General features: G+C 35.5%; 4 protein-coding genes, 1 long non-coding RNA gene and 1 pseudogene across 7 annotated transcripts; 3 read left to right on the top strand and 3 right to left on the bottom strand.

Annotated features, from left to right (window-relative positions):
• Window positions 1-15101: 15101 nt before the first annotated feature.
• Window positions 15102-16935, bottom strand: LOC117207532. The gene is made up of 3 exons (XR_004487539.1): window positions 16827-16935; window positions 15479-16635; window positions 15102-15172 (listed from the first exon to the last, which is right to left on the bottom strand). It is a non-coding gene; the product is annotated as an uncharacterized LOC117207532 (long non-coding RNA).
• A 3347-nt stretch (window positions 16936-20282) lies between these two features.
• LOC117207531 lies at window positions 20283-21485 on the bottom strand (annotated as a pseudogene).
• Window positions 21486-27122: 5637 nt separating this feature from the next.
• LOC117207527 (ATP-dependent DNA helicase PIF1) lies at window positions 27123-29204 on the top strand. Its single transcript, XM_033447834.1, has one exon. The coding sequence runs from the start codon at window positions 27311-27313 to the stop codon at window positions 29147-29149; it is 1839 nt and encodes a 612-aa protein (XP_033303725.1). The 5' UTR covers window positions 27123-27310; the 3' UTR covers window positions 29150-29204.
• Window positions 29205-29741: 537 nt separating this feature from the next.
• LOC117207526 (U1 small nuclear ribonucleoprotein C) lies at window positions 29742-30760 on the top strand. The gene has a single exon (XM_033447833.1). The coding sequence runs from the start codon at window positions 29912-29914 to the stop codon at window positions 30422-30424; it is 513 nt and encodes a 170-aa protein (XP_033303724.1). The 5' UTR covers window positions 29742-29911; the 3' UTR covers window positions 30425-30760.
• Window positions 30761-31187: 427 nt separating this feature from the next.
• On the bottom strand, window positions 31188-36041 carry LOC117207525. Of its 2 annotated transcripts, XM_033447830.1 has the most exons (6): window positions 35937-36041; window positions 35757-35865; window positions 33705-35675; window positions 33407-33615; window positions 33212-33340; window positions 31188-33117 (listed from the first exon to the last, which is right to left on the bottom strand). In XM_033447830.1, the coding sequence occupies exons 2-6, from the start codon at window positions 35776-35778 to the stop codon at window positions 31225-31227; spliced, it is 4224 nt and encodes a 1407-aa protein (XP_033303721.1). In that variant the 5' UTR covers window positions 35779-35865; window positions 35937-36041; the 3' UTR covers window positions 31188-31224. The 2 variants fall into 2 exon arrangements, with proteins under 2 accessions (XP_033303721.1, XP_033303722.1); XM_033447831.1 differs by having other exon boundaries at window positions 33407-33588; window positions 35757-36000.
• A 228-nt stretch (window positions 36042-36269) lies between these two features.
• Window positions 36270-38146, top strand: LOC117207529 (CCR4-NOT transcription complex subunit 6-like). 2 transcript variants are annotated; one of them, XM_033447836.1, is made up of 3 exons: window positions 36270-36415; window positions 37493-37808; window positions 37925-38119. In XM_033447836.1, the coding sequence occupies exons 2-3, from the start codon at window positions 37501-37503 to the stop codon at window positions 38106-38108; spliced, it is 492 nt and encodes a 163-aa protein (XP_033303727.1). In that variant the 5' UTR covers window positions 36270-36415; window positions 37493-37500; the 3' UTR covers window positions 38109-38119. The 2 variants fall into 2 exon arrangements, with proteins under 2 accessions (XP_033303727.1, XP_033303728.1); XM_033447837.1 differs by having other exon boundaries at window positions 36288-36457; window positions 37925-38146.
• Window positions 38147-72089: the final 33943 nt, after the last annotated feature.

Raw genomic sequence — 72089 nt, 5'->3', positions numbered from 1 at the left:
ATTGACTAGTTTCCATTCTCATTCTAAGACGAGTATCGCAGAGAGGTTCGAAAAATGATTTTTCGTTGGAAAGTCAAATTTTATTCAATTTTCATTTCTTCAATCTCTACGGAGACTTTCGTTCTTTCAAAATTTTTTTCTTATTTAACGAGTGCCTTGACGGAGGATTTCTACAGTACCAACCATAATAGCGAGAACTCGTTTGAAACAGTTTATCGCTAAAAAGGAAACACATCGTTGGGCTTTTGCACGCTTAGACTTGATATGACAGATTTTCGCTTCTTTTTTTGTAATATTAAGTTACAGGTGCTTGGATAGATTTCTTTCTCAATGGAAGAGATCTTAACAAAAAAACGATAACAGTTTGCACTTTGAAAGAAATTTTATATTTTAACGTTTCAATATTTTAATAGTATTAAGTAGTAATAATATTCCAATAGTATAATATTTTAATAAGAAGGGAGAAATGGTACGTTCGTGTACGATTTTATACTTTTAATCGGCAAAAATGAAGTTGGAAGGGTAGAAAAGCCATTAAAAAACATTTGCGCATCCTCCAGACCAATCAGGGACCGTCAAGACGGGCATAAGACCTGCTCTTCCAAACTATCCTGGAGAGCACGGTCGCCCTAGCGGTGGTGGCCGAGCCATAAAGACGGATGGCTGTCACCTGGACATCAGCGCCGGCGTCGTCCGCCAACGGGGATCCACTGGACCGCGGCAACGGATACGCAGCGGTCGAATGGACAGGAATGCTGGCAGTGGCCGTGTATGTGTTGCCCAACAGCGAATGGACAGCGTTCGAGGAGTTCTTGGACGGGGTAGGCGACTGCTATTACGATTATGACATATAGTATTACGTTATAATACATTACATTATAACGTATTATGTTAAATTGAATTACATTATATCATATTACGTTTTTCCGTTCCTTCACGTACTGAGCAGAAGGCGAATGTTACCATGATCGCGGACGGATATTAAAACAGTCAGAGTGGTGATAAGGTAAGAAGAGAAAGGGAGGCAAGTGGATCAACACAGCAGTTGCCCTTAACTACTCGTCAGTAGGAGTCGCAACTAGAGAGTTCTGAAGAAGTCGCTGGTCAAGAAAGTAAACGAACTGCGGATGCGCCGCGTATTAAGCTAGCAGCTTTCACGTAATAGAGTACTTTCAGTAATATAGTATTACGTTATATATGTCGGAGATGAAAGAACACCGGAGCCTTTGGAATTTTGGATAATCCCGCAACATTGTAACCTAGAGTCTACTATAGCTGTAATTGAACAATTGTAGTTATTCAACCCGATTGTGATTGTTCGAGAGTCGTGATGGTGAGCTTGGGCTCGAGGCGACAGTCAGTCGCCGAACGTAGCCGCGGTCACGGGATGAACGCTTTGCCTAACAAAGGTATGGAGTAATTCTATAGCTCTCCTTAAAAGAAATATTCGTGGCGACACGCGACAGTAAACATTCCAACGGTTTCTGTCCCGTGGCTCGCCACACGCAGACCCTATTCTTCGAGTAAGATGATTGCCAGATGTCGATGCGTCTCCGCAGTACATGTTCGGCTAGCCCGAGGGCCCGTTATAAATCTTAAGGTTTAGTTAACTAAAGTCCTTCAAACAGACAAACAGTCTTTGTCCCAACTACGGGACGATAGGGGAGACATATTTTTCAACGAGCGGCGTCTCCCACTAGCAACTTTCCCTCGAGGGCGGCTAGCATCTTTTTCTAACCACCGATATGGAGATTGACCAATTAGCAGCAACGTCAATTTCCCTTACTTTCTGAACGAAGGCTTTTCTCGACGAATCCGATGATCTCGTATCCTTAGACACACCCCATTATAGTTTTCCTCTGTGGCATCATCGGGACGGGAAAGGCATTCTCGCTCGCGATCTCATTGATGAAAGGAGTAACTCTTTACGACCAGTGAATATTACGCGTCCGACTTAGATTTTGTGAGTACGTTCATCTATCATCCCGTCGACCGCGGATTCGTTATTGAACCTAGGATCATTGTCATTAGTTTCTCGAGTACCTAACTACCACGGTTACTTGTCCGGTTCTATAATAATCGTATTTGCACTAGTCAATGTCTTCTCTATTGCATAACGACAACGTGTAACCCAAAGGAAGATTTGTTTCACGCCCCTAACCCTAATTCTAATGTAAACCCGACATATAGTATAACGCTATATCGCATTACGCTATATAGTATAGTGTTATAAAGTATTACGTTATATAGTATAATTCAAATCCAATGCAACCACAGTTTTCAATATTGAAAGTTAAATATGCAATTGAACGAATCTCCGCTGCTATTGCACAAATTTCAACAATTCGATGCGCGTTGTACTCGACATTTGATGCTTTATACAGCGCACATCAGAAGGTTTGCACTGTGTCAACACTGGCCCCTGTCAAATCCGATGCAATTTTACTTTTTTTTAACGCTCGAGACTAAAAATTCAATTCAACAAATCTCCTCTATTTTTCTGGATACATGGACAGTTCGAAGCGCGTTGTGTTCGCCATTTGATGCTTTATACAGCGCACATCAGAAGGTTTGCACAGTGTCAACACTGGCCCCTGTCAAATCCGATGCAAGTTTAATTTTTTTTAATGCTCAAGGCTAAAAATTCAATTCAACGAATCTCCACTGTTTTTCGGGATACATGGGCAGTTCGAAGCGCGTTGTACGACACATAACGTAGTAGTATATGACGTTATACGTTATAGCATAATGCTATATAACGTTATAAGTTATAACGTAATACTACACAACGTCATACGTTATAACGTAATACTATCCAACGTCATACGTTATAACGTATTATTATATGTCGGAGATGAAAGAACACCCGAGCCTTTGGAATTTTGGATAATCCCGCAACATTGTAATCTAGAGTCTACTATAGCTGTAATTAAACAATCGTAGTTATTCAATCCGATTGTAATTGTTCGAGATTAGTGACAGTGAGCTTTGGCTCGAGGCGACAGTCTGTCGTGGCCGCGGTCAAGGGATGAACGCTTTGTCTAACAAAGGCATGGAGTAATTCTATAGCTCTCCTTAAAAAGAAAATAGTTGTAACACTTGATAGTAAACATTCCAACGGTCTCTGGTCCGTAGCTCGCCACACGCACCCTATTCTGGGAGTAAGATGATTGCCAGATGTCGATGCGTCTCCGCAGTACATGCTCAGCTAGCCTGAGGGCCCGTTATAAATCTTAAGATTTAGTTGACTAAAGTCCTTCAAACAAACAGTCTTTGTCCCAGCTACGGGAAGATAGGAGAAACCTATTTCTCAACGAGCGGTGTCTCCCACTAGCAACTTTCCCTTGAGGGCGGCTCTTTTTCTAACCACCGATGTGGAGAGTGACCAATTAGCAGCAACGCCAATTTCCCTCACCTTCTGAACGAAGGCTATCCTCGACGAATCCGATGATCTCGTGTCCTCAGGCACACCCCATCATAGCTTTCCTCTGCAGCATCATCGCGACGGAAAGTCATTCTCTCGTGAGGTCGTATTAGCGAGTTACTTAGTATCTTTACACTCGGTGGATATTCCACGTTTTAATAAAGAGACCGACTTAGATATTGTGAGCATGTTCATCTATCATCCCGTTGATCGCGGATTCGTTATTGAACCTAGGATCATTGCCATTAGTTTCTCGAGTATCTAATTACCACGGTTACTTGTCCAATTCTATAATAATCGTATTTGCACTAGTCAATGTCTTCTGTATTGCATAACGACAATGTGAAAACCAAACGAAGTTTCGTTTCACGCGCCGAACTCTAATTCTAATGTAAGCCTGACATATATATCGTTATACGTTATAACGTAATGCTATATAACCTTATACATTATAACGTAATACTATATAACGTCATACGTTATAACGTACTATTATATAACGATATACGTTATTACGAAATTGTATATAACGTTATACGTCATAACGTAATACTATTCAACGTTATACGCTATAACGTAATACTAAACAACGTCATACGTTATTACGTAGTAGTATATAATGTTATACGTTACAGCGTAATGCTATATAACGTTATACGTTACAGCGTAATGCTATATAACGTACTACGTTATAACGTAATACTACACGACGTCATACGTCATAACGTAATACTACACAACGACATGCTTTCCTACGTAGTAGTATGTGTCGTCATACGTTATTACGTAGTAGTATGTAACATTATACGTTATAACGTAATGCTATATAATGTTAGACGTTATAACGTAGTATTATATGACGTTATACATTACAGCGTAATGCTATTTAACGTTATACGTTATAACGCAATACTACAGAACGTCATATGTTATAGCGTATTGCTACATAACGTTGAACGTTATAACGTAATGCTACACAACGGTATACGTTATAACGTAATACTATACAACTTCTTACGATATTACGTGGTAGTATATGACGTTATACGTTATAACGTACTACTGTACAACTTCATACGTTATTACGTAGTAGTATATGACGTTATACGTTACAACGTAATTTGTTCTTATCATAGCGAAATGAATATACATCAAATCCGTATAAAATAATTTTTCACATATCCTACAACACAGTTATTGCAACGCATAGTCATCTTAATCCACAGTGAAAGGATTAGTCCTTGGACGACGAAGGTTCTGGCAATTGTGATAGGTACAGATATGCTTGACGTTTCACGTTCACTTTCTAAGCTACATTTAGATGTCAGTATTTTATCACACTGTACTAAATGAAGTGGGATCTTGGATAAGCACCTTAATAACGAATAACCCAGAAGTAAAGCTGGAATCAAGATATGTGGTATCTTCTAAATTTTGTAACTTTTACTATTTATTTAATTATTTATTTATATAATTAATTATTTACGTTACATAATTTACTTTTAACATTCTTCTTTTACCTGCATTTGTGTTCGTATTTGCCATAAACATCCGCATTCTAGCCATCAAATTCGTAGACTAGTCACGTATTCACACTTGCGATGACTAGAAAGAGGTTCATAATGATGCACTAAATGTATTTATTGAATTACCTTCATTGTTAAAGCATGTTGTCAAGAAAGAAATCTATGATTCGTTAATTGATTGACTAAATAATTCCTTGACTAAATAATTCTATAAATTTTGGAGACATGGATTGTAACCCAACTAAAAATACACATTACGATATAAATCAAGATTAACAACGTGTTAGTAAGAACGTGTACATTTTAATAATTGAAAATTTTCAATATTACATTTCCAGCAATACATAATTCATCAGAGTTATTTCATTTTTATTATTTCGAACAAATTGCAAAATTTATGAGGCATAACTTTACTACTCAATAAAGCCATTCGTTCACAAGATTTGACCCCAATCAACGAACCACTGCATCGCAAATACTCTCAGTAAATCTTAACCGCATGCGCATCAACATCTGCATAAACAAACGCAACTTTTCTCTCATCAGTATTTTGAATTTCACGCCCTATGTGGACGTTTTCCATCGCCTCGTCATTTTTCCGCATAACTGGACGAAGGAAAACAAAAGTCGAAAAGTCACAACTAGACAACGAACTTTCTAATTCGACAGCACCGGTTCGTCAAACATATGCGAGGATTAACGTCGAGTATAATTGAGAATGCAAGGACGTCGGGAGATCATAAAGTTTAAGGCGGGGAGGGGGGCGTCGGCTAAGGTTAATTCGTACAAAAATAAGGCATGTTTTTGTGAATTATTTGTGACGATACAGTTAAAATCTCTTTAGCCCCCCCTTAAGCGAGCGTAAAAATGGCCGATGTGGTAAATTTAATGCTATCCGAGTACTACTTGCCGAATAGGAATCGAAACGCGATTACGATGATAACGATGATTACGAATAAACGTCTGAATGATAATTTCGAAACAATTGAGGGATCAACGATACTTTAGAAATTCAAGTCATTTCGAATATGGTTCAATAAAGGATCAAGATTCAATATAGAACCTTAGAGACGGATAATTTATTAATTTCGAGCTTCGATAGATCATCAGTGAAATATTATTTAACAAGCACTCCACCCATTTACTTCGATACCAAAAGCCATCATCCTCAGATACTGTAGTTTTATTTGTAACTAATGGCAATGCAAATGAATTTCTAGAAGCGTCCACGTAATCGGTAGATTGAAAATTCTATTTGACATCTCACGAATTCTTAGCTTTCTGTTAACAAACCGAACGAAAGTTAGGAAAATCGATAGGTTGAAGATTTTTATGAATATAATTAAAGAAATAATATCTAAATAAATATTTGCTTCACCATCTCAATTTTGTAACGAATACTTCACTTTGAATATTTTGGGCATTTTTTTTATATACTGATCAATATTGAATATCCGAATACATGAAAATGATAATAAGTATATTCTCATCCTTATTGTAATCATTCCATGACCTATATACTATATTTTCAGAATTATGAATTTGAAGAACTGTATTATCGGGATATCGTCAATTTGCAGAATTATTTAAGAGCTCGTCATACAATTCCTATGATCACCTCAATGACCTATTATATCACTCTAATCCCTCCCTGAAATTCTACCGGTTCGGTCGATCGAATTAATGTTAACTTAGCTAAAACACTTCGTTAGATTTATCGTATTTTCGCTTAATTTGCAACGAGCCATGGATTGAACGCTACACTCGTAAGACGAATTCGGTTAGACGCGTGGTAATTGAGAACAGTGGAAAGAGTGAAAGTTAATTAACTTACGAACAAATGTGGAATGTAAATCGTGGCAATTACTAACTATCCTTTAAAAGGTAATAATAAATAAATTTTGACTACATAATTATATAAAACTAATCGCGATTGCAATCAATCAGCTCATATTATCATTTACTATACAATTCATAATTTATCATGGCTACTAATTACGTATTGATGCAATTAGAAATTGTATATTAAATATTAATATGATTATCCGGGTCTCACTGCGTGGAGGTTGCTGCGAATGGAGACCCATCTAAAACTAAAAATTGAATTAGATCTTAAGATAATCGTGAAAATAAAAATTACATTAAATCATAAACTAATCGCATAATGGTATATGAGACTCTTTTTCTTATTTTTATCAGTAATTTTACACTTCTATTACCATCTTTAATTTCAAAACGACCTATGTATCACACACATACAGAGACACAGTGCTTCCTAACATTATTAGGTTTTCTATTAAGTATCTACCTAATTCTGAGTTGGGATTTTAATTTGAGAATGACCAACCTAGCCACAGATCTCATTCATAAAATTAATTCACAAATGCCTTACCTAACAGTAAAAATTAAATTTTAGCTTCCTACCTGACTACAAATCCAATTTAACCAATCTCTCAAACATTCAAAGATTTTCATGGATCCTATCTACATAAATATCTCAACATAGTAAATCAAATTGGAGAGGAAATATTGCGTCTAAGTAGGGAGTGAATATATCTTCCACAACTGAATACGTTGATCCTGAATATGTTGAATATGTTAATTGTACTATGCGAGAATATCTTCTTTCCATTGGTCCTGTAGAGGTTCCAGAAATAAACTTAAATTGAAATTAGTTTCACCAAAACTTTAGATTTTTTGTCGTCTCTACTTACATAAAAATTACACGATTTCTGTGCATGTTCTACTTACTAGAAGTCTAAAAATTTCTTTTTATAGACTTTTATCTACAACCAACTTGAACAATTTCTTTGTAAACTCTGAGCATCAGACATCTGAATGTTTATTTATAGAATACTACCTAGATACAAATTTGAAGATTTATTATTCTATCTGCCTCGCAAGCTGAAGGTTTGTCGATGGATCCTACCTGTCTAAAAATCTAAAAATTTGTTTGTGGACTCTACCTATCTAACAATCTACACATGATAAAGTGGAAAAAATGGGACATAATATGGGATACGTGTCTTCTTCTGGTGACCTGGCGATGGATTTTCAAACAAACTCAAACTCTCCAAAATTTAGTAAAAGATCTATAAGAGAAATAATTCCAGGAGGTGAGACGATAGTGTCGAACTTTACCGACTAAAACCCCACGGTGGACCGCCTAACGCTCAACAGGGATGTGCCCCGGCACTCCTGCGTATTCTCCCATCTGAGGGAGTCGTTCCTTGATTAGTTCGGGCATTGGGAGGGACCACCCCTCTCAACGCTATTCCCTGGGCCGTCGTGCAAATCTCAGGAGATTCAGATCCTCCTCGGCGTGTCAGCCCCTATGACCACCTAGAGTGACATAGGGCCGCTCTTCGACGCGGAACCCTGCAAGGATGGAATGTTTTCACCCTCTTCCGCTCTGTTCGCTCCTTTACGAGCTCCTTTACGCTTTCACAACTGACGAAGGGTCTAATCTCTCTCCAATCGCTAGTTGTAGAATACGACGTGGGGCCTCCCACGCCGGACAAAATTCCAACATATGCTGGGCAGTGTCCTCGTCCTCTCCGCAGTGGTGACATGTGCTTGTCACCTAAAATAACACAAAAGAATTTAACAAAAAAACAAATTTAAGATGAAAAATAAAAAAAGAACTTTATTTTTTTTCTAACACTTGGTTTACAATTTGCTTCCGAGCTCTAAGCGTGACTTTTCAAGACTGACTCTTACAAGTCGACTTCCGATCGACTGTCCTCGAGTTTGTTAGGCGTCCGCAACTATTGCCACGCACGCCTTCTTCTCGAACATTCGGCGGAAGCACCGTTGGGATATTGATGGTTCATTAGGCACTTCGTTTCGGCGATATATATTGTTGCCGAGTGCCGCCACATCTTTATCGCCGGTTTTGAACTGTGCCGGTCGTGACATGCTCGTCATCTCTCTTCCGATTTTCTGCAAGTATTTCCCGAATACTACATGTCCTGCGAGCACCTGCGTCATCCGGAAGGACAGTGGAAGCCCTCCGCGATCCCTCCAAGCCTCCCAATTTGGCAGGACCGATCTAACGGTCCGGTGGCTACGGCCTGGTCTTCGGCGAGTAGGTCGGAGCGCTACCGCTCCCATACCTTTCGTCTAACTTCTCCCCGAACGTCTCGGGCCATCTGCCCGCGGGGGGAGAACCCCGCCTGAGCTCAGGCTCCCCAAGCAAGAAACCTGCAACAAGCTTATTTACTGGCTTAGTACCTTGAAAGAATTTAACGCTGAAAACAAAACATATTATATATAAAGAGGAAATCAAATTATCAAAGCACTATTTTAGCTTCACAGCAATTTAAATTTGAATTTTGAATTTGAACTTTGAAACCCAAATTTGGATTTAAATTTGTATCAAATATAGAAAATTTGTTACGAATACCAAGATGAAGGATGTGACTAAAGTCATATGCTTAACTTCTTTCTTTTTAAGGACCAACAATCTTAATGAGAAATAAAAATATAAATTTTATTTTCAATAAAATGATAAATCCAAGTGCATCTACTAAGATTTTATAGAAAATGAACTATATCGTAAATAAATTTTGATATATGTATAGCAAATTCGAACATTTATAAAATTACTTGAATGTTAAAAAAATTGTATACAATAAAATCAAAAGAACTATTAAAGAGGAATCAATTCAAGTAACGAACAAAGTTTAAAAGGTTTAAAAAGTTTTAAAAACATTAATTTTTTTACTATATTTCAAATAAGTTAATATTATACAGAATGTTATCAATTAGATTATTTCACATGTTTGGATTCCCTAGAAAAGTTTCAAATTACATATATGTACATGTTACGAACGTTCGCGGAGAGACGCGATCGCGAGGAAAACGCGTCAGCGAGAGGCGTAAATTCTCGCTACGATTCTAATAATCGATGCCGCGAATTAGTCGTTCCTCTGTTTCGATCAAGATAACAGAGGTGGTTCAAATAAGTTTAACACTGAATTAACAGGGTTAATATGAACTTATATATTTAACAATATTTAATATTATAATGAGCACGTCACAAATGATTTAACGATGAATACAATTAGTTTGTTACAATAATTCGATCCGACTCTATGATATTTATCGATGTGTTTGTTAGACTAAGCAATTTTAATTTTATTCGTCAGAACCTCTCGACGCATTCTGTTTGAATCCCCAAATGATACTGATTGCCCTTCGATCTTTTTCTTTGTCTTCTCTCGGAGAAGACCCCACTACGCTCGGGTCACGCCACCGTTCGCGCCTGTAATCACGTATGCCACTTTCTTCGTGTAGATGAAATACCGCCGAAGGCGAATCGACGTTTCTAGAATTCGCTGCTTGATGACAACTATGAGCTTGTCGCTACATTGTAATATTTTGTCGGTCCTATAAGACGATCCGTCTGCGACACTATAGTACCACGAGCGACAGTTAGGAACACGGCCTATGGTAAGCCTCGTGACGTAACAGTACATATATTTGAAATATTTCATTAAAAGATTTTTATTTTTCTTGAAATACAATACACCAAAAACTATTTAATAAAATCATTCATTAATTTGTTTCACGCTACTAATAATAACAAATAAATATATCATTTAGCAGTACTTTCTGTAACAGACGCTCTGGTACTTTAAGGGAGCTGAAAAAGAAATCAGTCCGATTGCCAGAAAGGCCATTTACTCGACATAAACCCGGATAATAAACCGTGAGTGAGATATCTTTGTATTTCGCAACACTAATTTTATTTACTAAATTCAATTATAAAATAGAGAACTCACAAAGAAAATCGCGATGTGGAGTTTGGCATATTTGCAACGCTATTTTATCATAAAAAAAAAGATAAAATGCCCGGAAGCAAACACAATAGTTTGATGAATTAGAATTATTTACGCAACACTAATAAATATTAATCTATTCATTCGTGTTTAAATATACGCAACACTAATGTCAAAGAGATCCAGTGAAATGGTTGGCGATGGATGTGTCACAGATGAAATCCGACTAAACAGAGCGATAAGATAGCGAAAATCCAAGCGCCTTAGCATGAGTGACCATCGGGATAACATCCGATCACTCTATCCGTTCTCAGAAGTATATGATAAATATGATCGAAGCCTTTTCCCACTCCCACGAATAAAAGAATTTAAATACTCCCCCTAAAATCATCCAAGTCAGTCTTGAACAGTCACGCCTAAAGCTCGGAAGTGTATTGTAAACCAGAAAAAAATAAAGTTTTTTTTTTTTTCTTAAATTTCTTTTTATTTTACGTGACAAACGATCACATCTGTGATCAAAGTGCAGGAATATACTTCCACAACTTTAGTGGAAGAATTTGGGGCATTTCTTGAGCGCAACACTACTTCTAAACACGATCATTAATTAACGCAACGCTATCAAAGTAATAAGAACAATCGCGATGGGAAAATAACGAAACACTAGTTCGCAAAACTATAGGGTTAACTGAGGTATAAAAACTAATTTTCTATCTGGGAGTTCGTAACACTAAAGTAAATGCAATATGCGAAAGGATTTGTAACTCGCAACTCTAATTCATAACGCGAAATCTGAACTAGCAACTCTAACTCAAAACGCGTAATTTGAAATTCGCAACTCTAATTCCAACCGTAATTAATTATTCGCAATATTAATGGAAAGCCGCAATTTGCCCCGCATTATGGTGAAGCAATATGCGTCGGCTGAAAAAGAAACTACAAACTGTAAAGCGAGCATAGTGACAAAGTAGTAACAAGAATGACTTTCCATGCTCTGGATGATCCAGAAGATGGAGAACCATTAGTAGTTGCTCTCTTGAATGGCAGTTTGCCGGGCCTCTTCGGCTCATAGCCTCTTATTTCTTCGGGCGCGATGCCCGCTGAAACTTAAATTTAAGCTCGAGACTTTCTAACTAACTTATAAAGGTAAAATAAAAAGATATCACGAATGCTATTCCCAGAGCACATGGACGACCAACGATCATAGCGACCGCTGTCCGTTCGCATGTGCGTGCTCGAGCAATAAACGTTCGTTTCGGAACCCACTCCGTACTTGCGACCACGACCGCGATATTCGAAAACCGATAGACGAAGCTCAAGACAAATGGTATGCTCCATTCGTGATGCCTGCTTCACCGTCAATTTTTCAAATCAAATATCCTGAAGCAGGTTGGACAGGCGAAAATGCGCCTACCCGACGAGAGACTGTGCCAACCTACCCGACCCTACCTACTTATAGTTAACACTCATACCAGAAAATATTCTCACACATAACCTGGACGCAAAGGCCTACACTAGAGAGACGATGGCTAGCGACCATTGCGTACAAATATTCCACATATTTCAACTTTAATTATCCAAATATATTTAAATTTCAATTGTAATGAAATACTCATAATCGTATATAATCACGTATATGTATATCATGTAAAGAAATAATTTGACTAGAATAGATCGTCGTATTTTAATCAATGTAATTATCATTGTAGTTTAATACTGAGATTAGTAATATTACTATTTATAAACTATTTATTTATTAACCCCATTTATTAACACTGTTATTTTCAATGGTAGTTGGATTTATATTTCCGAATCCATAACTATTTCAAGATTATAATAAATAGCAAAAGCGACGCAATTCCACAGCCTAACCACATACACACATAGTGGAAAATACGTCGTGCACGATACGCTAACGCAACGTCAGTCGCTGAAAAAATTGTTAAGCTTATAGACTACTCATCATGCCCATTGCCTTCCTTCCACCCAAAAAGCACCTGGGCACGTGAGATTCTGACAATGAACATGGATGGGGTTAAAAATGAAAATCATGTGCTAAAAATATGATTAATCTATCTATTATATTTTGTATTTAACGGGCTAATATTCTTTGATTTTGCAATCTAATTTCATTTCAAATTTTAACAATTCTATACTTTATTTTACTTTATTACTTTAATGAACAATTAAACTATTAAAATGAAGATAATTAATGAAGAATATACATATTTATTAAACATAAACTAAGATTCAATGCAAGTGATATTTATATCAATGAACAACAATGAACTCTAAATGAACTCTATTACTCGAAATATTCTCAGGCGATATCTTTATCAAAACACATCTTTGAAAACACAAAGAAACGTTCAAAATTTGTTTTGATTCTGAAATCAGTCTGTCGCGAAGTGTTTTCTTGCACGTGAAATTTGATAATATTTATCAGAACGGACAGACAAAATTAGACTTCCACATATACTTTCATATTCCATATTCCGAATTTTACTGAAATTATGCTATTAAGTATACCGTGTATACTGAAATGATAAAACTGCTCCATACCATCGCAATCATAATTGAATTTCCATATTAACGAAGTCTGAAGGTATCAGACTTCTTCACTACAAAATACTTAAACGAAGTCATTTCGTCGATTATTTCAATACTCATATATATGCTCACATGGATACTTGGTCTTTATAAATATATATAGTAATATTGAATATAATTTGATTTTATAAATAATTATAATTAATATATTGTGTAATTTTCAATCATATGCATATATATACTATTTATATCTAATAATATAATATGTAATTATATTATCATCAACATTATATTACTTAGACAAAATACTTTATATTGTAATATGTAAATATCATAATATTTATATGTCGGAGTCAGGTTGGCATTTTGGGGCGTTCGATGAACCTTTACTTACTTTACCGTCGCTAATATTTATCGGTACAAATGTGGACACTACAAGAGGCTATGAGTAATGGCAATAGGATGGTCGAGGTGATGGTAGCAACGAATTCAGGTTCGATAACGAATCCACGGTCTACGGGATGACGAGTACCAACGTAATACACGATTCGGATAACTCAATCAGTAATTCGTCCAACGACTAACTAACAAACTCATCCCAATGAAACTGCTCTTATATATTCCTGTCCCCACTTCTCGGGTCAATCCTTGTTCTTAAGGAGAGTCATATAATCATTCCATACCTCTGTCAGGTACACGTCCCTCCCGTGACCGTGGCTACGTCTAATAACCCGCTATGTCACCTTGAACCCGAACCCATTGACATAAAGCCAGGTTGGAACATTAAAAATTATTTCTTATTTTTTATTGCTTAAACGCAGCTATCATAAAAGTCTTGACTATAGTATTGGGGTTTTCCCAGCATTCAAGACGGGAAATCCCGCTGTCCGACATATATATATTATATATATTATCATTAACATTTAAAAACACGGTGTGCAAGAAAACCTATCCTAAACTAATAAATAAAATATAAACAAAAATGTTACTACTCACGGGTATAATAAAGAGCCGCAGTCACTATGCTCGTCAAAAATTCTTCGTATACAACCAATCACCCGTGTCGATTCGGACCTTTCATCCTTCGACATGATTGAGTGACCGGGGGAACAAAAACGCATGCGACTCACGATTAGATGTAAAGAATGTTGTCCTCGATATTGTTCTGATCCAAGGGATTCGTCATCAAGTCATCATCAAATTGGAATCGTCGAAATCGATGGAAGAAAACTGTAACAAAGCATAGAATATTTTAATTTACTCGTAATGACGGTGTTAATTACTTTAAAAGATTGAAATAATAAAAGACTAATTTCTATTGTATAAAAATTTTTAATAATAATATTCAATTTAAGAATGAAAAATTTACAAGTTGTCAAATTTTCAATCAAATTTAATTTTTTAAATCATTTAATTATTATTTAATTTAATTATTAAATGAAATATAAGGAATCGACTTAAATAAAATAAAAAATACATAGTTACTTACATTTTTGACTTTTGAAACACCACTAGGTCCTTTCCAGAGAACAGGAAGAAGGGAAAGAAGTGACATACTTTTAACAAAATATGAATCATTATAATTTGTTTTGAGAAATGTGACGGTTGATCAAAAAATTTAACATAATAAAATATGAAACTCTATCAGGACTTAAAACGAAATTAAAAAGAAAAAGAAATTAAAATTATAATAAACTCTAATTAGAATTGAAATTGAAATTCTAATATGAAAATTTAAAACCAGACATTAGTTTTTAATTAATAACAATTACAGCGAAATACAAGAAATACAGTTAATAAAATACAAAGTGTGAAGATTCTTACATGCTTAAATTTAAAACACCGCTACATCTTTCCCAAACAAGAAGAAAAAAATGGAAGTTATGAAAAACCTGTAACAAAACATATTAAATATTATAATCTGTTCTTGGAAATGTACTTGTGATTGTTAGAAAACTTAAAACAATGAAAAATAAAACTCTATTCAAACTTGAAATTTTAATAATAAAAAGAATTGAAATTTTAATAAAATTTAATTACTACATAAAAAGTGGAACTTTAACATAATAATGACTTAGAAATTGAGACTCTATCGATTTCTGAACGATATCAAACATTTTTATTACGTATTTCAAGAGCAAAATTTTAAGATTTTAGTTCGATAAATAAATTAAAATACAATGTACGACAATACTTACATTCTTGAGTTCCAGGAAAGGCTTTATCCTCTTGCGAGACCTGCTACTCTACTACCAAAACGAATATTTAACAAAAAAAAAAAGAATACTAGACTAACGCGTCCGTTATGTCAACTGACAATCGGCGAACACACTGACTCTAATTTCGCGTCTGATTATTGTAATCACATTTAATGAGAATTATTATGCTCTAAATCGATATTAAATGTGATTTAACGCAGCAAACACTGATTCTACCGACCGCATTACGCGGACACAAAAATATTCTGAAAGAAAAACTTTATTAGAGGTAAGGGATAAGAAAAGGGAATTTTTTCCTTTTTTCTGTCGAGTATTTGTTTACGAAAATTCTGCTTTCTTAGAACTACGAATTATTACTTATTTACCATAGGTAGAATCATATATCATATCAAGAGCACGAAAATATACATATAAATATTATACCAAGAATGCGAAAGAAAATATATCGTTAGTATATGAATATTTCATAATACGATTGATTTGTAAAAGTTATCCGCCAAATTGAATGTCCACCATTATAACTTCAAATATTTTATGCATTACGTGACTTCGTTCTAATGCAACATGGCGCACTTTTTCTGACCGGTAAACAAAGCTGCGCAATACGAAAAAAACGCGATGCGCAGAAACTGTTCAGACTTGTCTGTGGTAACGTACTTTCTCGAATGTAATAAAAATTGTTGAGAAAGACGAAATTAATAGACAATATTGTATTACAGACAATTTACGAATAATGAAAAATAAAGTTATTTGAATTTCTTACTCAAATGAAACAGAATCGAGAGAATCTATGTTAAATTTATGTTAAACAATCTATTTAATTTCTTCGGAAATATAATTTAATACATTCGGAAGAAAAAATAATTTCTTTTATCTTGAATTTTTCATCTTGGTGTTCTTAATAAACCGTGAATTCAGAATTTGTTATATTAGATATTAATTACGTTAATATCGCGAAATATTTATAAGAAATGGAGTTAATCTAATAGTGCATAAATATTACCACATTTCGACGAAAAGTTATTAAATATATAGTTAATCACCATGGCGTCCTTTTGACTTTTACCCCGTCGTTTCGAATTTCACAGCATCCCTCTAATACATCAAAGCTTCCCTCAGAATCAAATAATAGTAATCTGCACAAAAGAAGAGCGAAATATTAAAACAAATGTATAAAAAGAATAAATTATTTGAAAATGAAACAATGATCATGGTCAAATTGTGTTTCGAAAACTCATTGTACAAGCTACCGGCAACCAAAAAGACAGTCGGAGAAACAAAGGTAATTAAATAATAGATTACAACGAAGTATTGAAAAAAAACATACAGTTAAATGAAAGTAACAACAGTGTGAGTTTGAACGGTAGAAAAATGTCTACCAAAGTGCCAAAGCCACCTGTCGCGAAATAACACGGATGGATAAACATCTAATTCTTCTGATTGTCCACGCTAAACTGACAGCCTGCACCGCGATTTACCCAACGAGTTTGGGTTAGGAAGGAGTAGGGGGCTAGAGTTGTCAACTATCCGTGTATACACGGGTAGGATTCGTCAAATTCCTGGAACACTTACACTCAAGGATATGTTTTCAGTAATAGACATATCATGTTCCAAAACAAAAAACAATACAGTAAAATGAACGTAAAAGGTATAGAGAGTAAACACAAATGATTTAATATCATTTTGACGAATAAAAATGAATCTGAAACGAAGATATTTGCGCTTATACGTTGTCACTTGATTAAACAAAATTGATTAATAGATAGAAAGTTGGAAAGATATAATTTTTTCAAACATAACGTGTAATAGAATAAGATATTACTGGCAATGCCCTTAGGCGATCCTATTATCAAAGCACGCCTCTGAATACGTAAAAGTAAATCTGATTATAAAATATTAAATTATAAAAACGTTACATAGCAAACCCTGACTCTAAGACTGCATTGCATACGGTCACAAAAAATTTCCGAAAGTAAAACTGTATTAACAGAGAAGCATGGGGAAAGTGAGTGTTTTTCCAGAAAATACTGCTGTTTATAATTAAATTATTCGTCAGTAAACAGGTATTATATTACGATAATAGAATATATTTGAAATATTATTTGTGCTTTGTAACACATTTCCTGATATTGACAAGTATTTATAAAGATTTTAAATGTAATACAATCTATCTGAAAGAATTCTACTGCGGATGCTCGTTTCTTACTTATAGACGACATTTTTTTTGTACATATTCGAAAACGCTTGTGACAAACCAAAATTCTATATGTAAACATATCCGAGGATAGAGCGATAACAGTGTGAAAGAGCCGTGATTGTTTATGAATCGAAACGTGTTTGCACGTGTCTGATATTGTAGAGCTCTCGTGAAAACAAAAAGTTGTTGACAAAGATTTGGTGACGCTGCGATGTTCTCGTCGAGAATTTACAATTCATATAATATACGAGATATTTCAATTTTTATTTTAATTTCAAGTGAGAATGTTTTAATTATTTTATCGAATTGTTCAAAACTCTATTTTGTAGTACAGCTCGAGGAAAAATATTATTTAAAATAAAAAAATGTTGAAGATATTTGAACTCTCTCTAAAAGTAATGATTTTTTATTTAATTACGTCTAAATCCACCTTGGTATTTTTAAGAAAAACCATAGAATTACGTATAATTTCATCATATTAAGTTAAATATTGCATGTCTATGTGTATATTTATACGATTGATATATATATATATATATATATATATATATATATAGTATATATGATTGTCATATCATAAATGTGTATATCATGAATCAAACGTTACTAAACATTACTGTATGAAAAAGCATGGACTAGAATGCTAATTATTCCATTATTCATTTCTGCAATTAATCAGTGAAATGTACAAAACAAAATCAAAGATTATAATAAACTTATATCGAACTTATGTTTCAAAAGTTTATGATACAAGCTACCGGAAATGAAAACGATCAAATGGTCTATCAATAAATGAAAACAGAAAAAGACTCGCTCTTCGACAGTAGAATGGTGCTATCCCGCTAAAAGTGGGCTTTTTTTATATATTTACGTGGAGGAAATCCGCACGAACGCCAGGCCGCTTTTGGGGAAAGCGGCGTGGTAGTGTCGGACTCCAACCGACTAAAACCTCCACGATGACCGTCCCGGCTGCGGTCAAGAGTGTAGCAACTCACCGGTGTGAGCGTAGCAACGACCCCCCCCCCCCTCCCCGCGCGCCAAATACCGCCGCTGATGGAGCGGTGTGTGGCCATTGTCACACCGCGTCTCGTCGCCAGAGCCCCCGTGCCAGGCAGCCCGGTTCCCCTACCGGTCTGCTTAGCGGCCCCGAGGCTAAAAGTGAGCCTAGCCGATTCGTGATTGGCTGAGGCGGCGAGGCTTCGTTTCTATGCAATGCGCGCGAGAAATTGAAATACCAAATGTCGTAAAAATTTTCTTACATTTTACGAACTGATGAACTGAACATTTTCAAACCAGATTACTATAAGAATTTGAACACTAAAGTGCACACATATATATGCGTACATTAACAAACATGATTTCTTGAAGAAAATCTAGTATTTTAACAAATATTTTCAGAATGAACATATTGTTCATTATGATTTTAAAATGAGAATTTTAAGTATTATGTAAAGACAGATAATTACAGAATTACAAACTGCTGTTAGAAGCGAAATATAAAAAATTGTATGCTTATTCGTACTATGTAGCAGAGCATATACGTAATCTTTCTACTTACTATTCTATTAATAGTGATATAAAATAAAAATTAAATATAGTCCATCAAATGTATTATATCCACCATGAAATAAGATTATGATCACATAGATAATTTACAAAATTTTCTGACAAAGAGAGGTTATTGTATGATGCATTAAATCCATATACTAAAGAGTAATCTTTGGAAGGCGAAGGTAATCTAACCTAAGAACTATGCACTAAATTTGAAACGTATGCGATGTATTGAACGTTTTAAAAGTTTCTTCCAAGCTTCAGATATTTAATCTAAATTAGAGATATATTAGCAAAACATAAAATGAAATATATGTGTTTGCGTTATAATTTTTAAACATATTCGTATTTGTAAACATCATTAATTTCTAAATAACTAAGAATATACTGCTTATTATTAAATAGTTACGAATTGTTTTTATTAGCGAGAAGGTATTAAGTGATGATTGACAAGTTGTATCAATATGCCACAAGTTGACGAAGTATACCAGTAATAATTTAACAAAGCAAATTCTTCACTGCGATCTTCAAGAGAAATTCCTTGGAATTACAATTGTTGCAACGAACGCAGCCGCATTAATAACATGCGACATAAGTACACTCTTTTATATACTAAGCTATTTGATTAATTCTAAGTATGTAAGAAATTTAAAAAGCTTTTAAAATCGTATATTTATCATTGTAATATTGAATTTCTTACCATTTTGAAATGTATAATTTTGAAAATAATTACTATATCTTCGTTCTTAAATAATGGAACAACTAGCGAAAAAAATGAAGGCGAAGAAACGTTGCAGAATATTCATGACGTGCACGTGATTCATCTACATGTTTCAGTTTTGTTGAATATTTCACAATCGAACATTTTCTTTTCTCTTCTATCGTACTCTTGTATCTTGTGACGTGACTCTTTTTCGTGGAAGATAAGAGCACGACAAAATGCGGTCTCTAGCATTTCGCAAACAAAAAAGGACGAAACTGTTCGCTTTTCTTCTGTTTTCTTCTTTTTAAATAGAGGTGAAAGTAAAAAAGACGTATATCTACAGAATTTGCTCTATTTCCATTACACATTCTGTTGATTGATTATTTTCATCTGAATCAATTGACTTACTTAATAAATTCTTCCTGTTTACAGGCATAGCTAATAGAAATTTGGATAGTCTAACATGGCTTATTTTCATTCTTTTTCTTAGCTCTAATACTTTGTTTAAATCTTTCTCACCAAACCTTATAAATTTAAAATTATTCACACACTGTAATTCATTATTCCAATTCATTAACATTTCACACTGAGTTGCATTTAAAATATCAGGAATTTCTGAAAAATAAAGGAGGGTTTGTATATCAGAATATATTGAAAATAAATTTGGCAGTAATTCTTTACCTATTCCACATGTATGATATTCTCCTAGTTCTTTCTACTTGGTTATTCTAATTATATGTTCCCTGCTGGCATGCTGTCTACTCCTGTTGCTACCTATAGATCTTTTAATAGTAATTTGTTCCATTTCTTCATCATTTCTTGCTACGTACCTTTGGATCAAACATAGAACTATAACTAATCACATCTTTAATGTACAATCTCTGTATCATTATATACATACATCTTTATTTTACCTCAGTTTCTAACAAACTTGCAGTTAACTCTGGAGTATAGGGACACACACCTGGAATCATATTGTTTCTGACCCACGATATTTTCTCTCCTATTGAATTCTGTTTTATCAATTTTTTTATCAAATTTTGTTTTGGGACATTTTTGCTTTCTGTCTATTTGATATTCTGAAACAAAATACATTGTCCATTTCCTTCTTTAGTACACAAAAGTATTATATAATCATATAAAATAAATGAAATGTACATAACAAAATCACATAATTTAATAGTAATTCTATTTACTTTTTGACTTTTTTCTCAATAGCGATAGACTTTCTGCTATTTGGATGCATCATTTTCTCTGGCTTCAGGAACTCTTTTCTCATTGCAATGGCCTATAAAAGACAACAACACACTCAAATAGTCTTTCTAAGATAATCTATTTTGTATACGTATAAATTAGTAAAAATAATACCATGGCTATGAATTATTGGGTTGGCAACTAAGTGATTGCGAATTTTGTTATTAGGTGGTAATGACAATTTCGATTATCCTAACCTTCAAAACTCCAATTCAGGCTATGTCTTTACTCAATGTATAATCGTACGCAGACGAATCGTCGACAGCAACGACGGCGACGTCTATCGAGAGTAAAAGTAATATCGAAGTATACCTTACCATGACATTTCCTAGTCAACAAACTTCAAAATTTGTCTCTTCTGTTTTAAGATATTTTTAGCTATTTTTTTAAATCTTATAATGGTAACCTATTTTAAAATGTGTCACTGGGTTATGTACGCCAAATTCACTAAAAAGCCCACCTCTATCCACTCTTCTTATGATACAAATACCAACCCCGGAATCGCCTTTCGGCATTACTTCAGGGTTAGCCCTAGGTGTGTACCCCTCATTTAATCTACCTTTTTTCACGCAGGTCTTCTTCTCCTCTCAACGTTCTTTTCCTGTACTTGTCTCGCTTGCATGATTTTCCTGCATAATCCCTGGAACCTCGTCCAATTCTCCTCCTTCCTAGTCACCATCTCGATTAAATTCTCGGTTGACAGTGGTGTGTCAACGTAATTCTCCAATTCTGTTCTCTCGTATATCCATCTAGGGCAGTGGAATAACGCATGCTCCGCATCATCTTCTTTGGTATCACAGTTTGAACTTAGTTAAACTAGTTAAATTAAAAATTATTTATTGTTAGTACCGATAGACTTTTATTTATTTCGATCACTGTAAAATGCTATAAGACATTAAAATGTTAATAGTCTTTGAAAACATAGTTTCAGAAAAAAGTAGTTAGTATATTACTCATTAATGAATACGATAAAGTATTTATATGTTAGGATTTTCAAGGTTACATGTATATGTCAACATGGTATTATTTATGGAATAGCGTAATTCATGATGATAGAATTTACAATTACTAACTAACTGTTGCTTTCTTGGTAGAAGTGTTAGACGATGTAATAAGAAATATCTATAAAATATTAGAATACAAAGCATCAAATTATTATTTAAAGACTTTTTGAAATTAGGAAATATACACGCACTTTGGAAAATAGAATGCAAAGGAAACTATACACTACACAACTAATATACGTATTTAAGTAATTACGAATTTTCAACTTATATTCAAATATTTATGTCAATCAATTATTTGCACGATTTCTAAAATAAATGTTTAGTTATTAATTGGAATGAATCTTCTAACTGGAAAATTTAAAAGCTTCACGCAATAAAAACTTTGTAGCGGCACATGAGATAGAGGGCAATTCAAATCATGTTGTTGTTTTGCCTCGGAGTATCAACATCGTTAAGACATACATAATGTAGTAATAAATAAACTCCGGACAAAACAATGCCACCGCTACGTGTAACCGTCAAACGAAGATGAATTTGAATTTTCCGTACTCCCTCGACTAGTATAAATAGACGACCATGTTCTCCAGAAGTCAGTCAGTCGTGCAAATCAATATCAGTTTATCAGACTCAGTCTAGAGCTTATTAGCGATCTATACACAGTCTTTAGCGAATCAGTTTGTACCGAGTATCTTAGCGAACATTGTCTGTATCTGTTATTTTAAAATATATTTGACGGTTTTCAATACGAAGATATCTCGTCATTTAAATAAGAACTCAACCAACCATTCTCCACAAGTGGTGACACTGACGTGCGAAAAGTAATTTCAAAGTGAATGTGTTACAATCATTATGACGAGTAGAAGCGGAGCCGACCGTGTATCGATCGAGCAAGATCGAGTAGAAGCGGAGCCGACCGTGTATCGATCGTGCAAGATCGAGTAGATGCGTTGAACACACCGCTCCGCGTAGCACCGTTCTGGCCTCACGACGTCGCGCTATGGTTCTTGATGCTAGAGTCACAATTCGAAGCTGCCCGGATTACTAGCGACAAGACGAAATTCCACGCTGCCGTTGTTACGTTCTATTTAATTGCCGACGAGAAGGTAGCGTTAACTGACGTTTAATGCAACTGGCAATAAGTTCCACTTTCGGCTAACCTGCTATGTGCGGGAATACTGGCACGGGAAAGGATTAAAGTTGTTCGAAAGTGAATTTACAATATGTAATGATTTATTCAAATCTTACTCGATTTTGATATTGACAATTGACTGACAGACTGACGGATATAAAATTCTTCGGTTGACAAAATGATAACTAACTCTTCGATAGATAATGGTAATTATTCGGTTGACGAGCGGTAATTAATATATTCGATAGACGAACGGTAATAGTTATTATTACTGACTCCTCTGAGTCGCTACACTTATTTATATCTGTCGGAGATGAAAAAACGTCGGGATCTTTCTTTTAAAAACATTTGGGAAGATCCCCAACGTTTGTTCAACTGCCGACTTTGTTTACAATTTAAATTGTCTTAATATCGTTATAAAAACATAATTAGGTAAATATAAAGACGTAGTTAGGTAAGTTCTCGCAAGATATAGCTTTTAGCGGCTTTAACTGCCTTTCACTTCAAATACTCTAAACACGGTTTCAAATAAACGTTTTAAATTACCTTGATTTGCAAGAAATTATCAATTTTATTTTCGCGCTACGGATCGTGCGGGTCGCGGTACGTAACAGCCGTCACAAATATTACAACGCAGCATGTGCAGCTAGTCCGGGACATATTGTTCGACCCGCCGGAGACAGGGCAGTATAAAAAGTAGCTGATAAGGGGACTGGCAGACTCGGACTCTATGAGAGTGTGGAAACGGAACCTACCACTACGACGAACACGAAACGGCGTTTCACGGTAGCGGACGTTAACACGCCTATCATCGGCGTGGACTTCTTGAGCCATTATGGGTTACTGGTCGACCCTCGAAATCGACGCCACAGCGACAAGACCAGCAACCTATCGACAACACGATACACAGACATGACTGTGGCTCTATCGAGTCGACGTATCACCGACATCTCGTCGAATTTTCGGACGCGACTCGTCCACTCGTTCGGTAGAGACAAAATATGACATAGCGTGCTACATCATATCAAAAACCATGCCCGGCCCTTCCGTCTTCAGCGAACCTCGACGCCTCGCCTCCGATCGACGCAAGTAGGTGAAGACGGAATTTGAGACAATGACTGAGCAAGGAGTGATGCGGCCATTGAAAAAATTCATGGGTATCGCCTCTGCACATCATGCTGAAGAAGAACGGAGGCCTACGACCCTGTGGCGATCGTGCGTTGAACGCTCGCACCGTGCCGACAGGTATCCACTGCCGAATATCGAAGATTTCGCGCAATATCTGCACGGGTTTGACAACAAGCGGCTGACGCTTTACCCCGCATCGAAACGACAAATCCGCAGATACCGAACTCTCGCAACCGCACACGAAAAACGACGAGCGAAGTCTTACAACCATATGTACAACAAAGAAAAAACGTTATCACTGGAAGGGAGGTGATGTAGCGGCACATGAGCTTGAAATCTGATATTTATTATGCAATAATCTAATACTTCTATACAATTCTTTATTTGCAGCCGGTTTGTATTTTTTTTAATTTCGTTATTTAATAAAGCAATATTATGTGATATTTTGTGTAGGCAGAGACTTTTGATGGTCACTATGCGTATACGATGCTTGTATTTGGAGTTAACGCCTTCTTTATTCTAAGTTGTATTGTCTGAATCTTACCTACATATGCCTGTTATCTCGTTACTTATTGTTAACGTCAAATAATATTAATTATTATCGTCTTAAATATTGTAGTACCGTAAATATAAAAATTAGTTTATCAATAATAAATGGATTAAACAGATAACAATGGTTATTTAACATGAACTAATCGTAACAAAGTATTATAGTTAATTAACAACTCTCGTCAACACGGATTCAACTCTCTCTCAACAACGCTAACAATACTATCTCGACAACGCAATCCGCACTCTCTGGCTTCTCAATTCATACTGCCGTTAATTCATGTATGTCCCTTAGGAACCCTTTGTCTTTTGTCTTAGCCTCATATCTTTTCTTTACGCCCCATCATGCACATGCTCAGCAACCGCTTGTTTATAATTCGCACGACACCCCCCCCCCCCCAGGCCCCTCGTCCACGATACTACAATATGTATTATACTATATTTTAATACATATTAGATAATACAGTATTTTCTCTACAACTGATCGCCACTATGTTTCCCATAATTGATCGGTTGTTATCCCCAAGGGGCTAAGTAGCGTAATCTGATCCGAATTCAAACGTCCATGAAAAAATACTAATTATCTATGAGACAATAATGAAACCTTTTTATTTCTGAATTTTTAAAAATTAAAATTTTATTACCGTATTTATGAGATTTTTCTGGCTAAAATGAGTCCAAACACGATGTAGTTTAAATCATATTTACACGTATTTATAACAGACGAAAGAAAATAAGTTAATATCACTAAATAAGCTAATATGCTTCAAATTATATTGCGTTTGGTCCTTGCTCTAATCAGAAAAAAACCAGGATTACATTGGTAAAAGTTTTATTCAATAAGGATAGAAAATAAAAAAGTTCCGTTGTTGCATTAACATCGTCCAACCGATGTACTTCTTTTCATCCAGTCGACTCTCGGAACCCTTTCTCTTTCACTCGTGCTCCCTTTCTCTAAATTCGGCAAAATGTTGTATCCATTATACAATCGAGTCCTGTACACGATATGTAATCCATCACCATGGAACCGTTTTCACTGCAGGCTAAACTGGTCCAGTCGCTTAAAAAAAATTGATTCTGTACACCACTGAAGCCAAGTTCAAGTACCTCGAAGACCCATTTAGCCCTAGCTAGCACGAGATTACCTCGTGAGCAATTTTTTCAAGACCTCACGAGGGCCTACCAGTAGACTTTCTCTTTTCTCATCTCTAGTAATTTATCACACGGAGCACCGTGGGCTCGAGTGTCTCTGAGTTATCTATACCTCGGCATCCTGCAAGTATAACTATAGCATTCGTGACTTTCAGAAGCGTGGTCGTGGCAGGTCTAAGGTCCAATATGAATACAACCGAATCTCGGTAACTCGAACCTCCAGGGAAGAGCTGAATTCTTCGAGTTACAGAGGCTTCGACTTATCAAAATCTCCGGGTAAAAGACGTTTAACAAAGGAAAATTCAACATATAGAAGCTTCATACGAAGGCACAATTACATTCACCTTTTCAGAAAGTACTAGTATTTCAAGCTTCCTCCTAAAACTCATTTTATTCAACCCACATACATGCAAAAGTTAAAGACGCGGGAGATGAAAAAATGATGAAAAAATGTGAAACATAATTTTTCAGTTTATAAATTAATTTTCAAATTTATTTCTCCCGAAAACAAAACATTTTGTAAAGAAATTTTATTCAACACTTTTTACTTATTTTCGCATTTAGAATAACCTCCTGCTGATTATTTACTTATACCCAATCATAGCCGATAATTAGCAATTAATTAGATAAACATAATAACAAGTGCATTTAGATCTGATCCACATAGACGACGCGATATCGCATCGGAACATATGACCGTGGTAACGACCAATCATTTACAGTGAAGAACTATCATAAAGCGCCGACACATAATACAGCATGGCTACGTCGTACCGCCGCGTATCGGTACCTTTGCCTAACATACCATTACAAAAATTCATGTTTATTGTGAATAATGTACTTAAAATCTGTATTTTCTGGACTCAATAAACTCCCTTGTAAAAAAAAATGTAAAAAACTATTTTTGAAGAGTAAAAAATGTCCCTAGGATATGGCGCGTAAATATCGCGCTAAAACAGTTGATCATGGCGTCAGGGGATATGAATAATACATACGTACTTGTTTAACGCAGTACATTCTTGTATGAAAAGTTTGTAACTCTCTTGTTTTCAATGAATCGAGAAGGTCTTAAATATCGTATTTAACATTTGATCAACTAATTTTGCATCTAAATTTAATCAACTTATTTTCATAAGCAGAAATGGATCAAGATAGTTATTCAGTGACGTGTTCCGTTACAATCGAAAAGACTAACTCACAAGGTTCGATTTTGAGGAAAACAAATCATCGAACAGTAACTTTACGTTTAATCAGAAATAATCTTCGTGAAATTTTTATCGAAGTGCGTGCAGAAAAAGGAAGTTTACTGACGAAGTTATCGCTGAGATCTATATCTGTTTTCAATAAGTTTATGACTGAAGGTAAAGCTTCTATCAAGTTTAAAGAAGAAAATTGTACATTGTTTTTATCCAACGCACCGACATCGCAGTTAATTAATTTTTTGAAAACGTTATATATTAAAGTGTCAAGTCAGTCGGATCAAGTAGTAAAAAATCCATTAAAGGAGAGACTACTTTCTAATAAGTTCCTAGAAATTAGTCCTGTTACAAGTACTGAAATAAATAAAGCTAAAGAAAAGACTATCGCTGTATCGCGTGCAACGATTACGACACCATCCCCTAGCGCTGCTAAAAAAAGAAAACGGTCGGATGAAAGTGCACTGAAATCGTCTACTGCGAAAAAACTGTACGAAAATCCAACTGTAGGACAGGTTACGGAAGAACAAAGTAAAATTTTAAATGCGGTACTTAGTGGTAAAAATGTGTTTTTTACTGGCAGCGCAGGTACTGGAAAGTCGTTTTTATTGAAAAAAATAATAGCAGCTCTTCCACCTGATGTCACGATGGCTACAGCGAGCACAGGAGTAGCGGCATGTCACATAGGTGGAATAACTTTGCATCAATTCGCAGGAATCGGACTAGGAACCGCGAATTTAGATAGATGCTTTCAAATGGCTTCTCGCAATTCTGCTGCTATTTCATGGAGAAAAACAAAACATCTGATTATAGATGAAATTTCTATGGTAGATGGAGACTATTTTGATAAGATTGAAGCTGTAGCTAGACATATTCGTAGAAACGAAAGACCATTTGGTGGAATACAATTGATATTGTGCGGGGATTTTTTTCAATTACCACCAGTTTCAAAAGAAAACAAAGCTAAGTTTTGTTTTCAAAGTAGCGCATGGAAAAAATGTGTACATTTTAATTATGAATTACAAACTGTTCATAGACAAACGGATCCTGAATTTATTAGGATTTTAAATAATATTAGGATAGGTAGAGTGACGGATGACACTGCAGAAAAACTTAAAGCAACAGCTAAACAGAAGATAGAAAGTAATGGCATTTTAGCAACCAGACTTTGTTCTCATGTTAATGAAGCTGAAGAAATTAATCAATTTCAACTGGATGAGTTAAAAGATGAATCAAAAACTTATATGGCCCAAGACTCTGATTCAGCAATGACTGCTACATTGAATCAGCAGTTGGCTGTTCCTGATAAATTAGTATTAAAAATAGGTGCCCAAGTAATGCTGTTAAAAAATATAAATGTTGCTAATGGTTTAGTGAATGGTGCAAGGGGGGTAGTTATTAAATTTGTAGAGAATATACCTGTAGTCCAGTTTAAATCTGGTATTCAATATCATGCAAAGCTAGAAAAATGGAATTTGAAAACAAGTACTGGGAGTATTGTTCATAGGATACAAGTTCCATTAAAATTAGCATGGGCTTTTTCCATTCATAAAAGTCAAGGCTTAACTTTAGATTGTGTTGAAATGTGTCTTGCAAGAGTCTTTGATGCTGGCCAGTCATATGTAGCCCTTTCAAGGGCACAAAGTTTGCAATCTTTAAGAGTATTAGATTTTAATAAACAACAAGTATGGGCTCATTCAGATGTTCTTTTGTTTTATAAAAAATTTAGGAGAAATATACAAGAGATGGAAATGATTCCTTTAGGAAAGAAGCAAAAGATATGATTCGGTTATTTAAGATATCCAAACAATTAGAAGAGTGTTATATTTTGCTTCTGATGGTAAATACAGTACACATAATTAGATGATAAAATTGTAAACAGAGACTTTACCAAATCCACGTACAAAATTATGTATCTATTTAGTTCTATTAAAATTTTGTGTAAGAGGTAAGGTTGTAAAAGAGATAATAAAAAATTGTTTAGATAATTGAAATTAGGGATCTATTAAAATTTGTCTATTATAATTATAATATGTATATTAATACAATAACGCACAGTTTCGTGAATTGATTTTTTGGATTAATGTATTTGTGGTTAAGACTATTGTGATCAAAATTTTGAAATAATTAGAAAACTGTTATATAATAATGTAATGTAAATTTTATTTTGTAAAAATAAGCTAATAAGATTTATTTAAAAAATATGTAAACATTTCTTTTTATTCCTTTATCATAAGATTATAGAATTTATAGATAATTTTATTTTAAATGAAATTAACTAATTAAGCTGAGTTCAACAGAACGTCGAACGAGAGTTTACTCTATGCACCAACAGATGGAGTTTAATAGAATTTTAATTTTTCGACTAACTTGTCCATTCTGATTATAGTTGAAGGTTGTAGTCAAAGTTTAATAATAAGTACGCGTGTATATAACCTTAATAAAGTATTAACATTCAGTTGTGAGAGAAATTCATACAATTACAAAGAAATTGTGCAACGTATTATAAGAAATACGCGTTCTTACGTTATATAGTTGGAGAAACAATGCCAAAATATTACTGTGATTATTGTGACACGTACCTAACGCATGATTCGCCGAGTGTACGGAAAACTCACTGTCAGGGCCGTAAACACAAGGATAATGTTAAATATTTCTATCAGAAATGGATGGAGGAACAAGCACAACACCTAATCGATGCAACAACGGCGGCATTCAAAGCTGGAAAAATCGCATCTAACCCTTTTGCAGCAAACAAAGGAGCAGCAATTCCACCACCTCCAAATCTTGGACCACGTCCTGGAGTACCACCTCAGGGTCCTCCAGGTATGATGCCACCTCCAGGGATGCATCCTGGTGGCCCTATGGGTCCAGGAGGCCCGATGATGATGGGGCCACATGGGCCAATGCCACCAATGATGGGCATGAGGCCACCTATGATGGGACCTATGGGGCCAATGGGGCCAATGATGGGTCCTATGGGACCTATGGGTCCAATGAGACCACCAATGAACGGACCACCACCACCTATGGGAGGTCCTCCACCGATGAAGAAATAATGAAGAGAATATATATAATTCATACCATTATCTTAATTATATTGACATAACTCATTAATCATATGCATATCTTACCAGTATAATATCAATATGTACATATGAACATAATGTACTAAAATGTAAATTTCATTCTATGATACAAGATATTTTCAAGATGTTGAAATACAGAACAAATCATACATTTTTTTCTTAAGAGTAAAAATAAATTGAAAAAATTCAGTACTTAGTGTTATTTTTATACTTAATATAATAACTGATCAATCGGAGTAAAACTCTGTATTTAAATATAATTATACTTTAGGAAATAAATATGTACAGGATAAGAAATATAAGATACATGTTTCGTTTTGCTTGAAAACAATTTCTTTTTTATTTACAAAGAAATAAGCAAAGATAATTTGTATATATTAATTTTTTTAATAAACATGAAATTTGATATCTGTTTCATGTTTATCATTTAGATATACAAATTTGAAACTTAAAATTACTTTAACACGACTGTATGCGAGACACCTACAAAGTCAACAGTCTTCAGTAAAAGCTACCCACTTACAAAGTATTAATTTAAATGGAAATACATTTACAGTATAATTATATACCGTGTAGCACTATTCTGTACATGTATATGGTTTTATATAAAAATTATTACTTAAAAGTAGACTATATTATTTAGTTTTCTTGTAACTTTATAAAAAATGTTTTTGGACAAAAATTTTAATAAGTGTAGAAATGCTAACAGATTTTTATTTTATTCATTTAATAATAACGTATAATTAACATCGTATTTTAAAAAATAAAATTCATTGTAAATAATTATAAAATGAACTTACATATTTCCTGTGATCTTTTTCCAAATTTATTAGTCTTAGCAAAGTATCAATATGCTCTTGTTTAAGGTTTTTATCATTTATTCTTTTCCTAATTTCTTCAACAGCTTTATTCATATATGGCAAATTAAATTCCAGAGCTTCATTTATAATTTCACTAGCTTTATTTTCTAAAGATGTGTCAGTTCCAGTTTCTTGGTTTTCCATAATTTCTAAACTGTTTTCAAGGTCTGCTTTTGCTTTTTTTGCTTTTTTAGATTTTTTCTTTTTTGTAACACTTATTTCAGAATTAATTGTGTTGTTTTGTTCCTGTAAGTTACTTGTTTTTGCTTCTTTATTATTACTATTTTCTGTTTCTAATTGCTTTCTTTTGTTATTCCCTGAGGGTTTTACTTTGGCACAAGGTACATTTTTAGTTGTCCTGGGTGATACATTGGTATGTGTAGATTTTTGAAAAGATATGGTAACTACATCTGAGTTTTGTATAAGATCTGTCATTTGATTACTTGAAATATCCTGATTATGTGATGATTGTGTAGTATCATCAGTAAATTCGGTAACATTCTTTTCTGCAGTGTGTGTTTCAGTAAAAACGTTTTTTGTATTACATGTTACATCTTGGTCATTAGATTGGATAATATTATTCGTTGGAATATGTTCAATGGATACAATGCTAGGTATTTCTATAGTTTGTGCTTCAATATCTTTTGATGAACATGCATCACTCTTGTTTATAGTATTCTCTTCCTTATTATGTTCCCGTAAACTTTCTATTAATGCTTTATAAGGTGTAAGTTTGTTCTTCTTTAGTTTCTTAGCTTCATTCTTCTTTAGTTTCTTAGCTTCATTCTTCTTTCCATCTTTTTTTTTCACGCTTGTTTTGTAATATCTTGCAAGAAAACGCTTTAATTCGATGTCTGTTAATCTACGAGGTACAAAAATTTTATTGTAAAGAACAATAATATTCAAATATTGTGACATGTACACTTCAGTGCCTGAAACCTTTTTCAGATGTTTCATGGCTCTTTTTAATCTCCTTACTAGATGAGTATGATTAGGTTTTGACTGGTACACTTTCATCAAATCGCCTCGATAATCTATGATTTTTTTTGCAACAGAAAATGATACTGCGAGGTCTTTAATAGTAGTCATTGATGTTTTTAGCTCCTCTATTTGACTACAAATATAGTTTGGATCTACTAAATTCTGTTCGAACTCGTGTAGTTTTTTTGCCAAAAGTTTTTGCAATTGTTTTGCTCTACGGGGAAGGTTTATAGTAATATCCAAGAGTTTATCCTCATCATGTAGTTTAAGCCAATAAAGGAAAAGTTCTAATATATATTGAGGCAGATGTACTGCAGATCGAACTCTTATCATTAATTCGTTATCTATATTGTAATATATTTTAATTTCAAATTTAATTAGTTTTGTTAATTCATCCAAAAAAATTGGAGAAACGCGACCCTTTAAAAGACCTGCTATGTGAGAAGGATGAATATCAAGAGTCAAAAGTTTTCGTTTAGCTTCTTCGCCACTAGGCATTTTTGTATAATATGTTCCATATGAATATACAACACCAGAACTGTCTAAATCAACCTCATCAGGAAGAAATGTCACACCTTTCTTTTTTAATTTAATTAATGGTATTACATCTTCATTAGTATTTTCACAAGCAGAATATTCGTATTCTAATTCACTTGTATAATTTGATACAAAAGCTGGTGTTGGGAAATGCTGTGACCAGCGATACTCGTTACATGTAGAAGAATCATGTCCTCGTTTGGTGCAATTACAACAGTAAAGTAAATCCGCAGGTTTCATAACTTCAGATAAGTTCTCTGGTATATTTATCTCAGATGTTCGTGTCTAAAATTAAACAAAATCAAGTAAAATTACTTTTTATATTTAAATTGTGCATAATTTCATAAAATATTTATACTGTATGTAACAACAAACTCACTGTTTGATGAAATCTTCTCCAGAGATCTGGACATTCAGTTGATTTATGTCCTATAGCATTACACATGTTACAATACAGTATGCGACAAGCCTCACAAGTTTTCCTAAATGTACCTTGCTTTTTACCACACTGTAAAAAATTAACATATTACTATACAGTTATCACATAATATATTTTTATGATATATCTTCGAACCGTGAGGCACATTTTCTGAGGGCATCGAGTTTCTGTATGTCCTTGAGCACCACACATATGACATCGAATAGGTTTATATGGCTCTGTACAATTATGTCTCTGATGACCATGTCGGTGGCAATTAGTACATTTCATGTACCAGTATCTCTGATGTTTGAACAAATCAGGCATCAAGTCTTCATCTAAAATAGCCCAAAGTCTTGGATCCTCTATAATTTATTTACAATAAAAAATATTTAAAAATAATAAATTTATATATATAAACAAAATAGGACTACATTAATTTTCAATGACTTACTTGACATCTTACTCTGAATTTCCTTTACATCAAAATTTTCTTGTCCTTGAGATTCATAGAAAGCTTTAAGTTTCTCCGACATAGGGCGAAAAAAATATTCTTCCCACTCTCGATTACTCTTATCATTACTATTATGTTGTTCAAAATTTTCTTTGGAACATTCAAATCCACTATCTGTATTTCTTCTTTGTTTTACACTTGTAGAAGGTTCATTACCACCATCATAATGCCTTTTCTTATTTGGAGTCACTTTTTTAGAATGAAGAACGTTTGACATCATTACATCTTTTTCAAGATGCTTTTCTTTATCTGTAGTCAACTCTTCAGAATTAAGGAAATTTGATACCATCACATCTTCTGCAAAATACTTTCTATTTCTATTTGAAGTTAGTTCTTCAGAATTAAGGAAATCCGATACCATTACATCATCTGCAAAATTATCTGATTCACTTTTGTCTCTTTCATATATAACATCTTTATTGTGAACTGTTTTTAATGGCGATTGAAATTCAAATGTATTGTGTTTATCATTGTTATATAACATGTCAGGCCTAGTAAGATCTTTAGTATGAATTTCATTTCTTACAATAGACTTATTTTTTTCACAAAAGCTTTTGTCTTTATTATTATATTGATCTGATTGAGCCTTTTTATTCATTTCCATTATTTCTTTTATACTTGATGCACTTTTCTGTATTTCTGTACAGTTTAACATTATATCTTCTGTTGCTGATTCATCATTAGTGCAATCTATAACTGAGGTAGAGCTATCTGACTCTTGGTCAATTATAGTATCTTTCTTTTTAACATTTTCTACCAAATTATTTTTCTTTCTTATAACGAATGAAGATTCTTCATCTGTATCGCTGTCACTACTTGTTGTTTCAGAATTTTCATCTGAGTCCTGTAAATTTATGATAGGTGGTTGAGGTTTTGGCGGAATCGGTACTTCTAAAATGGATTCTTCAGAATCACTTTCTGTGTCTGATGTTAACACTGTTATTTCTTCGCAATAATTGATAGGTTTTTGCAGTTTGTCAGTTCTACAAAGTATCTTGTACTTCGTATCTGTTTCTGTTTCATATATGGATTTTGTGTCATGTGAATCATATTCAATAATGACTTGTCTCTGCTGATTTTCTTTAATATTTATCTTTTCCTGTTCTTTCTCTTTTAAACTTCTTTCTTTTTCTTCTTCCACTTCTTGTAGTTTCTTTTCTAACTTCTCGTATTTTTCTAGATATAGTTTATTGATAAATGATTTAGAAAATTCATATTTTTTAAGAATTTCATCATTGTTTTTTTCATTACACACAATTCTCTGACATTTCTCATTGTTCTTATCATCATCATGTTTTGTAGAATTTAGATGAGTAAATTGATTTGCAGTTGTCTCATTATTTAGACATTGTACAGTTTCTAATTTTTCTTCATTTTCATCTTTTATTTCTGGTTTTACATTATTTTCAACAATGTAAGTGGTATTATTATTTGAATTGCTTTTACCACATTCTACATTATGACATGTTAATTGCCTGTTGTTCTTTGCAGACTCAATATTTTCTTCAGTTTCTTTTAACGTTTTCACGTAAGGTACACTGGGGATACTTTTATTAGCTATATCTTTAGATAACGTTTCAGTTGTACTTTTAAAGCAAATAGAAGTAATATCTGGTTTACTATCATCTTCCATTGATGTTGAATTATTTTCTGATTCGTTTTTTATATAAGTTTCGCTACAACTTCCACCAACATCATTCTTTCTAGGAGTATTATTAAAACTGTGAACTTTACTAGTATTTGCATCTGTACGAAGTTTGTTATCGGCTATATCAATAGTTTCTAATTTAACATTCGATTTTTTATCCACGTTCTCTACATCATTTGAAGTATAATAAATTTCAGCATACAACCGTGATTGTAGATCATGATTCATTTCTTCATCTTCACTGTTTTCAGCCTTACAATAATCTGCAAAATTCAAATCAATTTATTAAAATTCTTCGATTATTAAGTGAAAGTAATAAAGGTTACATCAGAAAATATTCTCACCACGAAAGACATTGTATTCCATCTTTATTTGTATGCTTGGATAGTAAGAAAGTTTTATGCTAAGTAAAAGTATATTTTGCAATAGGTATGAGATGAAATCATTGATATCCTAAAGAAAGAATTTATGCGTTGTTAACAAAAACACATGGGTATATTCCGCAACATTTATATTTGACTTACTTTTTGTGTAAGATCTACCTACTACCTACTATTAAGAAGATAAAGCTCATAGTTTACAGTACTTGAAATAGTACTTTACTACTTCCTATAGAGAGCACCTATAGTAGATATACATGTAATATATAATGAAAGCATGCTTTAATAATCGAAACTTGAAATTTATTCTTTATATAAATGCTAATATAAGATTATTTATTCTATCTTATTCTATAAATGAAAACAATTGTGTATATAGTTATTTTCTAAAGTCCCTAGACATTTTCTGCTTTAGTAAAATTTTAATTTAAGGCGATCGTTTGGTGTCGGCTGCTTCGGGAAGATTCGGCGGTAACACGACCAATCACGATCACTTATAGTTTGCGATCAGTGCAGTTGATAAATGGAGGATTTGTGTTTGTCAAGGTAGTTTTGTTTACGCGTAAATTTTCATTCGGTATCAACACATCGTGCGTTTTGTGTGTGCTAAGAGGTAGATGAAGGTGCGTAACAGTTTCCTTCGGGTTTCGTATTAAATTTCAAAGGTAGGGAAACTATCCGGTTAGAGAAATGTATGTTAGTGCGGAAACTTGTCGTACAGAGCATATGAACTGTGTAGAGATGAAAGATTGTCCACATTAAAAAATAAACTGCTTTTTGAAGTATTATTCAAAAATTATATTAACATTTCTTATAGATCTTTTGATCATTACGTTCGTAAAAGGTAATGAGGTTATGTTTCGGGTATTAAGCACTCAGAAATGAACATTTTTACTTCATAGGTTATGAATTTACTTTCATAGAATTTCTGAATGATGCATTCTGAATTGAATAAATTCTCTTTTAATAATACAAAGTATTTAGTTATAAATATGAAAAAGTCTGTATCCTTTTTAAAAATATGTTTTAGTTCTGTTCGTATAGTATCAGCAAAACAAAGAACATACACAATACTTTGTCTTTCATTAAAGTAATGTAATATGTTAGATAATAAAATATTGCATATGTGTGTTAAGAAAGATGAAATAAGATTGTATGTCAAATGGTTTTATGTATTACTCCAAATTAATTTTTCTGTATTTAAAAGCTTATTTCTTTTGAACATATATAATGTCAATGAGATACTGAGGAATATCTGTTACAATGTTTACAATTTTAAAAATAAATCAAGCACAATATAAAATGGAGAATTCCATAATTGATGTGATAAACATTACACGCAGTTGATAATACAACCACATTATTGTATAACAAATTATATTTTACTTAAATTTTTACAAAAGATTCCTCATATTGTATATTTTTTATTTTGGGTTAATTAACCTACATACAAACGAATAAATTACTCTGTTATTAGCACTTGCAAATAAATTAAGACTTTTATGTACATAAATTGTTGTATTTGATATATTATGTAACATTTGTAGTCACATTGAGAAGTATTAAAAAAATATTTGTCTATATAATATTTTCATTGATGCGAATGTTTAATTTTCTATTGTTTAATATAATTTGTATGTTTTATAGCTATGTAATTGTAATGTTTAATAGTTTTAAATGTCATTCCAATATTTGTGTAGGATTTAACATGTCTCGCAATCATAAAGACAAGTATGAAAACTCCGCCCAACGTCGTACACATACTCTTATGTCTATGGAGGATGCAAACTCTGGAAAGAAATCGTATTGGCCAGAATTGGAGATAACAGGCAGTATAAGAAATTTAAGCCCAAATTTATGGCAAATGACTCATCTAACGGCTTTGTATCTCAATGATAATAGTTTACATAGGATACCATCTGAGATCGGACGTTTAGTCAACTTACGTACTTTAGATCTCAGTAGCAATAAATTACGGAGTTTGCCAGCTGAACTGGGGGACCTCATCTACCTCAGGTATGATCGTATTTGCATTTATATCTATTATCCGGTAAAAAGATAACGTGAATTGTTAATTGAACGCATATTAAATTTTTTGTGTATCTTATTCTGATGTTTCGTTTATATTTCAGAGAATTGTTGTTAAACCAAAATTACCTCCGAGTGTTACCATATGAACTAGGAAAATTGTTCCAATTACAAGTGCTAGGACTTCAGGGAAATCCACTTAGCAAGGAAATAATGGCGTTATATGGAGAACCATCTGGGACTCACAAGCTGCTGTCATATATGCTGGACAATTTACAAGGTATGTGATTAAAACAATCGTTTACTTAATGAATCATATTTAATCTTGTAGAGGAGCTTAATATCGTTAGTTAATTTTGTTTTCATTAATATAATATTTATATATAATGTGATATAATAACGTAATATATGTTAATTTGTATTTGTTTATTTGCTATTAGCATGCAATGATAAATAATGACGATGACATGCTAACTAGGGTCATCGTTGATCGATATTAACAGTTGTTATATGTATTTGAGTAATGCGCCACCAGATGGCTGTATATGTCTACTTCCTATGTAACATGCTAATCTCGAGTTACCTTTTGCTTTTCCATAACAACATTTTTATACAAAACATTGAAAAAACTTTTTTCAAATATAACATATCGTTGTTGAGGTATAATAATTGCAAATATTTTCTAAGTATAATGAAAATTTCACCCATTAAACGACAAATGTACGAATTAAGTATATACATACTTAACATGTTAGTGTTAATACAATCTTTTGTCAATTTTATGCAAACAAAGTGGTTATAGTTTATTCAATAAGAATATTAATATTTTTAAAAAATATAATAAAAAAGAATGAAAATTGAGCAAAAGAGATTGTCGATCACTATAATCCAAATAAATTATTTTAATTAATAGCTGAGAAGTGTAAATAAAAGATACAAATTTTAATTTCGGCATAATTAATCGATTTGTTTTCTCTCTGTATTATTTCACTAATTGTAACAAACAATACTAAAACCTTTATAATCGTGATAAGGTATCTCATTTACTTTATATCAAAATTGTAATGGAACGTCAGTGCACAGTAAGTAACATTCGGACTTAGAAAGTTATGTATTTTCTATAATAAGTTTCTCGAAAGTCTATTGTAATTCTTATTTATCTTTTTGTAGACATTTCTATTTCGTTTCTTCATCGTTCTAGTACCTAATATTCTACCAACCTCTTCAAGTGGCGATTATTAATCGTATTAATCATTGATTTATGATAAGTAACGCCGTCAGTAATTGTCACGAAGATTAACGCGCGGATAGAACGCGTTGCGTTAATCTATTAGAAATAAAATATCGCCGATGCAAAGTGGCCATTTGGAAGATAAAAATTTCGTGATGTCGACGCAGAGCTTATGAAGACCATTTAATGCCTTGGAGAACACATTAGAGCCTACATAATTTAATTTCTTTTAACTTCGGGGTCAAGTGGGTGTGCCGGGGCGCAGGCGCGTTGAGTTGTACAAGTGGTTACGTTAGGGAATGCTCGGTGAAACGTGGGGGAATTGCAAAGCGGACCAGAAGGGAAGGCGTTCTTCTATCCATTGTGTTTCACAATTTTTGCCAGTTACCCGATTGCCTGAAAGGTCTCGGCTGTACCATTCCGTTTATCCATTGTTCTCCGACTTTTACTATTCGGCACTACGGCACTATGCCTGTCATTTCCTCTTCCAGAGGATACTACCTCGTCATCATCGTCCTCCACTTTCTTCGCTTCATCTTTGTGTCAAGGGTCGTTTTTTCTTTCTTTTTTTTTCTATTTAAAATCACGTTCACAGTGTGCAGATCTTTAAGAAGATAATTTTTTAACGTATGTGAATCATTCTCCGATATCTAAAATCTATAGGTTTCTTTTCTTTAAGCTTTCTAATCAGAATGATCCATATCGAAGGAACATAGATATACAATGTAGCAATTTTTATGAGATTTATTACATAGTTGCTTGCATTTTTCAATTCTTTTCACTTGGCCCTTGTTTTTGCCTATATAAATATTTAATAATAATTCTTTTATGGTATATATCTTTCATGACTATTGTTTGTTATCGATGACACTTTTGTGCTGTTTGCACTTCACGTTTGTGCTGTTTCAGAAAGATAAAAGAATACTCTAGCATCTTTAACATCTGCATAATGCATTCACATTTTTCTCCACAAAATATTCATTGTATTACTCAATTATTGCGAGTGTATAGAATATTATATGTTGAACTTGTAGATATCATAATAGTAGTTGTTTTTATAGAAAGATTAAGATTCATTGGTAATTTGTAAGGGAATTAAAGTACATACCTCGCCGGTAAAGTATAATCCTTAACGTTCGGAAGAAGCAGCTAGCTACTTGAAGCTCCTAATAAACCCCACGGAAGAGCTACGGAAGTAAATCGATTTCCTACTGTTTACTCTTTAATGTGGCAAAGTTGTTTACTGATAGAGAAAAGGTTGCGTGTTCTATTTTATACGATGATAATGAAGCTAACTGCATAAAGTCATTATTTGCTACTCATAGTAAATTAGCCAAACGCTTTTTCTCTTAATTTCTATTACCCGACAAAAAATTAATAAAATTATATTGTAAAAAAAATATATGATAAATGTCTGTTGCAACGGATATCTGCTGTTTTTCGTCGAAATATTTCTTGGAAATTTCTATTCGTTCGTAAGTATAGCGACATGGTTACTGAAATTTTACATAAATCTCCATTAAGTGTATTTATATAGATCTTTTCAAATAGGGCCTTTAACAACATTATGGCATCGTCTTTCTATATTTGATGTTCACCGCTGGCGCATATTTTATTTGTTTTCCAACGTACGTAATCAATTGACGAGATAAATCGGAGAGTTCTGTTAGTTTAAATTTCCTCCTTCCGTAACCCTTTGGAACCTCATATGCACCGCAATGTCTACATTGGTTTCTCAACAGGAAAATCAAGTCGAGAGTTTAGTGCTCAGACGCTATGATGAAACTTTCGCATATTCACTGCAAACAGTCATAGAATAATCGGCGCGAACAAAGTTAATTAATTTCTCCATAATTGTTCTCTTACTCTCTAAAGTAAATCAATACAATTCAGTATGGCGATAGATTATAGTTGTCGAAATATTAAGTGAAACTTTCGGAGATCTGTTAAAGTCTGTAAAAACACGAATTTTGCTTTTGTCATACAGCCAATGGAAAATGCATATTAGGAAGCATAATCGATAAATTGCGAACATCAGAATTTCTGAAAATTTATCGAAATCTCTAGAAACGTAAATTATAATATATCTATTACATAGTTGATAGAAATAAAACGGATTTAATGACGTTTAATCGATTTTCAAAATAAAATGCAATATATTTCCAAGTTTCGATCATTATGGGTTAATCTTGAAATTAATTAATCCTCAAATATATAGCACGCCTGTACAATTGTTCGTAGCTCTTTTTTAAAATTAAGTTATTAGGAAATTTAAAAAAAATTGATAATCTGGAAGTTTAAAGAAATGTGAAAATATCGATCACTTTACAGTAGAACTTTTTCTTCGACAGATTCTTCTTGCATTTGTTTTACGAGTATACTCATTGAAGATTACGATAGGAAATTTCAAGGATATTCGATAAATTGACAGATATTAATTATCTATAGAACTCTTAGTTAACCGAGCAGTTTATTCCAGGTAGATAAACTGGTCGCGAAGAAATCGCTGAGAAATTTTATAATTCGCAGCTCTTCGTCGTGAAAAAGCTGTGCACTAAAAAAAATAAGGCAATATATCGCCTGTACATTTTATATATCGTTAACAATTGGAATTAAAGAAGCAAATGCAAAGTTCCGTACAAAGAATAACAAGCGTACTGACAATTGCGCGTATCTGTTAAACTGTTACGTACTTTTACACCCGTTAAACTTTCAGTCTGAAAAATAAACGAGATACTCCTACAAACTTGGTTTGTTCGAAAATCGACGTTATTTTACAGATACATCGGCAATTCTCTTTTACGATTGATTCATCCTCCATTTTACGAGTGCCTTTTATTTGTTCGTTAAAAAGTCACGATCTCCTTTATTAGACGATTTTCCTCGAGTTGCGATATCCGCACGTATAGCGGACGTATAGCGGAATGCGCGCCGAAGATTTCGTTGATGCGGCTCGAGTGGGGGAATAGAAAGCAGAGAAACGCTTGTCACAAACAAACAAAAAAATGTTCGTTTTAGTCTTTTCGAGAGAAAGAAAACTGGGTCTCGCTGACGCGAGACGAGTGAAAGGGGTCTTGCAGTCCGAAAAAAAGAAAAAGAAGAAAAAAGAGGAAGAAAGAAATTATGCGCGATTCACTAGGTTGCTCGGTGCCACCTCACCCGTATAATTACACCGGGCCTCGGTCTCGGCTCTGTGTAATTGAGGACGAGTCTGAGAGGAGAAAGTGAACCGCGGTTTCGTGTATACACCGTGGCGAGAGTTCCTATGATTCATTCGTTATTCGGCGTGTATGGCGCGCACTCGGTTAGGCGTTGAGCACACGAGCTGTGAATCGCGATGACACGCGTTACGAATTCGTTTCGATGCCTTCTTGTCGACCTCGTTACATTCTCCTTCTTCCTGCTTGCTTTTTTTCCGGCAGATACAAACGCCACATTGAGCGACGCGATGCGTGGAAAGCACGCGTCGATACTTTTCGGTTGGCAAACAGAACTTTAGTCGAATCAGAAACCATTCACGCTCTTGCAAATGCATTCGTAAGCATTCAAACAATTAGACTAAGAATTCTAAATTCCCTGTACGCAATCAAAGAAATGGAAAGTAGATACAGATTTGTTTGACGAATATTATAAGAAATACCGTTCTTTGAATATTTTATATAATTTTCCGTATCACGTCCTTCGAATTTCCCACCAGTTTCGTAAAAATTCCTCCGATGATGATTGTAACGAGTCAGTTGAATAACAATAATTATACGTAATGATTATGATAGATGAATTTCAGGAAAACGCACGGTTTGTAAACGGATCGTTTAATTTAATTTAATGGTGCGATTTGGATAGACGAACGATTTTATTAAAGTGTTTGATTCGAATGAAATTTGATGAAACGCTAGTTAATGTAACAGCGTTAATGAAATTATCTTGCATTATTTATTATGTTTATGTACGGCTGGATGAGTTTGAATAGACCTGGATGGTGCAAACGCGAATATCGTATTTGCTTCGTTTTTATACATGTTCTGTGCCTCTGTATTTCGCATCGAATCGCATTCGCTGTGGTTTTTGCGATTCGCTGAACGATTCGGGCGTGGGAAAGCGTGGAGTGTTTTCAGGCGGAAAACTCGTTGCACGTTCCTCGGTGGATACTTCTTTTTGAAAGTTGAACGCTTTTTATTGCCTCTTTCCGGAGGTCGTTGAAAATTACTTCGTTCGTTAAGTTGAAAGGTTCATTTCAAACAAAATTACATCGATCCGCGCTCAACGTGCACGCTAACGCGGTTGCTTCTTCAAACTCCGTGTAGTGTATCGATTCTGTTCTAGTTCGACGAAGAAAAACCGGACTTTGCTTAAATCACTGAAATCTTTGAATTTACCAGGATCGAACGTGTCTTGGAAATCGCGAGAATTAAACGAGAAATTCTTAATCTTATTGTAAGAAAATCGTGCGTAATTCTTCTTGATAAGCGAGCCAAATCGATCAACTTTGTCTCTTTGTCAGTTTTTCAGTTTCGTCGAACAAGTACACGACTAATCTACCACTCTACGAAGAAACAAATTACGTACTCACTTTCTATGAATTTATTTATTAGGAAAGTTATCGTATAAATAATAGGAAATTTCAAGATAAATTAAAAAGAACTAACGTTGAAATCGCTATTTTCTGTTTTTCTTTAGAGGAGATATTTGTCACTGGAATATCGACGCAAAGATCGACTCGCCAACTATCGGTCGTTGTGTCCCGTCTTTGTAAAAGGAAATCACGTGCCTCGGATTTCCACTCGAGCGACTTGCGCCGATCGATAGCTTTAGAAACCGTTTGTCCACTAATAACTCTCATTCAGGCTCGTAATATCGGGGATTATGTACCTAGCGGCATGCCGAGCGACGCGGATAGTCACGTTTTGCGTCGTCGATGAAAAACGAATTACGAGCTCGAACGATAACGAAACGCGATTCGGCTTACAATTAGCTCGATACGTGTATTTCCGTTCGTACGGACATATTCTGGTCAAAGTAGGAATTTACGTATGTAACGTATAACACATACGACTTTTTGCAATGATATTTTATTCTTTATCCATAAGTTACTGCTTAGTGGAATTGAAATGTGCGCGATTTCATACTGTGAAATTAAATGTATCGCGAAAGAAAGCTAGCGTTTACGTCGGATGTTGAAATTGCGTAATGTCAAAAGTATGTCGACCAAATTAAAAATAGAAATAAGAAGAAGGAAAAAGTGTTATCAGAACATAGCTCGTTTAAAAGTGTATTAAAACTGTCTGACGATAATACGAAATACGAGGTCGCGTAATGAATCGATAGAGAAAATTACTGACGCGTTTACTGAAACCAAGCAACATAGAAATGATCTTCGGAGTAATAAATTCCATTTTCAGCTGCTGCCAATATTGTACTGCTTATTACTAGTTTCAGCTGCATACAATATACTGGCAGAGTTTCTTCGTTAAAATCTACCATTGTATAATTATTATATTATATAAATTAGGGCTCGTGCTATTGCTCGGATACTCACTCCATTAGATCCGGATAAGCGTTTTTCTTCTACAACTTCACTCGCAGGTAATTGGTGTCTGGTTAACAAGCTCCCATTGTATTAGTAAATTTAATTCAAGTTGATCTCTTTAATTCAAATTCAGGTGTGCAAGAAAAGCTTCGTGTGTGTTTGGGTAATCGTGGAAGAAAAGTCGAATCCGAATACTCGAGTGGCTCAGATTCAGCTCGTAATCGATTCTTCGACAGAAATTCGCACAATAATCAGTACTCGGATACCCAGGTAGTAAAAGCTCCACAAGTATCCATCATAAATAGTTCAACAAATACAATGCTGTGCAAATACTTTTTGCCACCGCTGCATGTATTAGGTTGTCCGAAAAGTTTCTTTCGTTTCATAAGATGATAGTAGACGAACAATAATTTCAGTTTTATATTATTTTATTTAATTAGGTATGATCCATTTCGTTATATTTCTAGTATTATGTTCGTGCATAATTCAATAAACTAATATAAAACAAAAAATATTGTGCGTCTAAAGAAACTTTTCGGACAACCTAATACAATGCGCGTTGTAAAAATGATTTTGCCAAAAGTGAGAAAGTGTTTGGTGACTCGGTTGGACGCCGGTGTATCTATCGTTCGATACGTCGAATTTCCTTCGATAGCGTTTCCTGTCGCTCGTAGAATCGGTGCTTACGATAGTGGGACACGTTTCGATAGCCAATGAAGCCAACCAGACACAGGTTGCGTTCACGTTCTCATTCTCGTTGTGGAGTTGCAAGTATACGGTTCACTTTCTACGAGCACCTGACCCGTGCCACCCAATAGGCTGTCCGAGTACTTTCCTTGCTCCAACTATTATTAACCACGGGCAAATTCGCCGTTAAATCGGTGTACGGAGGATAACCACCGGCTTGTATTCCCCGACAACTTATCGCCATTCTCAAAGCTGCCGACATCCGTGGTTAAAGGGCACTGCGATTTTTTCCTCGCCACGGACAATCCACGATTCTTTTCATTCGCTGGGAATTCATTGCTCCGTTAATCCGGCTTGTTTTCTGAAAGTCGGCGCATTATTTACGCTCGGTTCTTCGGTATAACGCGACTCACAGCCAATTCCAACGCAAAGAATCCTGTTTACTCGATAGGCGTATCGTGAGTTCGATTTTAATTGTTTCTACGCGTCCGTCGATTATCATTTTTTGGGTTGTCATAATAAAAATTGTTGTAATAAAATATAGCGTTTTATTCGATTATTGGACTATTTAACTCTTGCATGTTATTTGATATTCTGTTCCTTTCTTTATTTTTATTGTTCTCGAACATCGATCCTTGTTACGATATCACGAAAGATATGGATTTTAATATTTGTATAAGATAGATTCATATAAGTTGTTCAACTACTTTCATTTTTATGTAAGAAGGTTATTCAAAGGACAATGAAACGGAACGAACAAATGCCTGGCCTTGAACTTGGTATTCCTGACACTCGAACGACGTTCCATCACTTTTGCAACGTTGGCACATGCGAAGATAAAATCAATTCTGGCTGTCAGCATTAGCATAGCTCGCTAATAAAGTAAATTTCTAATTCAAAGTGAATTTCTAGTTTATAGGAGAAAGCAGTTTTGCGGGGTCTCTGAATTTTTGTCGTTCGAGTCGAATAACAAGTTCATGTAAATGTCGTCGTAGTGATATCGCTTTTAATTCCTGTGTTTCCCTCACAACCATTTTTCAAACTTGTTTAGGCGGACTTTTGTAGTTCCTGTTGTACTCATCTTCCTTGTAGACGACACGAATGTCTCTGAAATATTTTTCAGCGAAGTTCTGAGAGCGACGTAACGAGTAGTTGGTCAGAAAATCGTGATTGTCGTTCTACGATACAATAAAATACGATAAATGAAATACAATAAAATATATAATGCAATTTACATATGAATACTTTCAACGTTATATTTACTATGCCTTATTTTTTATATATATATATTAGAATTTTGCTGGAATTACTAGAATTAAGAATAGTTTGAAAGTTTCTCAAATTTCAAAATCGAACAAAGATTCTTCTTTTTGAGAACAAACAATTTTCTATTCTCCTCTAAATGGAATTTCTTTTTTTCCCGTAACAAACAAATCTCAATTCTTCGCCGTCTCTGCTTGTTAAGGATCTCCAACGGAAACCGTATTCGATGCTAAGAAGCAAATTCATCGTCACGCTTTTCTCGTTCTTAAACGTGCAAACTGGACGAAAATTCTTCTTTCCCTGTAACAAACGAATTTCGATTCTTTTTTATCGCTGTTTGATCAAGCGTGTTGGAAAGAAATCGTGCTCGTTGCTCGAAGAGTAGAAATAATAAAGGCTACAAGTGCCATACAAAAGAGCAACATTCTTTTTTCCTTGCAATGGTTGTTTATATGAACACCGTAAGCAGAAAATATGGACGCAAGAGTTATCACGATAATTCATGCGATTTTTAGCGTTTCCTGCGCGATATAGGATTTATGTTACACGATCCGTTTCCTAAATTAGGCTATAAGTGTCACCGTCTTTCATGCTTGAACATGTGCGTACATAAATCCTACCTCAATTATCCTATCAAACAAGAAAATCTCTACTGGCGTTTACATCCTTTTTAAGGAAACTATGTAATGGACTTACATCCTTTTTTAAAATTATAAAATTCTTCTTACCTGACATTTTTCAAATTTTTTAATTGACAGGTCCTCGAGGTATTGAAATAAAAATATTGTAAAGTCATACGAAGCAGTATAGTACATGTAACGAACGAGTCTTGTTATATTTTGTCAATGAATAACATTTTGCTGAACGATGCATCGTTTCCTACAAAGATGTAGTTTTGTACAGCCTCAGTTTCTTCCTTCCACTTCATCCCCACGCTTTCGTCTTTCGTAAACGTGCAAACCAGCCGAAAATCCTTCTTTCCCCGTAACGAACAAATGTCTTTTTAACGATTTGGCCCACGGCACATTTTTCCAAGTATCGAGGACTAATATTCACTATTTAAAAAACAAAGAAGTCTAAAAATTATTTAAACGATGAATTATAATTTACGGTAACGATATTATTCAACGATTTCACATATCGTTTATACAAAACATCAAATTGAAAGTATATATTAAAAGTATAAAGATATATAGGTAAAATTACAAACGTTAAAGATGACTAGAAATAAATAACACAGCTTGAACGTGAAATTAAAAATTCACGATGCGTTTTAATGTTTTTTTACAATATTTTTCTCGTTCGATTATAACTTTATTTAGCCATAACTGATAGTGTAACTTTTTCATTAATTTTAACACCACTGGATTGCTGTATTTTATTATATAACGTACTTTATAAAAGCAGAAAAAATGACGCGATTAATTGGCGACTATTCCAGGTGAGGTGGCGTAGGGTGACAAAGAAATACTCGGCGGTGTTCAACAATATATTTATTTAACACTTTACTGACCGCTAGTTAGCTACTGGCAGCCCAAGCGCAGATTCTCCCTGGCGTCGGCTCTGTTTCGGTTTAGACTCTCCAATACCATTCCTTTTGTTCATCGCGAACGCTACGTTTTTCAAATTGGTATAAAACTGTGGGAGCTTACAAAGCAACGCAACTGAGCACCTTAGTACTAAATAACAAATTACTGTTCAAATAATGAGAAAGATTGTCTGTGACAAAAAGCGATTAATCGGCTATCGGTCGGTAAAGTGTTAACAATCCTCACCTCCAACTCGTTTCGTACAATTCCAACCCACTTTTCGCTTCTCGGTTACAACTCGACTGTTCTCACTTTGCGGTTAAAACTCGAATCTCTCGCTTCGCTGTTAAAACTCGAATGTTTCTTTCATTCGATTCGTTTCTTTCGTCGCTTCTCGATATCCCCACACACGCGCGTTCGGTGATATACTTGGTATCGACGAAACCGTCGGAAAGTTGCGTTGGCAGGTGCCGTTACACAGGTAAACAATAACTGATAATAACAACAAAAAAGAAGGAAAACGCGTTGCTAAAGTGAAAAGGGGAGATCTCCCCCTATTCGGTTGGCTAAGCGTTAAGATTCCTTTTAACCCTGTTTGCTACGTTTCGAAAAGAAAGCGCTTTCTTCGCGACAATAATCTACCCATAAGCTGGCCGTGCGATAATTTCTCTGTAATTAAGGTGCTCGCAACTTTTCTCCCACAATGCGATCGAATGAACGGGTCGAGAGGGCGATTAATCTACTTAAGTAGTCGGTTGTCTCCAACTTTCTCGGCTGGTCGCGTGCAGAGATCGACGACGCGCGAACTACAACATGGAACCCGTTGCATCCAACAAATTCTGTTACGTGTAGTTGGCGAGTGATGTCGACGTATGTGCGCGCACGTGTTCACCAGCCTAACCACGGACGCGATTTCCTGCCTTTCTCTACCAGCTAGCGAACTCGGCAAACGAAGCGAATCAAACGATAAGGCATTCGCTCGACGCACACTGACGAACAGAGACGCGAATGTGGCCAGTGGGCAGCAGCTATTATAAACGAGACTCTTTATCTCTGAGAACTAACCGGCACCGCTCTTTCCCACGTTTTGTTGCTGCTGCGACCAGGGAGGGCGTTTCCTTCCAACTGCACGAACAACAGTGAAAGATAGTTCGAATTTCGTTCTACCTTGGAGTTTCTCTCATTATCGTTTCTCTTCTTCTCTCGCCACCTTTCCGATCTCAGCTGGCCCGGCCGCCAGTTTTGCGTGCCACCGATTCCTTTACCGTCCCAGGTAAAGTTTCGCCAGACGCTTTTCTATCCGAACGTTTTTCGACCGACCGCGAACCGTCAGATCTTCCAAGTTAAAGCGAAATAATTAATTTCTAATTTGTCGTAAATCGGTTTCTCCGACTTGTAGTTTCTCTGCTTAATTAGTTTCTAAGTTGAGGCAAAATAATGAAAGATCGTCGATGATGCGAATAAATTATTTTGATCGGTAGCCGAGGAGCTTAAGGAACAGAAGAGAAAGTTTCACGAGGCTCGTTGCCTGAACACCTTTTAACCGAGTTCGAACCGCCACATTTCCTTTCAAGAAATTCAAAACAATCGATATAATTCGTTTCCAAGTTCTAATGCATGCAGAAAGATAGTCAGTTGTGTAAATGAATTATTGTAATTAATAGCTGAGAAACCTTGGGTTTGCCATTCAGTAGAATCAGTCGATTTGTTTTCTTCCTGTGTGTCGTTTCGCTAGTCGATCAAAATAATTGTAGAATTTTGAAAATTCTGATAGGTACGTGTAGAACATTTTTCATATTAAATTGCTAGATATTCTAATGTATACAGCGAATCATAAACGTCTACGCTTCAGCTGGTGAAGCTAGAACAAGTAAAGATCTCGGTAGGTCCATTGTACTTTAGTTTTCGAATTACGAATGATCAAAGAAGATGTTGAAGGTTTTCGGTTCGGTTGAATCATTTTTAACTAACGAAATCACTAAAAAGGCTGCAAGTGTAGCTTCAAGAATTATAATAATCGTAGATAAATTTATTTAAGCTAATGGCGTGCATATATAAATAGCTGTTTGTTATACTAATAACAAAATATAAATATCGAGATGCCTATGGTGTTCAAATATTGAAAAGTTGCTTCTGAGAAATGCAGAAATTTATAAAACTCGCTTCTAAGAATAATCAATTGTTTCAAGGAGCTGTAATATCTACTTTCTATTCTTTAATTTACCGTTCTCTGAATTCGAGTAGGTAATAGGTAGATAGAAAACATTCCGACAGCGCAAAAAGTTTCTGGAAATTGCAACTATGCAGGTAGCGGAGGCGAATATAGAAAGTCTGGTGCTAAATTTTACATTGGGAAATTTTTAAATAAAAACTTCGGTGACAGTGTTTCAAAAGTTTTCTCCTTTCTTAAAGATACCGCGTTGCGTAACTGTAAACCTAATCTCTATAGTGTTTCATTGAGTTTCTAATAACCGCGAAAGAATTAACATTGGCGAATCTCGAGAGAAACGAGCAATGGTGTGTTTATAATAAAATCGAACGAAAAATACAATCTTCGGAAACTTGTTTTGTATTAAAAAAGTCTTAGCAAAATATTAAGACGTTTAACGTTTAAATAATAATTGTTCTTAAGCGTCGGTGTAAGAGTTCAATGATCAAATTTACTACACCTATACAGACATGTTTTATCATCGATTTTTCTTTACATGTATAAGATAATAGATATATAAGTGAGAATAACTATAACATAGTTGAAAGGCGTACTGGAAAGTTATTTAAACATAAGACGTTGACTAAGCGCTGCTGTGGTACAATTTAGGTCAAACTTCTAAATCTTGATCAGAGGACTAAGTCCGTGGAAATTATGCTAAAACAACAAGTGAACTTACAGTGACTATACTTTTTAATTGCTAGCGAATAAGTACGTGCAACAAATAAATGAAATATTACACCGATCTACGTTTGGTAATAAAAATTTAACGCATAGAGCGACGAGAGTATTGGAAAATTTATCGGAATATCGAATATGAATATTGATCTAACTTTTCCTACGACACGTCGCTCCTTGCTTTAATTGATTTCGATGGAACCGATAAAATCTTCTGTTACCTGACGTCCTCTTAAGCGATTTTTACTCAGAAATTGCAGTATGAACAAAGACAAATATGAAACTATGCAGGTGGAATGCTACAAAAGGGCACATTTCGATCCCTTTGTCCGTACATCCTGTTCCTGCTCTCTTCATTTAAGAGCCATAAAGATAAAACCTTTCAGACACAAACTTAAGTGCATTTGCGCCTTTAAACATCAGACATGCTTGTACCGACGATGGGAAATAATGTCGACTGTAATGCGTACACGAATGAATTTGCAGCAGTGCAAGTTTCGGGCAGATCCTTTGTTTCGATTAACCTGCTATGGAAAACCTTTGAAATCGAGCCTTTACTCCAGCTATTTTTTTTCTTGCTCTTTTGTGCCGATACAAAGAAGAGTTTTCCTAACAACCTTAACTGCTGAAACGTCAGCTCGATGAATGAAAAATAGTTTATGCCTCTATTCATGTGGCCACGCTTAGCAGCTTAGCATTTTAACGCTGCTTCGTCTAACGCTGTTCGAGGCTTCCGAGAAAGAGCCACGTCGAGAAGGAAACGGTATACGACTGTCAAATTTTATAACGAAAAAAGGCTGGATTTCGCTATTGTTCCTTTTAACGCAGTTTCATTTTGTTATTTGGGCTGCTTTTTTTGCAAAATCGGTTGACCGTGCGGAAGAAAAAGTAGAGAAAATCGGTAAAATTCATAAGGCACGCACCAATCGAGAACTTTGGTTTGTGAACAATTATTTGAACTTCAATTTTATTAAAATTTCAAAAGTTTCACAAAGCGGAGTTAAACGCTTTGGCCTGTCAGCGGCTCGTTTGGCGTCGACACGAATCGAATCTTGCAGTACACATGATGATTTCACGACTGATGCAATGACAGTCTGGCAAGAATTACCAATTTGGATTTCCCGGTAATAGCAAATCGCCAGGAGGTGCATACAGCGATTACGTTAGTCTGCTTTCTTTTTCTTTAGACTTTAAACTTATTCAAATTACAGTTCCCATTTATTGTGATATAATAAACACAGGGATATAAGAAAATAGGCGTTGAAATATGCAGTAAATGTAGATTAAAATACAGTGATTTCGTATCTTCTCTTTCCTTCAAGGTGAACGATTGTACGCAGACAATCTGCAGTATAACCAGATAGAAAACAGTGTAAAAGCTGCATAAGCAGCTTACGTGCTGCGGTGTCTTACTATGCGAGTTATTATCCGTTGCATTTTATAGCGAATCATTTAGGCCATTAATTGTATCTTTCATCTCGCTGTAAACGATTTATGCGATTAGAAATGTCGACGACAAGATGACTGATAACGAATTTATATTTTAATACGTACGAAGAATTATCGAGAAATTCATTTGCCGGTAATTAAGTTCGAACAAACATCCAACTGTCCGAATTTCCTCGCAGAATGTCTCTTTTAAAATACACATTTTTTACCATATCTTCTCATTCAGATGCCTCTTTGTTTCTTTAGATCGGTTGTTTCGTTTTTAGTACCTGCAAATTCAACGCTGTTTTATCTTGAGCAGCTTTTTCGCTTTCCCCTATTACAACACTAATGAGGAAACGTCCTGTTTAATTAAGCGACATTTTCCTTTAGCACGTGTGTATAATTCCTAATTAAGGAAATATTAATTAAACACTGTTCCATATTATCATTTGCCAACTTTTAATTGTGTTATACTGGTTGATTCATGAGCGTGTGTCGGTACTTCGGGGGTTGAATCTGTACATTCGATTTTCGAATTATACGGTCGGCACATCGAGCATAAAAAGAAGATTAAAAAGGAAACACCCAACAGATCTCACAAAGGACATAACCTAACAAACAAACACTCGCCTCACTAAAGAAATAAAACAATCAAGTCCTTACTTACCAATTAAGTTAGAAAAATTTACCAAATGTCCAGCTGGACAAATTGTAAAGTATAAATTAAATAATACAAAAAAATTTTTTTTTCGAATTATAAGTCAGCTTAGAGCAGAAGGATCTTCTAAACTGTTAGAAAGACTGCTAACCTGTTCTCGTTTACGAGAAGTCTTCGATTCGTCATTAATTTCCACCCTTTGATACAATTTAATCAACTACACATACCGTTGCTATTATGCAAATCGACCTGATATCCGGACGCTTATGAGCGATAGCGTGTACTTGACAAATTTTCAGACGCGATTTTCCCAAGAACCAAGCCTTCCATGTAACTTCGTCTTATTTCGAACTATAAGAATCTTGCTCGCTTCGATTACTCGACGAATCTTGCCTCACTGTGTACATTAGAGACGCGCGATTGGCTGCGGTATTCCAACACCTGCACACAACGATCGATTATCAGAGTAATCAACGATCGTTTGTAATTATCGATTAAGCAAGTTGCCGATGCCTAACTGGCTGACAGTCGCGAGTCGACGAGGACAAACACGCGTTAGAGGGCTGAGAAAGCGAGGCGAAACCTCATTTATAATCCACGGGAACGTTTTACTCTCTCCCGGCGCGATTTTACGACGCTGTGGCTCAGAGTTTCACCTGTCACGCTAACGGTCTTGTCAAGCAACGATCTTCTTTTAGCTTTACGATCGTGCCACTCGTGCCTCCCTCGAACTTCCTGCACGAGGATCATTGTTCTTCCGCGATCTAGGATCCCGAAACGATGCTTAATGGACGCAGCAATTTAGTTGCAAGACGTCGTTGCTGGCAATCGAGAATTATTCGTCGTATTACGAGGTAAAATATAACGAGTCGAACAATAAGACGTGGAAATTGAAGAACGAGGCGATGGAAAGCGAGAGGAAGAAAGTGGTGGTTGGCAATTTTTACCGCTTTTATTTGTCGTAGCGCAATTTGAATTTTTCTTTTACTTTTATTATCTATAAATGTGTTCGCGTTCAGATCGCGTGCATAATTTTACGTTTTCTATTTTTCTAATGCAAAACAAGCACGCACAAGAGGCGGAAGAAGACAGCACTGAGATAAAGAAAACGTCCAATTTGAATTATGGTAATGGATGCTGTAGGAAATTACATTGTAGGGATAGGAAATTACGTTTAATGGTGAGCCAGGTCTGTATAGATTTTTTTCACAAATATGCGAAAGCACGCGACGCAAGTTAGAAAACTAATTTAATTAATCATCTAGAATAATGTTGTGTACGTCGTATAGAACATTCGATAAAGAAATAATTAAACGAACTGGCACAAAATCCATCAAATATTTCTTTCCTCTTTTATTGCTTCTTTCTGCAGTGAATGCAGACGATATTAGCAAGAGGTATCGCTGTTTTCTTCATGAGAACTTCCATCCGTTAATTCGTACATTTTTCATTTCCTACGTTAATTCTTTTGATGTATTTTAAGTATCATCCTCCATACTTGCGGATTATAATGCATTCGCATTCGCCATCTATTGCTTCTTGTTAAGAATTCTGTTCCATTTTTCCTCTTCAATGCTATCTCCATTATTTGACGCGTTGTACGCGAAGAATAAGCGAAATACGATTGCGAAAAATACGCGCTATCGATATCAGCTAATCAGTGAATTATTGGAAATTATCGAGAGTACAAAAGGATGAACCGAAGACCACAGTACAAGCAACCGAGAGCAATCAGAGTCGTTGTACGGAAACCGATTCTATTGGTTGAATCAAAAGTAGCGAGGAAAGTCGTTCATTTGCTGCATTGAACTGAAATCGCGTAAAATCGCGTGCATCTCGTTCGCTGTAAAAAACATACAAGCGACTGCTGTTTCACTACGTTTCACTATCGATTTATTTATTCTCTGCCGTACAGGGCTACGATACAGCGAGGTTGCAAATCCTTAAAAATCTTAAGAATCTTAAAAATCGACATTTTGCACGCGGAAATTATTTTTGTTGGAAAACTGCGAGGTTGGAACTGAAATTGGAAAAACATATTCTTCTGTCCATTTTACGTTTCGTCAACAACATTGCAACAACTGTTTTTCCGCAATTAACGAAGAAGTCGTGTTCACAGCGACTTGCTGTAGGAATTACGCGTTAAAATTTCAACTTTTATAGCGACAGACATAGCAAAAGAGTGAACAAACACCGAAACCCCCTAATCACTGGACTACTTGATGCGACGGACCAGATTCGCAGGCTGAAAAGACACTACCCGCTAGACCTAAACGCTAGATTTAATTAGTTGTCTAAATTAAGTAATATTTACTTAATTATAATACTTACTTATAAATTATACTTATCTATAATAAGTATTAACTTATTATAAATAATCAGCCATGTCACTGCGCCACGCCAGAAAAATTACTAAAAATTCTCAATGCGAGAATTGATTGTAATTTTAATAAATAAATAAAAAAAAAAAATTTCAACTTGGAAGATGAATATCTGCGTGCTGGTAAGACTAGACTCTTTAAAAATCGAATCACGTACGGATAATCTAGCAAGTAACGTGTCAAGGAGAATTTCCAAGAAATTGCATGAAAGTCAAAAATTCCTTGATCGTTCACGGTACACGGCATAGTGAGGACGGTTTATGGGATATCTTTTTGTCTTTCGTTTTCAATCGTCGTCCGTTTCGTAGCTCGGCAAGCCGGTAGGACGAGCGTGTTGATCGCGTTAATTTCCTGCGAAAGTAATTACCAGCGTCGGTGGCGATTCGCCTCGATTCACGCTGTACGGCGAAATGTTAGCTGGCTTTTCGAAATTGGAAACGCAGAAAGGAAACTTATTCTCGTATTTGACAAATTGGCGTATTTCATTGGCCTCGTTATCGCATCTAATTGAGCAAAGAAAACGCTAGAAGGTAATGCGTCGTTGCCTGTGTACTATTTGCTCGCATTTACTTGGAGAGAAACGCAACAGAAAACGACCGTACGTGGTTGTTTTTTCTCGTACGAACGTTAATTGAATCGTCGAAGATTATAGCGTCTGTAGTGATTAAATAATGGAAATTAGCTGCAGCGTTATTAAATCCTGCCGGTAACGTCGTTAAAAAGTTTTAATCTTCGTTTAATTGTAGCCCTTGCGTTATAAATATTCTAGCGGAGATAGCGGCGGATATATCGAAGGTTCGATAGGACCACGTCGAAACAAACAAGAGGATGATGATTCAAAAGGGACAGTATACCGTTGAATCGCACCATAAATCACCCATAGACCGTGTGGAGTGCTGCAATTGCGTTAATGCACGTAGGAAATAAGGCTGTGTTCGATCGCCTACGCCTTTATCGTAAATGACCTATACCGTTTCGTGGTTCGCGGTTCATAGAAATTGGAGGCGCGCGGCATCGTGCACGCGTGTGTTAATTACGCGTTGGAGAACCGTTGCGATAAATTTCAGCAGCGCCAGCTTTTCAGACACGAAAACAGTGGCTCGTAACTCGCGTCCTTGGGAGTTCTTTTTGTCAAATACGCAGCCGAACTATTGGTTTTGCAATGTTATAAATCGTAGCGGACACCGATCGAAAAGTAACGCGAGACCAGTTTTTTCCTCAGTAGCTGACAAAATCGAGATAACGAATGGCACGGGCGTTATCAATCACGATAAATTTCCGGCCGCGCGCTATCCTCAAAATTTATCGGTAATTTTGTATCGCGTTTTACGAGGCTAACGCGTATCTCATCGGTTCTTTCGCTTTTTCTCCCCGCCTCCTCTGTTTCTTTTTTCTTCTTTTTTTCTTCTTTTTATGGACATACTTTCGTCCTGTCTCCGCTTCCCTTCGCCTTTCTCTCGGCCAATTCCAGCGGGCGTGACGCGAATCAATAATCACCGATCGGCAACAAAGCTGTCGACGCGCGCGTTATGGCCAAGATGAATATTCATTTTTCTGTGTGTGCGTGCCATCCCGGATATGGCGCCGATCACCTTTATCACGATTCCGATCGATCGATTGAAATTTCAGTCGCGAAATTATCGTTGCCAGCAAACGAAGCTTGCCTCGTTTATCGTTGTACGTACGCGCGGCGAAGATACTTTTTCAAGTAGGACGCCGGTTGTGTACTTTGAATTAATCTCTGTTCAAGTCTGTGTATAAATTTTCTCTATGTTTTTCTGTAAATCGCTATTTATACTGCGATACCGCGTTCTATTTTTCTCTGTTGTTTCATATTTCAGAAACAAGCAAGAATATTCGGAAACGAAGAGTACGGTGGTCTAAAAAATTATAAATAATTTTCGTTCCACTATCAATGAGTTCGTTCGGAAATTTCCGCACGCAGATTTTTTCTATAAAATATCGACATAGAAGAAAAATATGCTATGCAAACACAAACTCGTGAATGCTGTATTAAAAAGTTCTAACGGAAACACGAAATAGTAGCGGATTGATTTTTCACTTGGTAAAATATAGTCGTACTTTGTTTATATCAGTTCCATTCCACATTGTTGCCCATTTTTAAAAACACAGCATTGATATTCGATCAAGTATCGAGTTTATTACCTAACGAATTGTTGTTGAACGTTTCCTTTTGTTTCAGTGAATGCGTTCAGAATTTCTTATTAATTATTTTTGAAGAGATAGCACGAGGATGAAATGAGTACCTACGCATAAAATAAAATGAGTTACATAATCGAGCCTCCGTGAAAGTCAACGTTAATTTTATAAAACGCACCTACGTTTTTATAATAATTGCGATAATAGTATATACAGGGTGGTTGGTAACTGGTGGTACAAGCGGAAAGGGGGTGATTCTACGCGAAAAAGGAAGTCGAAAATATAGAATAAACATTTTTTTTTTTAAATTTTCCATCGAGACAACGATCTACAGTGAGATCCGTTATAACGAGACGTGATAAAGTGCACGCGCACCCAACGAAAATTCAAAGTCGATTTTCTCGAAAACAAAGCCTCAAACGAAAAATTTTTATTCTATATTTTCGACTTCTTTTTTCGCGTAGAATCGCCCCCTTTCCGCTTGTACCACCAATTACCAACCACCCGGTATATATATAACGATAGGTTTATTATATTAATTACTATCGCGTATTAATTCTTTTCCTTCAAATTCTCCACAAGCAAAAATCCGCTGATACGATACCTGCTAATCTTGTCGAAAGAACCGATGCTGAATCTGTTTATCATCGAGGATGGTGTTTGTATACCTACCAAACGAATTATTTTCGTGATAACTTTCTAAAGAAACATTTATGAGTCTGTATTTATGTAAAATCTTTCCTCTATTTTTATTCACAGGGTATCCTATCTGCATTTTGCTGAAATAAAATCTCTCAGACATCTTATAAAACCTTTTACCACGTTAAACGATCGTTGCTTACTAAATCTACTATCAACGGCAGTCGCGTCCACAAGATTGCAACTCAGAGGAACAGTTGCAACTTTATGAAAAGCACAGCACATACAGTCCGTCCGAGAGCGCTTAAGAGGATTGCAATCTAATACTTATAATACGATTATTCTTTGCCTCTTTCCCTTGCTTTGCTTTCGTCTGGTTTCTCACGCCGCAATTCACAAGAGTTTCGTTTGTCGTGGTCGCAAACTGTCCTCGAAATCTTCCTGCCCGTTGAAACATGCACTGGAACGTTGGCAGAAGCGGGTCGTTTCCGTTTGCGATGCCATTATTCTACGAAAAGTTTAGATGCACCCATCACTCGTGTGTCGCCACCACGATCATTCTTTTCCTCTGATTTTCTTTTCTTTCTATGCTTTTCCGTCTAACACAACCACGTACCACTCTGGTTACACGCTTTCTTAAATATCGTTCCGATTCCTTTCGTTCGTTTCCGATTCTTCTTGCAGTGCTGTACCATTTGCCAACATTCTTTCATTTCGACATCTTCTATTTACTCGAACATCCTTTATTTCGAAATCTATCGGACGTTGCATTGAATCGAACGATCGTCCAAATTGTCCGCGGCTTCGGATTGTCTCGATGCGTTTCAAATCTTCGATCGTTGGATTTATAGTTATGGGCGGAAAGTTACCAACTAATCCATAGAGTTATCGCGTGCTATTTTTCCACGCCACAGTTCAAGAATAGGCTACAGTTGAAGTCGGTATCATCCTGTGTTTGCAAATCCCATTGCAACAGTTACTTTGTTTCGGAATAATCCTACACTTATCCGCTAATTCAATAATACAGTGTCGCGAGCAATTACAGATTTAACCACGCTTTTACATTTTTCGTAATACTGGGACAGAAATTGACAAAATCTTTTAGACAATTTATACAATTTTAACGTAATATAAAACTGAAGATGCAACGAACAGAGGTCTTCTTCTTTTGAAGTCTGCAAGAACTTTCTAAAAGATGTTTCAGAGAAACGCAATTTTAATTTTTCTCTTATATGATTTATATAATTTAATGATTTTTTATGGAGAAACTCCCAAGCTGTATCGATTAATATATTAAAAAAATACAAGTTGACCTCTTGATCTTTACGCGGCCAGTTACAGGGGAGACGAGTAACATCGGATTATACGGACCTCTGAGGCCATTCAATTTTCCTCCGAAACATTTCTCCATATAATTTTAATAATATCGAAGACATTTTAAATTCACTCCTTATACCCGTAATTACCTGCTATCTCGAAGATGCGATAATCTACACTGTGAAATCGAAGGACAAAGGCGAAATTCGATGAAGTTGCCCCTGGCCTGGGACAATAGATGCTCGTTTGAATTTCTATGACTGCTCGGATCCGCCTTCTACCGATTCCCGATTCCAATGAGAGGATTGTTTACCGAACGTGACATCTTTCTTGGATAGTTCCCGTCGATGTTTGATACGCCGAGGGCCCGGTAACCAGTTTTTGCGATCGGGTGCCAGCGAGAATTCTAAATTTCTGGATAGGTCGCTTTCGTGCCATAGCATAAGACTTTTCGCATGGAGCAAAGCGTACCTCCCGGCGATATGAATGCGCAGGATTTGCCTTTGTGTTATAGAAACGTTGAATAGATTCTTTGATACTTTAGAAATCACCGAGAAGCAATTTGTATGTAAAGAGAAGGAAAACGATTCTTCGTAGATCGTTTCTTTACGCCATTCTTCGTGTTCCATTCGGCGATCTTGATAATAGAAAGCGTCAATTAAATGGACCAAGAGGGAACGTGGAACAGCGTCACCTAGGACCCAGCAGATAGCAAGGACTATAAGTTTGGTCGGGGAATTTTTACGAAACCGTTGATGGAACGCAACCCTTCAAAATGTATTATATCAACGCTTCTAAACTATCTCGACGGACGTTATTTAAGCCAATGGAGTTACGAAGTTTGAGAGATGGCAAACTTTTGTAATTTCCCAATAATCTCTCTAAACCGCGACAATTCTAAAGTTTAATTTTCTTCGTGATCCTCGAGGGACAAAACAATATCGCTTAGAGGAAATACGGCGAGACACGATGAAAATATTATTCGCGGTGGGAGTTTTGGGTCGGACGTTATAAACTTGTTTACGTACTTGGTCGACCTTGGTTTCTTCAAAGAGCATTATTTTAACGATATCTTTTTTTTTATTTATTTATTAAAATTTACAATCAATTCTCGCATTGAGAATTTTCAGTGATTTTTTCTGGCGTGGCGCAGTGACATGGCTAATTATTTATAATAAGTTAATACTTATTATAGATAAGTATAATTTATAAGTAAGTGTTGTAGATAAGTAAATATTACTTAATATAAATATCTAATTAATTGCAATATCTGTGCCACGTGTTCTCAAAGAATAACCTAACAAACAAACACTCACCTCACTAAAGAAATAAATCAATCAAATTCAAAGATGATATCTCACTGGGGGTAGCCATCCACATGTTACTTACCAATTAAGTTAGAAAAATTTACCAAATGTCCAGCTGGACAAATTGTAAAATATAAAATAAATAATAAAAAAAAAACGTGTTCTCAAAACGACTTATCCGAATTGTTGAAGTAATTACTTAAGAAAAATTCTATACCTTTTCTTTTGTATATCCGTGACCTGGGATCGCTGTTACGAAGAGAATAGCACGTTGACTGCCACGCGTGTTTTCAAGGAAATCTCCGTCAGGCCAGGCGTGCCGCAGTACCAAGCGTTCTCTGCTGGATACTCCCATCGATATTTTAGTAATGCGAGTCGCTCAAGCGGTGGTCTCGAGAATAGTCTCTCGTTTCGTTTGTTCGCAACATTAAAATAAAAAACATTAAATAAAAGCTGTTGTTGAATACAATGAAGAAAAATGTGGTATAGATTATTCCGACTAAATTGTTTCTTATGCCACTAAAATTAAAAAAGGAACAAATGGTACAGATAACTTGGCGATCAACTTCTTCTGCGAATTTCTGCTGTAAACGCCTTGACAGTTTACAAAATTTCAAGCAGGAAGGATATAAATATTAGCATATTTAGAGAGTTATTAGCTGCAAAATTATTAGGGTTGTTTGAAAATACAGAAAATCCTTGTCTTCGACGGAGTCAGCGTAATATCGCTGTTCGGAAAAACGATTCCGGAAGAAGCATTAGACGCGCGTGCAAACTACGTTATGCGAATAAAAGACGCCGAATGGACCGAACAAAGACAGAAAAGAATTTAAAGAAAACAACAACTTATTGTCCAAATTGTCCCGACCAACCTCACCTATGTATAGAATGCTTTAAAGTTTTACATTCTAAATAATTTTTTTAATAAACCATCTTCGTATTACTTTTATAACAATTCAATAGTTTTATTATCTCCTCTGGAATATCTTTTCAAATACCTACGACGATCCTTCGCAGGTAGTCAAGTAAGCGACACCCGAATACAGGTGTCGTGATGGAATTTAGTGAAAACATTCAAAATAAAGAGAGAGGTCCGTATTATTGTGTCCTTGAATATAAATTTTGTTTTGGGTTACAAAGTCTAGAAACAAAAAAGCTATAAGTAGGTTTCTATTGCTGTTTCTTGTAGCTTTCAGCTACAGCTACACACCAAGGTTAACTTTTTGGTAATGACCTTTGCTATAAATATACGAACGTGCTTCTTCTATTGTATTGTAACATTGTAAGAGTGAGGATTTAAATCAGCATACATTGTACTTATTTCAATATATTTTTCTATTACAAATCCATCCACTCGTTCCCCTATCAGTCGATCTCAACATGAATGAAAGATATTTCGTTGCGTGCGATTCATACTTCATGCACGTGTCGCGGTCTATATATGTACAGGGTGTAGCATTAATAATCAGCAGACTTAATAATTGTAATTTTTTATCAGTATCAGATCGTAGAATTTGATGTTATAAGGTTTCTTCGTTGTCAATTTTCTGACAACGCGTGGAAGCGAGATTCCTTCAGAAACGTTTAAACGTGTAAAGGCGCAATATGGAAAAGTTTCATTTACGCTGTGATGTATTAGTTACGAGTACTTACATGCATTTATGAGACATTTCAAGACGCAAAAGTGCACGTGATAAAAATATATAAAATATAGAAAGTCTTTAACAATATTTGGCAAGTGGAACAAATCTCTACCTAGGGCCTCTACTGCTCCTATCGTGTTCATAGAAATACTCGCACAGATTGCAGTCTAGTTAGGAGCAGATATTTTTTAAGTATTATCGTTGCTAAGTATGCCAGCAGAGATTCAATGTCGCTACTTTCTTCCCACACCGTACACACCATAAAGAAGTCGCTTTTGCGTGAATGGGCTTCTTCACGGACAGATAAATAGTATAATTTGAGACAAGAGCGAAGCTGAAAAAGGGGTATCGCATTTGTGTGTACTGGTCTAAACGAGATTTAATTCTTTGTGAGGATGCCGCTTCTGAAAGGGAGTTCATCCCGACGGAATTGGATTTCGATTTCTCGCGGAGTATAGAAAAAGCGTGGAAACGAGGGACAGTGAAAGCCAGCGTATTCTTCTTTTCCTTTTTCGCCTTTCGTTGAATACGAATCACGGCACGTGGCACGGTGTACGACGGCGTCGAAACGCGGCAACTCGACGTTTCGCGACGGAAACATATTTTTCTTCACGGAAACAAAACGTTCTACGTGCTTGGAAATCTCGATCTTCCGATTCGATATCCCGGCGTAGATTTTTCCAATTAGGCTGCCCGAACATTCACGACGATGCATCTTGTGCTTGGGCTATTCGTTCCGACAGCTTCGCAAATATCGTTTGGTATTGCGTATACCGTGGCTGCAAAATCTATCAGCATACACGTACTCTTATTTTCCAATTGAAGAAGAAGCTAATTGGCATGCTTGTTTAGTTGCACGTCACTTATTTCCAGCTGTACCATAAATACAAGTTGATTCTTCGTCTTGCGATTTGATCGAAGGATCCTAAATATGATGTTCTTTATGCCTGGAAATGTAAAATCTTGCCACGGAAAAGTCGAGTTTAATCTTTGCTGCAATATCAGCCACACGTGTGCCACGCACTAGTTGCGTACAGTAGCTCACGCAAGTATTCGAACAACCTCCGAAACGGGATAACTTTTTTAAAACTGTACCGAACGACTTGAATCCTTTTCGGAGGATACAAGGATCGGTCGACTAGGTGACGCGTAAAAGAAATTTGAAATAAATCGCAGGTAGTTGGAGTCGCAAAGAAAATAGTATTAGGTTGCCCTGAAAGTGTCTTTCTTTCGTAAACGTGTTTTTTACAACAGTGCACCTTCATACGTATAAACGTGAAACCAAGTCTGTGAAACGACGCGGTGTTTATCTCAACAGAACGAAATGGATCGTACGTAATTCGACAAAAATAATATAAAACAAAAAACGTTGTGCGTCTATTATTTTCTCATAACACGAAAGAAACTTTTCAGACAACCTAATAATAGTAAAAAAAAATGTAATAGTCACGCTTGGCAATTTTTGTTATGTGTGTCTGTAATGAGCATCTAAACAACACATATTTTGAAGAGTTACGTTAGGTGTATACATACGGAAAATTTAACATAAAGAAAAAACAAAACTGAAACGAGCAACAGGTATCGAAAGATAGACAAAATTACAGATATATTACAGTTACAAGCCGAAGGTCGTAGAAAACTGCGATTTTCATTGTCCTTAATGGTTTGTAGTTTATAGCAACGTTGCCTAATATGTATATTTATATATTTTTTTATTGCTTACCTTAACAGGATTATAATGTCACACTTGCACGTACATATCGCACACGATACTCAACACAGTATAATAAAATATATTCTACCAACATGTGCCCTCAATGAATAAATATATACCATAAATTAATTCAGTAATTATTCCTGTCGCAAACTTATTTCCCAATGTAGTGTTTTTTAGCGTTGTTTTTACGTTTCATTTTCGTGATATCAGTTTTTCAGTCGTATGAAAGTATTGCCAAATGACTTGAACCTAACAAATTATTATATAAATGCTCTGATAAATACAACGATGTACAAGCGCTTTTTGTAGCTTTGTACATTTGTAGCCTTCATTCAGTAATTATTCTCGTCGCAAACTTATTTCCCAATGTAGTGTTTTTTAGCGTTGTTTTTACGTTTCATCTTCGTAGTATGAGTTTTTCAGTCGTATGAAAGTATTGCCAAATGACTTGAACCTAACAAATTATTCTAAAAGTGTTCTGATAAATACAACGATATACAAGCGCTTTTTGTAGCTTTGTAGATTTGTGGTCTTGCGATTTTCGAATACACACGATCTTGAAAGATAAAGTCTCGAAGGGATATATGGTTCACCGAGTTACGTCATTTAAGTAATTCAAGAAAAGAAGAAAGGATAACGAAAAAAGAAAGGCGAGCCAGGCAAGCGTCATTAAGCTTTGAAGTAGCTCTCTGCTTTCGCATAGTTTTCTGTCTTCTTCATGAGAATTCTGCCGGGTTTTATGTCGTTCATAAAATTCAACGGTATTCTACGTTATTCACGATTTTATTTTTTCTCCTTTTCTGCCTGTTATGAAAACGCAGAACTTCGCCCGTGTACCCTTTTTTATGTGTTCGAGGTTCAACTTTATAAAGCGGTCGATCGAACATTTCTGAACTTCGCGGACGTTTCTCTTCAGTATGTATAGAGTTTGCAATTTTAGAAAAATACTGCCCAAGTGATTAAAAACTTATGAGAAAAGATTAAAAGAGCAGAGTCGTTGATTCTAGAAAATCTGGAATTAAACTTTGTTGGAAATTTGTATAGTAGTAGACCGTTTTGCCTAATACCCGTTATTTGTCAAATATATTTCATTTCAACTTTTCGACCGATTTTTAAAGTCTCTAGTATATTTGATTAATTGATCTGACAAATGAAATATTTGATGTTCTAGCTTTCACAATCAGATAGCGTGTTCGAGTTTCCTGTCGATGATATTTACGTTCCAGCGTTTTTTTGGAATACTAAATTATATTTAAAATTATAAATATGTAAGAAGAAAATATTTGATTATTTTACTGCTTGTTTATAGAAACGTATTTTCAGGTTAGCATATTTTCGCTATATATTTATTTGTTTTGTATCTCGGTCGAAATCCTCCTTTGCCAAGCTATTTTAGCACTTCCATGAGATATAATATGACACATTGGAAAATGTAAAACCGACATAAAAATGAAATTTATCTGGCATACTAAAACGATACTTTCACTCTTCCAAACGTGTTTAAACGTTACTTAAAAATACGAGTCGTTATAAATCAGGCGAAATTAAAAGGAATCAAAGAAACGAAACAGTTTCTCAACTTTTGACACAAAAAGAAAATTTCGTTATATTTTATCTTTCAAACAACATGTATTCATAAAATTATCGCGTTAAATCTTTATTTGAAATCGACTAACAATTATTACTAAATGTTTTTCTTTTACTGAATTGTCGCTTGCTATTACCATTTATATACGTTTATAGGTATATTATTCTTTAGAAGAATTTTAGCTATCTCATCGTTCGTGCTTTACCTTCTGTTCCTCGTATACGTCACGGAAAGTGTTTAGACAGAATACAATGTCTTATCGATCCGCTGAGACCTTGTTCAATTTAGATTACATCGGAACGAAGTACGGATGGGAGGCCAATGTGCGAGCAATTAAGTCCTAAAACACGTTACTCCCTTAAGAGTACTTCTCTGACACGTGTTAAAGTTAAATTGCGATTGAAAATAATCGTTTCAACGACCACGTATTGTTTTCAAATTCTGTGAATCTGTTTGCAAATTATTTCCGTGTTATTTTCAGTATTTTTCAGTGCGAAACAACGACGGAAACCGGATAATTGTTACAGATTTCCGATCGAAAAATAATCGTTTCAACAACTGTGTATTGTTTTCAATCCTACGGTCTGTTTGCAGTGTAATTTTCCCGTTATTTTTACTATTTTGTGTAGCGAGGCGATGGTTCAAGTGCGATAAGCCATGGCTCAAGTCGGATAATTGTTACACATTTTTCGGTAATCCGGATTCTTCTACAAAACACTGTTGGCCTTTAGCGAAACACTTGTTCGAAGAGAACTTTCATCAAATCCGTCCGAATTCAGTCCGAACTGCCAAACCGGAATTTCCGTTTCTTATTTCTTATCTGCGTTATCTTGCAGTGCGAAACAATAGCGAAAACCGTATAATTGTTACGGATTTGCAATTGAAAACAATAATTGTCTCAACAGCTGTGTATCGTTTTCGATCCTATGGGTCTCTTTGCCGATAATTTCCATCTTATTTTTAGCGTCTTGTCGGATAATTGTTACACATCGCTCGACGATTCCGGTCCCATTCTTTTTTCTAATTTCTCTGCAAGACTGTGACTTGGTCTTCGCTGAAACGTTTGTTCGAGCAGAAGTTTCGGCAAATTTTGCAGGCCGTCGAATTGCAATTTTGTATTCTCATTTCCGTTATCTTGCACCGCAAAGCAATGACAAACATCGGGCGATCTTATGTTGAATCCTTTTGCAAAATCGACTTGGTCTTGGGCGAAGACGTTGCCCGACAAGTTCCACCAAATTTTCAAACGCACACTGTCCGGATCGCAATTTGTATTTCTTAAACACGAACCTACAAAACTCATTCCAATTAAGTGGAAACGGAGCGTTTCGAGATGTAGAGTGAATCGTAAAAGGAGGACATCGGGAGACGAGAACGGAGAAGGTTTCCGAGCACGCAAGAAAGGAGCGGGTCAGTTGGCGGCATGGCGGGAAAGGGGAAGGTAACTTTCTCCGGTGATCGTCCTACTAACCGCAATATCATCGGCTCAAAGATTTTTATGTATATCTACTATATTCTCCGCTCGCTCACAGATTTCCCTTCTATATGCTTTTATCCTCTCTTGCTGCGATTTGACCTCCATTTCCTATCTTTTATCTATTTATTGAGTAGGTGAAAGAGGCAGACGCGCATATATCGAGGTTGTGTATTGGAAAGGATCTCGCAGAAATTTGTGTCGTAGATAGGGGAAATACGCTCGTTATGATTTACAAAAGATGAATACCACCGATAATACGTACTCTGCTTTCAATGCGTTCAGTTTGCGTACTTTTGCCCCGAAAATGCTTCGTATAGATCGATAATTTTGCTCGGCGATATTTAACTGTAATTTACATTCTCTATATTTCGCGCTTTATCGCGTGAAACGTGCAACATGGATTAAAATCTACGCAGAAATGAATTCCACTGTGTTTCTCGAGTCATCTCCGAGTCAAACGTGTTTTTCTATTTTTTACCGAATCTCTGTAGTCTGAGGAAAATATGTCGCAATTATGAAATCGAAAGACTCTTTTTTTTTTATTTAGTTGTTTACATTCACAATTTGTCCGATTTGGACATTTGGTAGAATTTTTTGGCTGTTTGATTGTCATGTGGGTGGCTACCCCCCAGCGGGGTACCATGTTCGCGTTTGTTAGGTTATATCCTGAAAGACTCTTAAAATATTATTAAAGGTACCTTTGTTTATTCAGAAACAGAATGGTAAAGAAAGATCGGAAATTGCATCGATTAACTCTTACGATAAATGTTATCAATCGATGTTATCAGTGTAACAATACACAAGAGGCAAGGTATTTCAAGTGGCAAATGATTTAACGTAAAATTAGATTGAATAGTTTGAATCACGTTTAATAGATGCTGGAGCTTTGATATCAAAGACGTTGTTTTTCGAAAATATGGACACCTGTCTTTTTTTTTAACAAAATGTAATTTAGTTGCAAAGTTACACGTAGACAGAGCGATTTTATTTTTCATTAAATCTGTCGTGAAATATTGACACGACAAAATTTATTTTTGAAAGTTAATGTGCCGTGGAAATAATTAAAAATATTGACATTTGCAAGCGTTAAACATTACAGAGCATTATTTTCTTATTTAAGGAATTGGTACCTACAGCTCGTTTGGTAGTCGAGCTGTAAATAAAATAGGAAAGGTTCTTCCAGATGAATAGACAGATTATTGCGACTAACCCGAATGATATTTTAAGCCGCTTAACGCTTTGACGAATTGTTTTAATTTGAAATCAAAATTGAATTTTCATCACTGAGAAGGTCTTAACCCTCGTTCGTTCCTTTTCTATTTTCGTAACTTCGTAAATTGACACAGTGGTAAGATACCGATAAAATGAAAAGATAATTAGTTTTGCTGTTTGTCGTTCACGCGCATTCACATTGATTTTCCTTCAAACGTATCGGATTCTATTCGCGTGCCAAAGTCGGCAAGTTTCAGAAAAATTGTTCTACAAATGACCGAATAATATGTTTTGCGAGAGAGTTTTGTTTTGTGTCAAATCGACACACCGGGACAGTTGTAGATTAAACAAACAATGTATATTTCATACAACATAGACAGACGAAAGAAAAAATACATGAGAAGTACAAGGACACCACAATTTTACAAAATGGATTTACATACGATAAGAGCAACGAATGTAATATACGTGTACTACAAAGTATTAGGTTGTCCGAAAGGTTTCTCTCGTTTTATGAGGAAATAATAGACGTACAACGTTTTCTTGATTTATATTATTTTGTCGAATTACGTACGATCCATTTCGTTCTGTTGAGATAAACACCGCGCCATTTCACAGACTTTTGTTTGTATGAAGGTGCACTGTTGATAAGAACACATTTGCGAAGGAAACTTTCAGGAAGGACTTTTCGGACAAGCTAATAGAAGACTGTTACGAACATCGTGGAAAATTTATAGTAGAAAATTTCCTGAAATTCATAGTGTATCTATTCTGAACTTTCTTTCATCTTTTCTACGTATGTCTGTTAAAATTCGCAAGAAGAAGAATTAATTCGTCGTTAATTCGGAAATTTTGCTAACGTTCGAGCATTGATCGACGCGTCCACGTATTTAGGAGCAGCAACAAAAATAACGTAGGCAGACAATTAACCGTAAAGTATTAGCATCTCTGTTTAATGGTTACTTTGTTGAGCGTTGAATTGCCACCGGTTAGGCGATAGTTTCAAGTTAATTCCCCGGCTAGATCAAAGACGGGAAAGCGGCAGTCGCGTGTAATCGCGTGTAGCTTTCCGAGTATGTACATATATAGGTAGACTCTCGAAATTGCGGCTGCTCCGACTATTAAACTGAAGTGCGAACGTGGTTGGAGAAAATAAGTGGGTTATTCACGCACGTTCTATAATCGTCAAAGCGGCAGACAGCGCGAAACGCCTCCGGAGCCCGGAGTTATTTCCTGCGACACGGTACCGTCTACTACGCTGCAAGACGGAAATCCGGCAGTGTCGCGAGGAGAGAAACTAAAAAGGGGTGTGGAGGAAGCGCGATTTCACGAGGTGACAATTCCTTTGACTGGGACGCGCAACGAGAGTCGGCCGAGGCTGGATATTAGAAGGGATACCCGCCGGCTGCCACTCTCGTTTCGCCAGTTTCGCGAGTGCGTCCGGGATGTCATCTTTATGCGATGTATACAGAATCCCAGTATTGTGGCACGCTTTCAGGAAAATAAGACAACCCATCATCGATCCGTCGAACGATTATTTTAAAGCTCGTTTTGGACCGTACGGTTACAGAAAAATAAAAGAAACCTGACAAACTGCTAAAACATTGCCAAATCTTATTTGGAACGTTGCTTTAAACCTCGTTAGACTCTGAAGAACTCGTATGTTCAACATCGGAGTGTTGCAAATATCTTGTCAATTGTGTAATACAATTAGGAGTTTTCTTTGTTTACATCGATCGTACTTTTCGCCTGTCTCGGTCAATTCTGGTATTCTTGTTAATGTTAGGATTTTCATGATCATATTAGATATTTATTTTATTATGTTTCGTTATATCGTTGGACGATCAATCACTTTTATCGAATCTGGCTTACGTATTTGTCTATCTACGCCTAACTCGGCGTATACACCGAGTTAGTTTGTTTTAATGGGATTTTTTGATGTTGTTTACAAGCAGCCTCTAGCATCCCCAAGCTTCGTTCACGTTAGGCAATTTTCGGTCAAACGACCGAGTCGATCGAAGTTGTTTATATTCGTCCGTGTAAACACAGTGCCAAGCAAATTGAAATGACTTTCAATATTCCATTAGATCGTTCACCCTTCAGCCGGAGACAGTCTATTCCTCCGTTGTTTAGTCGAACGACTTGGTCATTTCAATTGTAGCTGCCTGATGCAAAGATGGTCCGAGTCGTTGAAGACAGAGTTCGTACGAGTTGATCTCTAGTGCCCTTTCCCTTTCTTTACAATATACTGTGCAATATCTATACGTATACTTACTGAGAATCTCCAGGGCAAACTAGATCTTGAGAGTCCCTGGAGACGACTCACCGAATCTCGTAGAAACTTGCTACGTATTTTCCATTTAGTGGTAGCTCCACTAAATTAAGGAATGGTTATCGAGGAATAATATAGTCGAATGTTTGACCTCGTATTTTCTCACCTGACATAGGACAGTATCGTTTAATCATAAGCTGTTAACAATTCCACAAATTGGACTTAAACTTTGGACTATTTGACTCAGATGAAATTCTTTCAACGAGATCTGGACTCGTCGTAAACTCGAGGCTCGCAAATATATTTATCGATATAGATGCGTTACAAGTTTAGCAGCAGTCGTAATACGTATGAACGGGATTGTACGTACACGTTCAAGGACATCACCGAACAACCGGTCTAAGCAAAGAAGAATAGAAAATGCAAGCGCACATCCATACACACAGATGCGATATTCAGCCAGCGTACCGCTCTTGCCACAATAGGCCAACCTATTACAAGATGCAGGAGGCACCGTTGCTGAAATAAATGTGCTTCCTTTTGAACGAATATTCACGGAGATCTACTCAGCCCATGCCGACTGTTTTGTGCCTGTTACTGCCTCGCTTCTTTTTACCAACCTGCCCCGTCGAGGTGAAAAGCAAGAAAGCGAGAGAAAGCGGACGAGAACAGAAAAGCTACTGGCTTTCCCTCCACCCCTGTAAATTTTCATACTCTCCGCCTTGTATCTTGCATTGTTGTAACTCTCATTCCCTACGAATTATTTGTTGCGATGGATAGCTTTGTTCGCGATAGACACCATAATTACGTATTGTCCATTTCGTAACGTGCGATTCTATTTTATCGTTGTACGCTTGTAACCTTGTAATACCCATTGTTCATTTTGAACGTCCTTCTTTTACAGACGTTTTATTTTAGTGTTGTAGGTCGAAAGTATGTCGATTTCAGTGAGACGGTTGAGCGTGGTTTTGGGAATAAAAATTGAGGAGGATTTCGATTATTCGACGTAGTCGTGAGAAATATTCTTCTGATAATCGAATAACTCTGTTCTCATTTCAGAGATTATTTGTTTTAAATTATTTTGTAATACGATAATATTAAACACGGAGGTTTTAAATAGAAGTATCGTAGTTTATTTCTGTTTCTATTCTTGTTCTTCGATCTTCTTACAAGAGAAGCTCTAAATTTCAAAATTAATTGATCGCGAATTTTTATGTATTTCTGCATTAATTGAAGGCTCAATTGCACGTAATCATGTAATAATGCTCCAATTATTCGATTATATGTAAAGTATTTACGTTCTTATACGTACCAGAGTAAATTACTGTTCGTGATCTTTTTTG

The sequence above is a fragment of the Bombus bifarius genome, unplaced genomic scaffold (genome assembly GCF_011952205.1).
Source record: "Bombus bifarius isolate JDL3187 unplaced genomic scaffold, Bbif_JDL3187 scf7180000008035, whole genome shotgun sequence".
NCBI classification, from domain to species: Eukaryota; Metazoa; Arthropoda; class Insecta; order Hymenoptera; family Apidae; genus Bombus; species Bombus bifarius.
The sequence above is the reverse complement of the archived record's forward strand: the minus strand, read 5'-3'. Positions and strand labels throughout refer to the sequence as shown.

Bases quoted from the DNA above. Each gene is read 5' to 3' on its own strand.
- LOC117207529 (XM_033447837.1), top strand. From the start codon at position 37,501: ATGTCTCGCAATCATAAAGACAAGTATGAAAACTCCGCCCAACGTCGT. The intron at 37,809-37,924 runs GTATGATCGTAT...TTTATATTTCAG, and splicing joins GGGGACCTCATCTACCTCAG to AGAATTGTTGTTAAACCAAA.
- LOC117207527 (XM_033447834.1), top strand. From the start codon at position 27,311: ATGGATCAAGATAGTTATTCAGTGACGTGTTCCGTTACAATCGAAAAG.
- LOC117207525 (XM_033447830.1), bottom strand. From the start codon at position 35,778: ATGGAATACAATGTCTTTCGTG. The intron at 33,616-33,704 runs GTAAGTCATTGA...AATAAATTATAG, and splicing joins AATTCAGAGTAAGATGTCAA to AGGATCCAAGACTTTGGGCT. The intron at 33,118-33,211 runs GTGAGTTTGTTG...GTTTAATTTTAG, and splicing joins GGAGAAGATTTCATCAAACA to ACACGAACATCTGAGATAAA.
- LOC117207526 (XM_033447833.1), top strand. From the start codon at position 29,912: ATGCCAAAATATTACTGTGATTATTGTGACACGTACCTAACGCATGAT.